The 66,228-nt window shown below is 41.6% G+C and overlaps 4 protein-coding genes across 4 annotated transcripts; 1 reads left to right on the top strand and 3 right to left on the bottom strand.

The window, feature by feature from the left end:
- Positions 1-1,879: 1,879 nt before the first annotated feature.
- ndufa11 (NADH:ubiquinone oxidoreductase subunit A11) lies at positions 1,880-4,754 on the bottom strand. Its single transcript, XM_069149979.1, has 4 exons — positions 4,644-4,754; positions 3,812-3,904; positions 3,066-3,188; positions 1,880-2,068 (listed from the first exon to the last, which is right to left on the bottom strand). The coding sequence occupies exons 1-4, from the start codon at positions 4,720-4,722 to the stop codon at positions 1,956-1,958; spliced, it is 408 nt and encodes a 135-aa protein (XP_069006080.1). The 5' UTR covers positions 4,723-4,754; the 3' UTR covers positions 1,880-1,955.
- Positions 4,755-5,563: 809 nt separating this feature from the next.
- mrpl55 (mitochondrial ribosomal protein L55) lies at positions 5,564-9,240 on the bottom strand. The gene is made up of 3 exons (XM_069151059.1): positions 8,996-9,240; positions 8,277-8,490; positions 5,564-5,887 (listed from the first exon to the last, which is right to left on the bottom strand). The coding sequence occupies exons 1-3, from the start codon at positions 9,049-9,051 to the stop codon at positions 5,738-5,740; spliced, it is 420 nt and encodes a 139-aa protein (XP_069007160.1). The 5' UTR covers positions 9,052-9,240; the 3' UTR covers positions 5,564-5,737.
- Positions 9,241-10,471: 1,231 nt separating this feature from the next.
- On the bottom strand, positions 10,472-35,197 carry LOC138199111 (desmoglein-2-like). Its single transcript, XM_069151058.1, has 14 exons — positions 35,101-35,197; positions 29,843-29,968; positions 28,863-29,018; positions 26,955-27,093; positions 24,772-24,941; positions 24,205-24,339; positions 22,451-22,636; positions 21,751-22,304; positions 18,699-18,841; positions 18,007-18,228; positions 17,049-17,288; positions 16,668-16,801; positions 15,319-15,639; positions 10,472-15,197 (listed from the first exon to the last, which is right to left on the bottom strand). Exons 1-14 carry the CDS (start codon positions 35,155-35,157, stop codon positions 11,835-11,837), a joined length of 5,946 nt encoding a protein of 1,981 aa, XP_069007159.1. The 5' UTR covers positions 35,158-35,197; the 3' UTR covers positions 10,472-11,834.
- Positions 35,198-49,107: 13,910 nt separating this feature from the next.
- ttr (transthyretin (prealbumin, amyloidosis type I)) lies at positions 49,108-52,356 on the top strand. Its single transcript, XM_069149978.1, has 4 exons — positions 49,108-49,211; positions 50,929-51,068; positions 51,151-51,286; positions 52,136-52,356. The coding sequence occupies exons 1-4, from the start codon at positions 49,146-49,148 to the stop codon at positions 52,241-52,243; spliced, it is 450 nt and encodes a 149-aa protein (XP_069006079.1). The 5' UTR covers positions 49,108-49,145; the 3' UTR covers positions 52,244-52,356.
- The last annotated feature ends 13,872 nt before the right edge of the window (positions 52,357-66,228 follow it).

Here is a 66,228-nt window from a genome sequence, read left to right as displayed (position 1 = left end):
CCGTCCTCCACCTCCACACTGCAGGGTTATATCTCACAGGTGAGCCAGTTTCATAATGCAAAGTCATGTCTCACTGTTTTAAATGTTTCCTCCTCATCCTCATCGCCCGTTTGAGGAATATGCACTTACTCCTACAACTGTCCTTGTGTGTATAAACAGGTGTGATGCTCCTATGAGTGTAACAAACTGGAAAATGACCCAACTTGCTTTCTGTACTTGACTTGTCTTCATTTTATACAGCTGGTAACCAACCAGGTGTCGGAGGTCCGTTTTCTACTGCGTTGCCGGCATCCAATCTAGAACAAGTTCCACACATTTTAATAGAAAAAATAAGTGCCAAAAAAAAGCTCGTCCATTATGTCAAACACAAATACAGTTTAAAATGACAGAAAAAGTATTTTTCATAAGTCGTTGTAAACAGGTTCTGGATGTAGAAACGTTGCATTCAGCACCAATCGTTTTATTCCTCCCTCTTCATTTTTTGCAGCATGTTGGAGTCTACAGTCATTAAACGTGTTTATTATCACACAATGACTGATTCTCAAAGGCATCGAGGGAGAATCAGCTTCACACCAACACGTCCTGGTGAAAGACATAAAGGTGTGTTGTTGGCTGAATGCGCACACACACACACACACACACACACACACACACACACACACACACACACACACACACTTACATACACATACACACTTACATAAACACACTTACATATACACACACACACACACACACACACACACACACACACACACACACACACACACACACTTACATACACATACACACTTACATAAACACACTTACATATACACACACACACACACACACACACACACACACACACACACACACACTTACATACACACACACACACACACACACACTTACACACACACACACACACACACACTTACATACACACACACACACACACACACACACACACACACACACACACACTTACACACACACACACACACACACACACACACTTACATACACATACACACTTACATAAACACACTTACATATACACACACACACACACACACACACACACACACACACACACACACACACTTACATACACACACACACACACACACACACACACTTACACACACACACACACTTACATACACACACACACACACACACTTACACACACACACACACTTACATACACATACACACTTACATAAACACTTACATACACACACACACACACACACACACACACACACACACACACACTTACATACACACACACACACACACACACTTACACACACACTTACATACGTACACACACACTTACATAAACACACTTACATATACATACACACACACACACACACACACTTACATACACAAACACACAGACTTACACACACACACTTACATACACACACACACACACACACTTACACACACACACACTTACATACACACACACACACACTTACACACACACACACACACACACACACACACACAGAGCAGGTAATTCTGGCAACCATCCTCTTGCACACGATCCTTTACAGCTTCGTGTGGTTCATATTGAAAATACATCCTAATACAAACTAATATTGATATTGTGCCATGGATCGGCACATTTGGACATAAATAGGTGGCTGACTGATCATCTAAATGTTTGAAAAGGACTCTTCATTTTTGTCTGCAGAAGAAGCAGAACATCAACCTGCTGATAAACATTTAGCTCATGTCCCAGATTAGCTGCTGCGATCATTAAAAGAGATAAAAGAAATAAAAACAACAATTTAAAATGGTAGTTGTGTAAAATTCATTGTATTTTCTTTGAGTTCCCCGTTGCTTTTAAAAAAAAGTTGAAATCAACTGAACACGCCTGAAGTTTGTCATTTTCACAAGAACTTTTATTACATTAGGTCTTTTTACAACATAAACTTAATATCACAGCCGTCTTCCTCCTACAGTTCAGGAGGTCCCGCTAACTTCCAGCCCTCCGTCTTGCCAACTTTTGTGAAGAAGGCCAGTGTTCCCAGACCGAGGCATGCTGAGGTACCGGTCATAGCACTGTGGGCTGGACACACACACACACACACACACACACACACACACACACACACACACACACACACAGTTTCAGTGAGGCACAATTTGCTAAACAAAACGTAGTTTAGGTTTAGTCCATTTTTTAATGCTTTAATCTAAAAACTCTTACAGACTGCCCCTTTAACTATCTTTTGTTCATCAGTTATCCCTTGTAAAATCTAACTTTTTATTTTTAAGAAACAGCATAAAAAAGCGACCACAGAGCTGCAGACTCTAGAACAGTCAAAAAGGTGTTGATGGACAGTCTCCCTCCACAAGAAGGTTTTACTGATTTTAATACACACGAGGCCTATTGTAGCTTTTTGATAATATAATACAAGAAAAAAAAAAATCTTGTTTTGCCAAATACAAACATTTGAATTTCAATTATTTTATGAGATTTAATTGTTTAAACACTTATTTAAACAAATTTTTTTTAAAAACTGGTAAATTCAAATTTTCGTTAAGTAAATTTTACTCAAATTAACTGCATTAAATGTAGTTATTTATATATATATATATATATATATATGTAACAAACAGTTACTGCATGGATCAAAAATTACAAAATATATAATGTATTTTTGATCACATCTAAATTTTGAGTCTTTGCACAAGCAAAAACACTTTTTAACTGACAGTTTTAGCTAACAGGCACTCCATCAATTTTTTTTTTTTTCACAGACTTTTTAATTTTTTCACCCAATTACTGAAAATAAAATAAAGTGCTTGAGTCTTAAAACTTGATAGTCTTTTGAATTCACTTGAAACTATCAAACAAGTAAATTTCAAGTCCAGGCGATTTATTTATAGAGCTCAATATTCCAAATCACTAATTTGCCTCAAAGGGGGCTTTACAATCCGTACATACGACAAACACCTGTCTGTCCTCCCAGCGTCCATCTTTTTATTTCCCGTAACGGTACTTCCCTACAGAGCCGCGGCAGAAGAACGTTTTCTGGTGCTCTTCCAGGACTGATACTTACTTCTCGCTCCCAGGAAGATCCCGGAGGCGCAGCCTCCGACGAAATAGTTCAGAGGGTCGTCCGGGGCGTCACGAGCCTGAGCAGTGAGACACGTCGCCATGCCGAAGATCGCTCCCATCGTGGCTGGAGAAACACACAGAGACAATTTCACACCGTCATCACGAGCAATTAGTGGAATCCAAAGGTCGGTACTTCATCTTATTGAGACCAGAGGGTCGAGTTATACAACTGAAGCTTGGCCAGTGACACACTCATCAGTGTTATGACTCTGTACTTCTGTATTTGGATTTTAGAAATTAAACGAAGAAGATTGAAGTTTTCTACTTTAAACTTTAATTAATTGAAGAAATTTCCCCTCGGGGATTAATAAAGTGTATAAAATCTAAAAAAAAAAAATCAAATTTCGTATAACGCAGAAGGATAGTATTAAAGATATATAGCCAACCAGCTGACTATTTATTCTATATCTTCTATATATATTTTGTTATCAGTCTATGCTGTCCAAATCTTTAATAGAGACAATGCAGAGGTCAGCTGTGATTTTGTTGCTGCTTTGTTGTACATAGAAATAAGGTGAATGATTAGAAAGGGAACGTTCTGCCGGGGTTGTTTTATGCGGTATGTTGTAAAGCGCCACTTCGGGACACATTAGTTGTAAAATCTGTGAAGAAATGAGTCCCTATATTATACCGTAGGTGTTTCACCTGTGTCTATAACCTGCTTTTTGAACTCCAGTATATATTTACCCATGGTAACTGTTGCGTTGGTCGTCCTCTGTAGCGCTGCCAACGCAGAGTCCGGCTGGAAAGCCACAATGTGATAGGCTGAACCAACCAGGCCTGAAAAACACAGACGACCACACATAAATATATTGGACAACCTCACAGCAAAAACCTAAGAAGGTCACGAGTATCACTTCGGGCTGATTGTGGAATCACAATTTGAGTCTGGAGGACTAAGCAAGAGGAATATTTCTACATCCATCCATCTATATCTATACATCGAAATAGTGTGTTAAGTATAGACAGGATGAAGAACAATCATCAGTCACTACACAGTCTACAGCAGGGGTCTTCAACCTGAAAGAAAGTGTCCCAGAGCTACTCATGTTTAGTAACACACATTCACAAGCCACTCTACCAGCTCAGCGGCTGCTTTTACCATAATTACACGACTTTACATGTGTATGTATCTTCCAGGACCTTCGTTGTCTTTACCATAATTACACTTTACATGTGTATTCATCTTCCAGGACCTTCGCTGTCAAATCTGTGAAACACCACCAGTTCAGCGGGTGGTGTTTCCTCCTTTTGTTCCTGCTACAACAGGAGCTAAAACTGGTGTTGGATCAGACAGAGACATTCAGTCTGATTCAACACCACCCTGTGGGGACAGAGACATTAGCCACCCTGTGGGGACAGAGACATCTCGACCTCTCACCAGTGATGTCTCAGGCAGCCCGCCGGATGAAGAGCGTTAGCATTTGTCCCCACCGTTTGTTTTTCTCGTGCTCCCCGCCACACCTCCGTATTTACAGAGAGCACGAATCACAAACAAGTCCTGAATGTTGATCTTTACCTAGAACCGTGCCCAGTTTGGTGGTGATCCATGTTTTTTCCACGCAGTCGGTACCCTCTGGTACGTCCCAGTACCCCATTTCGGACTTAGCAAGGACACGAATTGAAATCTCGCGAGACACTTCTTTTCCTTCTTTTCCTGGCGGACCAGCCGGTAACTATCCTGGCGAGTGCACGGCGCCCCCTGCTGTATCGGAGTATGTAACCTCATAACTTTACGTAGACGTTATATTCATGGGAATGAACCCGTTTTGCCTGAATATGTGAATAAAGCCATTTTAATCAGTGGTTGTTTGTCCGCTGCCTCTTAAAGTCTTTGAATAGTACCGGTCTCTGTGAAGTTACAAATCATTTATTCTACAAAAAAACCCAAACAACCTGTCTTTCTTTTAATGATGTATAAGGTAGCATTGAGTCCTGTAAGTCCTCCTCTCAGCCTCCAATAAATAACTTCCTCTTTCCAACATTTGCTTCCATTAATTTACACTCTAAAAGACTTTTGACTTTTATGATAGCCTCTACCCTTTGTGTCGTTATTCCAAGTTTCTTAATGAATTAGTTATTTTGCGTCTGATCTCCCAAAGTCAACTTCTAAATGTCCTTTTTTAATTTCATCCTTTTTATTGAAATGCATTTTTAGACAGTTTATCTACAACTTCATTGTTCTCAACTCCAATATGTGCTCATATCCATCAGAAATGAACATCTATCCAGAGTTGCTGTGGATGTATCATCATATACGGTACTTCTCTGGTTTCCACAAGCAGCACATTAACAGGTGCAGTTTTGACTGCTCCCAAAATGAGTCTTAATGCTCCACATTATATCCTGTCCAGTAATTACGTTTGACCGTTCCATTAGTTTTATTATTTTATTATCTGCAAATATTCAAAACATGTAAATGAATTTCAACCAGACCAATAAAACTGTGGATATTTTATTTGTTCCGTCCACCCACAAATATGTTTTCTGCAACTTTTTTCCGTAGAAACAATCAGTTGAACATGCTGTTAAATGGACAAATGGAAGTTTAAAGTGAGTCTGGTTTTCAGGGATTCTCGCCTCAGACATGTTTTCCATTCGTGTATGAAGAAGTTATTTCTTCTTCCACAGGTGGCTGTATGTGTCTGCTTTGAAGTCGTCCTCATAGTGAACCGCTGTCTGTCTTTTGGTCTCTTTTACTTCCCTCTTTTTCTGTCGGGCTCGACGTTCCTCCTCAGACAGACTGGACAGATTCACCGGCATCTACCAAAACACGAGAAAACACAGATCCACCCACAGACATGAATTATGGACATAATCTGACATTAAAGGACGTGTACGCCTCATAATGTCAGTGAAGATAGTGAGAGAGTAACAACATGAAGTATAAATTCATTACTTATGGGGTGTTTAATGTCCACGAGCAGAGAAAGGTCTGTCAGGCGTGAGAAATGATGACGTCCACCAGGGTTGTGTTTTACCACTGATTTCCAAAGTTGATTGAATTGTCATTCAGAAGATTAAATTTGATTCAGGTTGGGATATTTATATACACACAGTGTACATATATATATATATATATATATATATATATATATATATATATGTATATATTATATTATATTGCTAATTCTGCTTGGATATGAAACACAATCTTTAAATTGTACCAGGATCTCTCTAACATTATCCCAAAATATGAATGTTTACATTAAGAATAAACCCAAAGCCGTTATATTAATGAATCATTCATCACCAACAACGAGTGCCGATCCAATGCATTAACCGTGTAGACATATCTTCCTGAATGTGCCATGAATAACACTTTATATTCTGATCATGTTCACTGGAAGACGTATCCGCCGACACCGATCACAGAGTCTATTTGAAACTTTTTATTTATCGTTATTTATTCATTCAACAACCCTTCAACAATGTGCATTATGTATTAAAATGAAGAATTATTCAAATGAAGAATGATAAAGTGTCCTTCAATGACATGTTTATTTCCCTCTCAGAGACAGAACTGGAACCTGATTACTGGGATGTGGTTGTTCAGAGAGACGGTGGGTCGCAACGCAAACAATTTATATTTTGACTTGATTTTTGAATGCAGTGCAAGAAATCTGAACTCAAATCTGGTTTTTGTTTTGTTTTTTGGGCATAATCAAGACACTAAAATCCCACCGAACTTCAGCGCCGCTTTGGAACTGAGTGGAATCTAATTTTGATCGTAGTCAGGCGATTTTAATCTGAAAATCGATTTATTTTTTTTTAAACCGAGCCCTCATGTCGTTGATATCATTGCAGCTGTGTTTTGGAGAATTTAGATGAACATGATTATAAACACACGTAAGTAAACTTTTATTACATTTTTTATCAGGTGTGGGGTTCAGCACGGTTCAGTATCCATAACTAACCTACTAGTCAGCAAATAATTGACGAATCAGCAAAGAAAACAACGCAACATTAAACGGTCTGGACTTGTATAGTTTTATCACCTTTCGGTCTCAAAGCGCTTTAACATGGTTTTCCCATTCACCCACTAATGAGATAGATCACCATGCAAGGTGCTGCCATCAGGAGAACATTCACATACTGATGGTTCACCATCGGGAGAACATTCACATACTGATGGTTCACCATCGGGGGCAACTGAGGGTTCAGTGTCTTGCTCAAGGACACTTAAGCATGTGGACAGAAGGAGCTGGGGATTGAACCACCAACTGTCTGATTAGTGTTCAACCCACTCTACTGTCTGAGCCACAGCCTCCCCTGTGACTGATAGAGACTGAATAATCATGATGTGGATGTTTTACAGAAAAACCCTGCTGGTCAGAAACTAAGGCAGCGTGAGACATTTTAAATGACATTTTTCACAAATTATTGGTTATTAAAAAAGCAACTCAGAGCACAAAGTAGGGGAGACCAGGGACAGTTGTAACACTGTTTTTTTTTAGCATTTTCCCAATAAATCTAAAAACATTTACACTGGATCAGCCAGTTTACTATGTTACAAGCTTTAACGTGTCAGCTGCTTAAACAAGGTATTTAAGGGGTTTTATGAACTATGTACAGCTTGCAAAATCATTTTAAGTTCTAACCTTCCCAAACTGTTGTAACACGACTAAAATAGACGTAATTAATCAATCTAATATTGAAAAATGAAAGACATCATCTATCATCTACGTTATAGTGACCGTTTGATAAAATCAAACATCACTAGGCTGATTATTTATGACCAAATACCTTGATATCAATGTTGCAACGATACTGTAGGGATAAAAAAAACACATTGACATGATGAGCTCACGTGTGTTTCTACTGACTACTGTTTATTATTCATTTAGAAGGTAGTTCAGTGTGTGTGTGTGTGTGTGTGTGTGTGTGTGTGTGTGTGTGTGTGTGTGTGTGTGTGTGTAGGCCTTCAGGTGTTTCATATTAAACTGAGATGTATCAGCAGCCATGTTTCTAATAATGTTCGTTTGGGTTTTATAGACATTTGATCTCAGGACTGTATCCAAAACAGTATAGGAGTCACATTTTTACCTCAAAAACTACTTTTACATGTGGCTCGTTTTTGTTTTGTAAGGAAGAAGACGGTGTATCCGAGCACGTGCGAACTCAGTGAGGTGTTGTCTGATGATGTACTGACCGTGAGGATCCGTCTGGGCTCTTTGTATCTGATGCTGATGGTGGACCCGTCCGGACGGACCAGGACGACGGGGAACAGCCGTTCATACTTCTGCCGCCCGCAGCGGACCAGAGACGTCCTGTTGGAGCCGAACCGAGCGGGTCCAGTGTGAAACAGCGAAACCTCTCCGAGCACCGGTCCGATACACCTGCCGGTCCAAACAGGTCCGATACACCTGCCGGTCCAAACACACCGACACCCGCATCAAATATACTGCATTAGTGGAATTCCTCCTGTTTCTTTTCATTAGATTTTTTTATTTGAATTTATTTTGCACAAATTAAAAACACACAACATAAAAAAATAAAAATAATAATAATTCAGTGCTCAATGTTAAAAGTTTACAGTTATACAAAATACAAAGTTTACATGCAGAACTAATATTTCTACATAAAAATGGAAATATGGAAACAAATCCCAGCAGAATATAGGCTATAACAATCACAGCAAAAACAATAAAGTCATTATAAAAGTAAAACGATGAGTATGGTGATGGATGAGTGTGACATATTTCTTTAAACACCTTTTCACGCATTTAATAGAGGAACAGCTGTTTTCTTTGTTAGTTTAACGTTGTGGTGATAAAACAGCCGACCTCCGCCATGTGACGAAGCCTCGTTAATATCACGTGGATCCTCCTCATAACTCATGTAAACAATGGACATGTCAGCGGGTCTCACCGTGATAACAGTCCGTGGGGAGCACATAGCTTCTGTAAAAACACCTTGTTAGCCATCGGAAGTGCTGTTAAACAACACTCCACCGTTTATCCTCAAGTTCTTCCTCCTCCTGCTCTTCCTCCTTCTTCTTCTTCTTCTTCTGAGAGCCTTAAATCCAGCTGATTTTTGTCCTACTGCCACAATTATTATTACGGACTTTGACAGGAAAGACTTGTCGAAAAGGTCAAACGCGGGAGTTCCCAACGCAAAGCTCCGACAGAAACAGTATTAAGGCGAGACTCGTTCCGACCCTGCTGTCTGCTGTCTATCAGAGTAAGGTCGGCGGTGCTCAACGCCTGCCAGCAGAGGGCAGTGTTGTCACGTGATAGAAAGGCTGGTGGTGGGCGGAAGCTTTCTTCGAGGGGACCCAGGCCCACGTGCCTCCGTTTTTTCTCCTCCCAACCCGAAACTCCCAAACCTGACTTGCGTTCAGAAAGCTGCCTCACAAAGCATTGTGAGCTCGACCCTCAGGGGGCACCACCAAATGTGAACACGTTTATAGCAATATCGGCTCCACCGATTCGCAGGAAATTCGGTTATGCACGATCATGACTCAGTCGACCTATAAAGGTTTGTAATGACGGGTTCAAGTCTGCGTGGTTTCTCACAAAACAAATCTACACTTCACTTTCTAAACTTAAAACAAGTCGATCTCCGGTACTTCCTCTTTGAAACACCGGCTCGCTGTGACCTGTGGTCAGTTCTGAAGTCATGACCCGGCCCTCTCTGGACTTTCAGTTCCACATGTCTTCAGTCGTCAAACAGAAGAAACGGTTCATTTCTTACTCTATTCTGTCATGTATGTACACGACTGTTCAAACCACCAAATGTCAAACTTCACTTACATATTTGACAATATATCAAATATCAGAATGATGTGCCATTTTTTTCTGAGCTTTATGATCAACTTTTTTTTTTTTTTTTTTTTTTTTTTTTTTACCGTAGTAAGCGTTTTAAGTGTGAATACAATTAATTGGTGCATGTGTGTGTGTGTGTGCAAGTATTTCAAAGAAAGCATAATCAAACAGTTAAATAATAATAATAAAGCTCACTGCTTCAGCGGATATTCTACAACCACAACAATCTATATATTTATATCTATATATATATAGATTTATATTTATACAAATCTTTTAATGTGCCGTGAACCCATTTGCAGTCAGGGATGATTCAACTTGACCTCATCTTGTCTTGTTAATACGTTTAGAGTCAGGAGATCTCTTTCATCAACCTCTTTTATGATAATTATACGTACAATAACAAAACTGGCTGCCATCCAATACGAACGCTCAGTCGTTAGAGCACAAAGAAACACGCCTATAACTCGAAGAAAAAAAAAGAAAAAAGTCAGTTATATTTTACATTATGGAGACAATAACAAGCATTTCTTTTCAGATAACAAAGTACAGAAGAGAAACATCATGTTTTATACTCAAACTCATTTTTATTGGTCAGTTTTACATCATTTCATGGTCCAACAGTTAAGCAGATATTACACATTAATGCCACGAGGGACAAAGAACATCTACTGTCCTGAAAAAGAACAATAATTAGTCAAACACAAATACCACACTCACACACGTACTCACACCGGGTCCTGACCTCTACAATACCAAAGTGACCGTACTCAGCATTCCCCTTTTTTAATTTTTTTTTTTTTAAAGTAAAAACAGTGATAGTTTCATGAATAGCGGTAACATGACCAGCAGATCAGATCATCTTCACCACACCGACTCCCACATGCAGGTGCAGACAGGAAAGTATGTCCACAAATTCCAACACCATTTCTCCGGCTTCTCGTTTCACCAGTTGGACTTGTGTTTGGTAACGATAAGGTAACGTTTCTTTAGATGTCAGTTTGCAATAAGTGCAAAGAAAAACCTATAATTCAAATGTTGTATGGTAAAATGACATAAATTAGGTAGATATTAAAGGGTGAATATGCAATGTTGTTGTAAACCAAAGGCTTTACCTACCACCCAGAATTCAAAAGACAAAAGAAGAACCTGCTGTCATTCGACACCAAGTAACACCACACAACAGGTCTAATGGATCTATGATATATCAAAGCTGTAATATATCTACATTATCACGATAAAGCCCCAAAGCATTGATTTGTCCAACTTTTCTGCTCTGAGGACTTGCTGGAGTCCCTTTTAATCTTCCTGGATGTGTTTTGAAGAGCTGATGACTGAGCAGAGTTGCTCTGGTGCTTTTCACAGCCTGTATCAAACCAGCTTGTTCTACAGTGTTGGGGTCTAACTCTGCACGCCGTCATCCGGACGACGGTAACGGAGCCCCTCACCGATCCCGGACATTGCACTTGTGCCTCGGCCTACTCTCAACCCTGAACACATGGTCTTCTCCACTGCTTTACTCTCTGTTGAAGATGAATTGAATCCCTCTCTAATCTCTTGGTTAAAACTCAAATTTGCCCATTTCCAAAGTGAGATCTCCGCCCTCACTTTGTTGAACTTGAACTGCTAGTGGCCCCTTTTGACTGAAGTGGACATGCAAACTCGTCCTGTGGCCATCTTGGATGCTTATAGTTCCACTGAAGGTGTGGCATCATTATCCAGAAGCCCTCACTAACTCTTCATTCCTCTACATGGTACAACACACAGTTATGTCTCCTGTCTGAGAAGAGTTAACCCTTTACCCCACCTAATGAGGCATTTCTGTTATCATGACCAATCTGTGATTTATCTCTGTACATCGACTCGTTAAATGAAGCTCTTCCTCAGGTATCTTCAGTCAGTGTCTTCTTTACTGAGATTTCTTCCTCTGTGCGACAGCTTTTTCATGATGCTTCTTCTTCTGCGCTCTCTTCATCTTGGTCATCTGGGGTGTCTTTATTTTCCTTTAAAGGTGACATCACAGTAGACTCCTCTGTTTCTCCATCATGCATGTTAACTGAGCACACACACTGATTATCCACATGAGGGCTCGACCCCAGTACACCTTCTGTTTCTGTCTGTGCGGGTGACGCCTCCTCTCCGTCTTCCTCTCCGTCTTCCTCTCCGTCTTCCTCTCCGTCTTCCTCTCCGTCTTCCTCTCCGTCTTCCTCACCGTCTTCCTCTCCGTCTTCCTCACCGTCTTCCTCTCCGTCTTCCTCTCCGTCACCTACACTCTCGTCTGAGAGGATGTCGTAGTTTACTGTAGAATCCGTGTGGACTGGATCTCGTATTTCTCCAGAGACAGAAGTTCTGTGATGTGCAGGAGACTCGTCATCCTCCACAACAGCTTCCTCTTTCACTCCGTCGTCTGAGATGGGCTGATCCACTAGAGAAATCACACTTGCAGCATCTTCTCTTTGAAGTCCTTCCTCTCCATCATTTGACATGCTAAGGTGTTGTACAAGTGATGCTTCTTCCTCCGTAGTATGCTCATCTTCCTCTCCAATATCTGCATCATCATCTGCAATGAGCAGATTCCCCGACGGAGAACTCGTTTCTTCTTGGTCATCTGAGGAGCTTATATTTTGCTCTAATGCTGAGCCCATTTCCTCTACAACATCACAACTCTCTACAACTCTCTCCTCATCACCGGTGTTGTCATCTGAGATGAAACTGTTCTCCACTGGAGAACCAGTGCTCTCTGCATCTTGCGTGTCATTACTAAAATGTGGGTCACCGTGATCTCCTTCCTGCTCTGTTAAAAGCGTGCTCACAGGTTGCAATGATGTTTTCTTTTGAGCGTCATCATCATCATCATCATCATCATCATCTGTCTTTGCATGATCTTCTTCCGTTACACCTCCTTCACTATGATTCACCTGCAGGTCTGGCATTGCTTCCTGATCCAGTAGGGATCTCTCTTGGGACTCATTCACAGTGTCGGTCGAAACCTCATCTGAAGAAGTCACAAACTCTTCATCACCCGCAGCGCCGAGTCCTTCTTCAGAATCCATCACCTCACCGGTGACAGTAAACATCTCCACTGTGTTCTCTTCAGCCTGGACATTACAGGAAGCAGTGACTACCTCATGTGTCTCTAAGTCTGAGACAACCTCCTCCATTATTAGACCGATGTTTTCCTCCTGCTGCTTTTCAGTACCATCGTCTGGGACTTTGTTAAATTGAGGTTCCGACCCAACTTCAGAGCTTTTATCCTCCAGACTGTCCACTATGAGCGGAACAGACTTTCCTTCTTCTGTCGAAGCAGCTGTTTCCTGCGTCTCCACACTTTCTTCTGTCCTGTTGTGTATTTGACCCTCTACATTGTCGAGGTTGTCTGAAGTAGAAGTGGGTTCTTCTTGAAGACATGTGGATTTCTCTTCTTTCTCTTCGTCAGTTTTAAGTGAATCGCTGACCTCTGACACAGGAAGGACAACTTCTGTGCACGAGACATGATTGTTCTGCTCTGCTGATTCTGGAGCCTGAGCTTCTTCTGCATTCTCTTGTGGGTCGATGGGTTCTGTTGTCACATCTTCAGGTTCTGTTGTTGGAATTTCAGAGATTTTATTCAATGCATCAGGCACAATTATGTCTTTTGTAACTCCTGGTTTCTCCACCAGTGTGTCACACTGCTCAGCTGATATCTGAAATACATCTGGCCCTGGTGAGGATTTCCCAACAACTTCCTCCAGATTTATAATGAAAGACTTTTCTGATGTTTGTATTGGACGCTCTTGGACATCCTCACTATCATCTAATGCAACGTTGGTCTCCTTTGTAAGACCCTCAGCATCTGGTGTGTAGGTGATCAGATCTTCTGAATGTTTTTCTTCAACTGGATCGCTGTTGTCCCCAAACAGATTTATAATATCCTTCTTCTTTGGTGAAGCTTGACTACAGGCTTCTGGAACACCATTTTCATTAGTTGTTGGATTGAATGGATGACTTCCTTGAAACTGGTTTATGCTCACCTGCCCAATTCCAACTGTTCCTATCCCAGCTTCCCAAGGTTCAGCCTGTATGTCTTTGGGCTGCATCGTCGCCACATGTCCCATCCCAATTACTGACTGCCCAAAACCGACTCCCAAAACAGTGACTTGCCCTAATCCCATGTGCCCTGGCACCTGCCCAATACATGTTTTCCCCAAATGTGTATTTACAGCTACAACACCCCCCAGCTTAGCAAAAGCGTGGCCACTGAGACTGCTGCTTTGGGCTGCCAAGTCTAAAACCCCCTGAGGGGGAGCAGCCCCTTTTTCCAGGTTAGCACCTCCTGGCAAAGTGCCCTGAGGTGAGCCTGGGTTCAACCCCTTTGCCTCATCAGGACCACTCTTAATCAACACATAATTACCATCAGGATTTGGCCCCATTATTTTCCAGCCCTCCACAGGGACTGAACCCTGGGAAATAAGTGGGCTACCAGGTAACAGCAGCATAGGCCTGACTGGACTGGCAGGGCTTGTGGGGCTTTGGGGGCTCTTACTATCCTGTACAACTATCCCAGGAGGAGAGCCTTGGCGTCCACCGATTACAAATCCTGGAGGACTTTGGGGACCACCAATTACAAGTCCTGAAGGACTTTGGGGTCCACCGATTCCAAGTCCTGAAGGACTTTGGGGTCCACCGATTACAAGTCCTGAAGCACCTTGGGGACCACTGACTAGGTACAGGCCCGGAAAATTGGCTCCATGGGACCCATCTGCCAGCAGAACCGTGTTCTGTAGCTGTGGCTGGACTGCATATTGAAGTGGTTGCAGGACAGGGCTTGTGGTGTAGTAAATTGGCTGCTGTTGTAGTAAAACTGTCTGAGCTGGATAGGGCAGAGTCGCAGAGTGACCAACGGTAGAGGAACGACTGATGTTAGTAACCTTGGAGCGAGGAAGTGTCACGGATGGTGGGGCAGTGCTGACAGTATTGACAGATGATTTGAATATGTTAGTAGATGACATTGATTTATGTACTTCTGTACTTTCTCTTGTCTTGATGTCAGTGCGCTTTGTCTCAACCATGCGCTCAAGTTTTGGCTTAAGAACCGGTTCAACCACATCAACTGCGGTTTTGTATGTCAGGGAGTGTTTGGGTTTCGGTGTAGGAGGGGAACATATATCAGCCAGAGTCTTGAACTTCAGTCCGAGGTCATCGAGGAACTGCAGGTCATTGTCCGACTCCAGAAGGCTGCAAGAGCCCACTGAGCCAGCTGGAGAGCCCTGGCCCTCATAGTCATATTCCAACAGACCGTCCTTGACCGGTAAGGCACACATGGCTTTCTGTTTGGGGCAAAAAAAAAAAAACACAATAAACAATGGTGTCAATAAGTTTTCGACAAATGTGTGAATGTGAAAGTCCTGTGGTAAAAAAAAACAGCTGAATGCACAGCCAGCATATTACCTGTGAGTAGTAATCATTGAGGACAGTGTCAGGGAGTGCTATATCCTCAAATAGAGCTTCCGTGTGTTGGACACCAAATGTTTTACTGCTGAAAGCACTGCTGGTGCCATGGTTGAAGGACTCCCTTGAAAACCCGTAGGGATTGTCCATCTCCGTCAAATTGAATCCAAAGTCTTGAAACTTATATACGGATTCGTTGTTGATTGTTGTCAGATGAGTTTCTGTGTTTGTTGAATGCATATTTTTGAAGTTTGATGCTTGAGCTGACTGAACTTTTTTGTGGGTATCCAGCATAATAGGGGCACTTTGGAGTGGCACGACCTAAAATATAAAAGAAAAAACTGAATATTACCAATGAACACGTGATATTATGCATGATTTTGACTTTGGGTGGGGTAGCAAAAAAACATTGGTCTGGCATTAGAATCCAAATTCCAAATCACCACCAGCCGCTTTAAAGGTTGAAGAATAGTTTTTAAGAAGAAAAGTTTGACTAATCACAGAGTAGATTTAACAAGCTTCACAACTACCTCTCTTGCCAAATTGTAGGTGTTTGTTATATTAGTCCAAAGTTGAAGCTCCCTGTTTGTCTTTATGTGGATCTGTGAGAGAAGATTATCTGACATCCCAGTGACACAAAGTACTGTCTTCAACCCTCCTCCCCTTTAACATCACAGCTTGGTTTCTACCACAGATTGTATATAAAAGTGTTCGTAGCTTCCGGCTCTGAAAAATAAGACAGGTGCAGAAGTGCCTTAAGCTGCAATACCAGCGAGTGCCACTAGAGGTCGGCTCCAAAAAGCCTCCGGCTCCATAGACTCCCATTCAACTTCTCTCATCAAATCCAAAGTGAATAAAATGTGTCCATCAGTTATCTCGGTGTTGTTAGCTAAAGTCACTCCTTCTTATTAGTTTTCTGGAGGTCCATCTGAAAATAATCCCTCATTCATTAGAAAATAATCTTAAAACAAGCTTGTTTTTGGGGGCGTGTCTGTTTGATTGACAGGCCTGTGGTGCAGTCAGGTTACAGCTATCGGTGGGCGGGACGTAGTATCGTCAGGTTTCCAATCAGATCGGTCAGATCCACCGCTGGCTCCTCCCCCAGCTCATCCAAATATGGTCACTTCCTGCTCCAAACCGCTCCGAACTAGCAAAGATGGTGACGGACAGAATCTGAACTGGAGGCTTTATAACGTTCACAAACCAATGGGGGACGTCACTGCTGGTTGCTGCTTGGTTTATTTTCAATAATACTGGAATTATATCTGATTTTGAGTATTGGTAAAATAAGACAAATTAATAAAAGTTTATAAAGGTATACTTTTCTTCTTAAAAACATGCAGACCCACCTTATCCTCGCCGATTCCCTCAGTGTGATACGATATGAGGTGCTCTTTGGTGTCAAATGGCAGATCACTGAACATGTCAGGAAAGACAGTGTCTGGTCCTCCACACTGACAAAACAGCAGGAGAAGTGGGATGACTGCATGGAGAAGAATAGAAGAAACAATTTAAGCAAAAATAAGGTGTAGATCTGAGTGGGGGTCTCCATGTTGTTGTGTCAGTAATGAAGTAACGCTATAGCCAAAGGTTTCTTTTTCATTTAAATACACTTAATGGCTTGCAAAAAACTAGCATTGCATGTAAACAGTGAGAACATATTTAGCATGTGTTTGTAAGACAAAGAAGTAAATATTATACACAATAGTATTTGTTGAAGTGCAACTCACACAGCAGTAAGCACATTGCGGTCAACAGCAGGCCGATAGCTGGTGCAGACAGCTCAGATGATGTCGTTACTAGTTTGGCTGTCCTTCTGCTGCAGTCTTCTGCTCCCTCACAGGAACAAACATCCACAGTGAAAACCTCGTTGACCGGGCAGGACAGACCCTGAGCATCAGACACTTCAACCTGCAGCTTGTATGTGCCGGGCCACAGCATCTCGAGTGAATGGAGAGCAGCACTCGTCTCTGGAGACAACAAAGCATAGAGAGCTGTCAAACACACAGCACTTAGTTACTACTGACCCTAGTAAAGCTCGTAATAATAGTGATACCTATAACAACAGTGAGCAGATACAGGCACATCAAAAAGAGATTATAGTATTCATCTGGAACTTGTCTGTCAGGTTTTACATGGAATAGTAGAAATAGTACAAAATGAAGGTCAAACTATTGCAGCACTCAATAAATACTGTTGTTCTTGAAATTATTGACATTAAAATCCAGAATATTTAAATTTTCAATTAGATTCAAGGATTGATCAGCATTGTACTTTGTGAAAAATGAATTTGTTGGTGTGATTTTAAAATTTGACACCCTGTTTGTAGTTTCATGTCACATATAGGTTACATGCTTAAGTTATTTTATACCGCTTCACTGAATAATTTCATATTGGCTGTTTATGTCTTCCTCACTCTCTATGGTAGGCAAGGCAAGTTTATTTGTACAGCACATTTCAACAACAATTCAAAGTGCTTCACATAAAAGCAACAAAGCATGAGGCAAAAGAAAAGGACATTTAAAAACAGTTATTAAGACATTAAAATAAAAGAAATAAAGCAAGCTAAAAGTAGGATCTAAGTTACAGTATGCGTGTCCTTAAAAGATAATTGTCACAGCAATCACTAATGCAAAAGCAAAGACAATGAGTCCATTTAGTCTTCAGATCTAAAACCTGTTTTCTCACCGTTGATGACCTCAACATCCCAACTGCCTCGAGTCCCCTCAGGGACGATCCTGAATGTTAACGGAGCAGAGTTTGGATGCACATCTTCGTCAAAGCCAGTGACGTAAACAGTTTTTTTATCAGCACACGTGCTGGTTTGGCTGGCGGTCAGGGTGGGACAGTGGTCGTTGGAGTCTATTACTTGAATGGCGATCGTTCCCGTGGCGGTCTTTGACGGCATTTCTGAGGAGGAGAACAGCTCAGTTAGTTAAACGGCACACAGACGGGGAAGACACAGCACTGTAGACATCAACTCTGTGGTGGATAGCTGTTTCCTGCTGAAGGATTTCTGATGACTATTCCATACGTTAAATGCCGTTTTGTAACCATTTCAAAATGTTTTCTTCTCATAACTTCTTCGGAGGTCTGTTTAAACTGGCAGGGGATGTAAATTCGTTTTGCTCTGGGGCTCCTCACTCATTCTCCGGCTGAGATGCCTCCAGTCACAAAGTGGTTGGACAGGTTTTGTCACGATCAGTGTGCTTCATTTTATAAACCCCATTTATGAGCCGCTCGTTCAGCTCATTGACGTACATGTGGTGGGAAGAAGTTAAATGACGAACTGCAGTCGTTCGGTGGGGAAGGCAGAACTCTTCAAACAGAAACGTACCAAGAAAGCAGAACGGAAAGCTTTATTGTGACCATGGTTTTACCTTTAGTTATTGCCAGTATCTTGCCGATGTAGGTACCGTTCACCAAGAATGACGACTCTCTGTCTGGCGCCTTTTTGAGTCGAATCTCCGCTGTGTCTTCATCAATAGTAAACCAGTTGTCTGGATCGTAGGTTTTGGCATAGCTGGAGCACAACAGATACGTAAAGCAAAAAAAACCCCAATAAATAATAAAAGTAACAATAAGAACTATTAAAGCAGGGGTGTCAAACATATGGCCCGCGGGCCGGATCTGGCCCGCCCGGGGGTCCAGCTCGGCCTGCCGGATGACTTTGCTAAGTGTGAAAATTACAGAAAGACATAAATTGCATTTCTATGAGAATATAGAGGTTTATGACGTTTTGTAATTTTTTTTAATCGATCCAGTAATTGCTTCCAAAACAGCGTAAATGCGACGTCTGCTCCGGAGGCAGCAGCGCTCGTTGCCACAGGCAGCAGCGCTCACTGCTCGCTTTGTGACATCACAAAGCGAGGGAATCTGCAGAGGAGAGCCCAGGCAGATAAACAGTGGGCTGATGTCTGAGTTTTTGCTCTTTATGTTTCTAGTTTATTGTAGAAAGACCTTAAAATAGGGTTTATCATCCAAAAACCTTCACCAATGATTTAAACAAAGAGAAATATTGTCGTTATGTCTGCGTTATTATGCTATGATTTTACTGGTCTGGCCCACTTGAGATCAAAGTGGGCAGTATGTGGCCCCTTCACTAAAATGAGTTTGACACCCCTGTATTAAAGAGTCTAATCAACAGTAGTGACTTGTTTAACAGAATAGTTCACCATGAGGATCAAAATGTAAATTCACTCCGTTGATGAGTGTAAGTCGTTAGGATGACTTTAATACATTTCACTTAAACAGGGAGACAACTAGTCAGTCTGTCTTAAATAAAGTCATGTTCCTCCAAATATTTCTAAAGCTCACTGATTATCACACATTAACCCGAACTCCTTCCATTTTTTTTTTATTGGGAAGCAAATTTTCTCCTGGCTTGAGTTACACTTGTAAAAATCCTTTTATCTCACTGTGACCCCTTGTTCTAAGGGTCCCACATTTTCCACTTCCCTTTGTCAGGATTTTTGTTTGGTTTTCTGTCTCACCCCTGTGTCTATGCTTCTGGTGTTTCTGTTTGTGTGCTTGTGTTTGTGTGTGCATCATGGGGGCAGATAAGGACCGAACTAGAAAACACTAGGCACCGTATTCACAAAGATTCATCGGACTAAAAGTTCCTCAGAGTGACGAAATTCCAGGAAAATGTGACGTTTTCTCAGAATTTCCTCTTAAAGTTAAGAGTCAATCTTTGTAAAGATAAAAGTTATTCACAAAACATCTTAACCCTTCAGAGAGCTCCTAACGTGAAAAAGTGTGATGATCAGGGAGCAGGACTTTTAAGAGGATGAAGAATTTCTTAAGCAGAATAGAAAACAGCTGAACTACAGCGAGGTAAAAGAAATATTCTTCAGACGCGGAATGATGGAACATTAACGAAACTATGAATTATATCTGACAGAGATGATGTTTGTGGTCGATCTCAATAGAGACGCTCACTTCTCCCACTCAACACGATAACAGACATGAAAGTGATGGCAGGTGACTCTGAACTGTCGCAACCTTCACCAACAAAAACAACCTCGTATTGGCACGCAGTTAATTTCAGTTCAAACTTTTGGAAGTCCAAACAGCACACAGAGAACAGTCTCTGAGCCAGATTCTGATGCTTTCATAGTATTTATAGCTCAAAGAACTGCTTTATAAACAACAAAGAAATAGAGGTCTGAATTTATTGAATATGGGACCTTTAATTATGAGGGACAATATGCTATTACTGCCGTGTCTACCATGCTGTTGGCATAGCTGTAGGGATGGGAGTTATATATCTCAGCAATGTTTTCCTATAAAATTGGATTAAAGCATTCGGGTTTCCGCAACTGCTCCTGTTGTGCGGGAACAGCAAGCAGCAGTGTGATGTACAGGGAGCAGGGAAAGCCGTAAGGTTGGTGAGTAAGTAAAGTAAGTGTCACTACTTGATCGTCATCAACACCTGAGTCATTTTTGAGAGTGCCGATCGAGGCGCACGTCAACTTCTTCATGCACCTGTAACTGCAACGGACGGCGCACATTAAAATGTGTCGAGTGAGTCACAGGCGGCCAAACACGGTGGCGTTGGGTTGGGGGGAAAAAAATTGCCCTTGCGCCACAGTTCAGGTAGTTTTGCAGCAAATGTTTTCCCTCGGACGCCTCTGAAGGTCACAGTAGAAATCTGTGTTGATAGTCTGATACCGGGGGGACGAGTTCACGCAGCACAACCCAGAAATGTCCAGGAAACCAACTCGATGCGGTTTCTGACCCAGCGCGCCTCTTTCCATCTCTCACAATGACGTTCTGCCCGTCCTGAAACGTAGATTTCTCCTCAGAACACCTCGGACAGCTCATCGCTTCATGGCCGTAGGCTTTCTGAAGCTTTTCGAGGGTCTCTTTTACTGATTCCCTGAGTTTGACACAGAATTTGAAGTGCCTCCCCTGGTCCTGTCCAGGGTGAAATTGTTGTGTGCCCGCCGGGACCAGCGCACACATAAATGTGTGTAACTTGGGTGGTAATGATGATCAAGTGATGAATTATTGAATACTTACTCAGGAAGGTTATAGCTTCCTCCTGCTTAGTGCACGTCACAGTCCTACTCACCGTTTACATGTAACAGGAGCAGTTTCTGAAATTTTTGGTGGTCCTTTCATATGGCTAAACATTGTGTATTTGGTTATAGAGTGGAATGTCTCATAAACCATTGGGTCAGTGTCACAACCTGAACATGTCAGTGTTGTACAGTACTTTGGTTCATGACAACATTCCTGCCAATCTACAAAACTGTTGGTGTTCTCATCATCCTCAGCTTTACATTGTGCTTAATAGCAATTAGCAAATGTTAGCACAGAGCCAAGATACTAAACCTGGTACAAGTTACAAACATGTTCAAGGTCATGGGTTAAGTCCTGTCTCACATAGCTGCTAGCTTGGCTGTAGACAAATGCAACTTGACTAACCTGACATTTTCAGCTGGTTTTCCGGAATCTGGATCGATAGCACCGAACACAGTGATCACGCCATTTTCAGGGGCTTCATTGGGGTCCTCAGAAACTGGAACATTCTTGGTGGGGGGTAAGAATGCTGGACCCTCTGGTACATTATTCACTGAAATCTTAATAGGATAACAAGGCCCCCCCGTTTTTTTGGGCTTCTGCTTTTTCCCTGGTCTGAGTTTGATGCCTGGTTGAAGTCCAATGTCCACTCCAGGGCCAACACCAGGCTTAAGCCCAATTCCAGGGCCAAGCCCTCCTGCAGCTTTTAGTCCTGCATCCAGGTCAGCATCTAAATCTACATCCAACCCCAAGTTGACTCCCAGGTGTACTCCTGCACCTACACCAGCTCCGACTCCAGCTCCGACTCCAGCTCCGGCACCAGCTCCAGTGGCTAAAGAGTCACTCTCTCCAACATCAACGTCCACATCCGTGACAATAGCGCCACCCATCGTAAAAGGAGCTTCATTCAAAATCATCAGGCTGAGCTCAAGATTCTGGATTGATTCAAAATCCACAGGCTGTTTGGTCCGAGTTGGAAGATGAATTAGGTTGAGAGAGAAGAAAGCAAGAAAAAAGATGCAGGGAAAGAGCAGTTTCAATGATTAAAATAAAAACAAATTCAAATGAGAAAATATTTGAAGCCATGTCACACGTAGCTGAATACCTTGATCAACTTCAGGATGCCCTCATTGGTCTTTTCATCAGTCTCAATGGAAAAGAGTTCGTCCTCATTTCCTTTTTCGATTTTAAAGACAGTCAGCCAGTTATCAGTGTGTTCAAGGTCTTTATCATGAGCTTTGATTTTCATCACGATGACATCATGAACATTTTCATCCACTGAGCCGGCATACTGCAAACAGCAAAATTTAAACGTGCAGCCTGGAGTGAAAAACTGTTTCTGTGGTAAAACCGTGTAGTTTTACAGTCAGTTCTGTCATTTTCTGTGTACAAAACTTATGAATACAGTAAACAGATGCCAGTGGCTGTCTATGGCACCAGATGAAAACGTCACGTGAGAAACAGTCATTGACCAGAATTCACAGGAATTCAGATTGAGAAGCAACTGAAAGCCAAGGCTACTAAACAGATTCAAGTTTTATGTTACGTACTCCATCCTGTTCCCAAAGATCAACAATAAACTTTCATTCCCAGATATTTGAAGCAGCTCCACTAAACTGTGGAGATTTTGCTCTTTACATCCCGATCATATAGGATGTTGTCCTGACACTAACTCCTGAACTCCTCAGACCCTCAGTTATCAAACAGTGCAACCATCCCCCTGACAGTTTGCTATTTCTAACCTAAACATTTTCTTATTTTCATGACTAGAGTGCACAGATATGAGGAGAGGGACGAACAAATTAGAAGGTCATTCAAATAATAAATCAGTCTAAATATACTGTGAACTACATAATATAACAAACTAAACATTCAATAATAAATGAGAACCAAACGAATTTAATAAAAGACCAAAACAATCCGAATTAATCTATAGAAGAATGATTCTTACAGTAACTATTATCCATAGATGAACATATCTATATTTTTATGTAGCAGACAATGTTTTTTTGGATGATTCAAACCGGATCTTTTAGTGCAGCCAATGACAACACAAACCGTGTTGAAAAACATTATGAATAGCGATAAAATATGGTTTTGGCTGTTTTCTTTCTATATGATTTGAGATAAACAACCAATAACAATAACAAGTTCTCTGTTAAACCGGTCGATATTTTTTTGTGTCTTCTCTACTGGGTCCATACAATCCAAATTCACAATTATCAGTTACAAAAAAAAAAAGAAAAAAACTTTTAACTAATAGCAAGACAAGAGTGTCTAAATTATATTCTACCAACCCGCAGAACGAGTGAGAGTTGGTGTTGCACTGAAATCTGTCCCCCTTCAGATTCCAAACCAACCCAATCAACACTGCCAGTCACATGACCTGATGGGTCACAGATTTCAGTGTAACGTTCAACAGACTGCCTGGGCGCTACGGTGACTCTCTATCGCCCCTGAATGTGCACAGTGGTATTACAAGATGGGATTTAATTCTTACAAATTACACTTTCTAAGAATTTTTTTTTTCCTGCTTTTGACCGTTACTTAAAACTGCTTCTAAAACTGCATTGGTGAACTTGATGCCAGCAAAATAAACAGGTTTAGCCCAGTTTTCAACCTGATGTTCTTGAGTTAAAAAAACGGAAGGATAAAAGATGAAGTTTGAATACCAGAAGAAGAGTTCAGGCTTGGGTCTCATAATTTTCTATCCACATGTGGCATTTGGGTCAATTAGCTCCAGACATAGCAGCTGTTTTAATTGTTATTCCCTCTCTCGTTTTCTGATGTACTGCATGTTCCTGAACTGTGACCGCTGTGTGTCTGTGTCTACTGCACAGTTGAGGACAAATTCTTTACCTCAGATTTTTCCAGAGTGGGATGGTTGTCATTAATGTCCAGGACCTTAATCTCCACAGTTCCTGTTCCTGACAGCCCGTCAGGTGCTCCTCCCATATCAGTTCCTTTGATAACCAGTTGGTAGAAATCATGAGTCTGTCAGTAGAAAACAGGAAACCAAAGCATGAATTACACCCACATTTTTAACGTTAACAGACAAACTATGATAATTCTGTAAATGTGGTGACATAAACTCATTAAATTAGGTGTTAATCCCATTTAACAGTGTGTTCTTCCTCAGGTGAAAATATAGCTCAGGGTAGCGAAGTGCTGCTGTAAAACCTTAAATACTTTGATTTTCAATTTCAATTTAACAATTTTTCAATTTTATTTATATAGCGCCAAATCACTACACAGGTTATTTCATGACACCTAACACATTAAAGTCCTTACAGCAGAACTTTACAGCGTTATACAGAGAAACAATTCACGAGTAAGCTGGGAGGAAAAATAATAAAAAATAAAGAAAATAAAGACGCTCATATGTGCAATGTGTTCTGTTGCATGTGCAGTGAGTGGTAGCTTTACCTCTCTGTCCAGTGTGGGCTCTTTGACGTACAGTTTTCCTGTCTTTTCGTCTAAAGTAAACATCTGACCTGCACCTGCTGGCTTCTGACTGATGATGGTGTAGGAGATGCGAGAATTAATTGTTTCGGGTTGGTCATCATCGTTACCCTCGATCTGCATAACAAAGGTTCCTGCAATGGAGAGTGTGCAAACCGTGTTTAAATCGAACAGAAGGAGGTCAAATCTGTCATGAATCTCAAAATGAATTTCAACTGTACTTACAGGAAGTTGAGAGCAGTTTATGGTTCACCAGTCCTTTCAAAATGCTATCATGTCCATTTCAGATCGATAAACTGCCTTTTTAAATACCCCAAATTTAAAGTTTGGACTTAAAAAGATTTAAAAGCTTTAAGATTATTATTGGATCATCCCAGTTGCTAAAGTGTTTGTATGCACAGCAAATTTTGTAGCAGGTGTTAAAGAAGAAATTATAAAACACCATTACGGTGGCACCACTAAATTGTGGTAGTACTCACCAAGTAGCAGATTACACATTAAATGATCTTTTCTGGCCATAAGGTACCTTACCAGTCCCTCCAGGATTTCTAGGAGTTTTTTGTGATTGTTGTGATCAAAAATGTTTGATTTTGCGCTGGATTTTCTGAAAATGTTGTTCTAATTTTTAGAGTTTTAAAGAATCTCTTTGCGGAAAATTGCAGGAATTGATTGACAAAGAAAGATTCGATTTATATTAAAGCACTACCTGATAAAAGAATAAATATGTAATCACTTGCTATGATAATAATTATGCTGCACATCAGAAATATTGTAGTTCTATAGTGACGTACCTTCACCTGCTGTCAAAATAAGAGCTTTAGATGCTGTTTAATTCATGTTCATTCAACACATAGACCTGCTGGATGAAACAAACAAAGAGACGTCTCTGACAACTGGATGTGTGGATAAATGTTTTTAACATACAATAATATGTAATCACTTCTATTTATAACAAGCATTTAATTAGAAAATTTGATTGTGAAGGCCACATTTTCCGCAAACCCCACCACTTCTGTTTTTTCTGCTTGTTGCGGCTTCCTCTGTTTACTTTATATCGTAAAAATATCAGCACAGCTTCAGCTGACTACATTTTTTGTGGAAAAATTGCGGGAATTTTAAACTATTGCAAGCTCTCGCAAATATTGCGGAGTTTGCTTGAATTTGTGTTAATTATTGCACTCGCAAGATTGTGATTTCCTGGAGGGACTGATTTACATCTTAAACACCTTTGGACACCTTGTGGGTCTCTGACGCCAACGACAAATGATAAATCAGCGGTTTTTGATGCCGTTCGGTCTGCTTCTTCATAGGATAGTTCATTATAATTAAGGTTGTTGTTGTCAGGAAAACAAACACAGGCTGCTTAAACCATTTCAACAAACAATACAGTTCTTCAATGTGTGAGCAGTGTATGGAAAAATATTACAAGATCCTAACACATTATACATGACTCCAGTGTTTAGGAGTGGGACATCATTTAAGTAAATGCACAGAAATTCAAACATTTCATCACCATGTTAATATCACTGAAACCTTGGTCTCAAATCTAAAGCATCTTTTCAGTAAGATTAAACAGTCATGACTGAATAACTAACAACTGCACTATGGGAAAAACGTCTTCCTTATGAGTTACATGTTGTAAAGAGTTTAATAATAAACTATTAACAGTCTGCTTTCATGCTTATTACTCATTTTGATTGAAATGTTTCTGACCTCTGATTTAGTCACAGAAAAATGTGACATTATGTTTTTCCAACAAGACCAAACGAGAATACACAGATCTCCAAAGGGAAATAACCAAAAGTGTAGAAGACAGTTTGTGTGTCCCATCATCACAGAAGGAGGTCGATGGTGAAAAGGTGTATAAAGTTAAGCATTACGATCTTGATTTGTACAATATGTACGTAAAATAACATAATAATAGCTCAGAGTGTTTTTCAGCATACCAGAGACGTACAGGTTCTGCTATAAGGAAGGCAAACTTTGCACATGCTGTGTCTGTACTGACAAACTACCTGCTTACTATGAACCAATCGCAGTGAAGCAGGATTCATCATCCAATAGGAACAGTTGTAACCATCTCATCACTCTCATTTTGCTATTAGCATGTTTCCCCGGTATGTTCTGTGTGAATATATTACAATTACCTTTCCTGCTTGACTCTGAGATGTTCCCAGTATGCAGATGAAAGTAAGGAGCGTTGTCGTTCAGGTCCAGGACTGTGATAGTCAGCGGGATGTCATCTTCTGCCGTGGTCCCATTCTGGTATTTAGCAACCCCTTTTAGCTGCACGAACATGAGGAGATAAAGACTAAATGGTATGCACATACGTAGCACCTTTTTACCTCAACTGTCTACAAAGTGCTTTACAATATTTGACACACGACAGAGGTGCTCGCCTGCTGCCTCAGGGTTTAGTGCCTTGCTCAGGGACACTTTGGCATGCAGAGAGGAGAAACCCGGTATTGAACCAACCTAATGCCTAATTACTAGGCAACCCGCTCTAAGTCAACCCAGCTGAAATGGGTTCAGTCGGTTCCTACAACCGGCTCTGTGCTCGCTGCAGAAGCTCAAAAGGCGGAAGACATCTTTGAACATGTTGAGCAGTAATATAGTACGACAGTTACACATTCATATTTTTCTACATGCAAAAACACTTTCTTGAATTTTGATAAAAAATATCAACTTTCTGAGATTCCTTGCAGAGGACTTCTTGTGGCACTAAATAGCAGTTGTAGTTTGTTCTGAATAACACAGCGACACCTGAAGCCCACACACAGCATGCAACCAAAGGTGATGGATAAGTTGCCAAATGTCCTGCTAATACCGGCACTGCGTCATCCAGCTCGGGATACTTCTCCACCTCGATTCGTCCTATCTCATCAATCAAACAGACACGCCCCCAAAAACAGGTCTTTTTGAAGCTTATTTTTTAATTAATGAGGGATTATTTTCAGATTGACCTCCAGAAAACTAATGAGAAGGGGTGACTTTACCTCAAGTAACGTTTTGCTTGTGACAAAAAAAATGTGTGTATTAAGATGTAGTTAAATTATAGTTTGTACTGAATCAAAAATTTAACTTGAGAAAAGCTAATAAATTTGCTTGTACAGAATTAGAGTATTTTAATTAGTTTATTCTAAAGTAGAAAATATACTTGCAACAATTTTTTTTGTATGTGTTTATCTTAAAGTAAAAACTTGATTTAGATAAAATTGTAAATATTACTTTCTTTCCAAAGTGAAAGAATTGATTATAACAAAGGGAAAAATGGTGTATGGTCTTTATACTAAATCATCTTTTTTACTTTGTGTTAAAGTACATTTGTTGTCTTGGGTAAAAGAAACATTTCTGATTGATATTAAATACAAATTTTAAGTTTTACCAAATCATAAATATAATTTGAGAAAAATGTAGCTGTAACGAATTAGAGAATTTTTTTTGGCTGGTCCAAAGTATAATTTTTTTTCAGTGGAAGTACACCAACATGACTAGTGGAAAAAAATGATTGACTTTGTATTTGATGAGAGAAGTTGAATGGGAGTCTATGGAGTCGGAGGCTTTTTGGAGCCGACCTCTGGTGGCACTTGGTGGTATTGCAGCTTAAGACACTTCTGCATCGGACTCATTGTTCAGATTTGGCAGCTACGGACACTTTTATATCCAGTCTGTGGTTGAATGATCGGGAGGCTGTACCGGGTGTTTTATTTTGAAAATCGAACGGATACTCTTTGCTCTACTCTGTTTGACTTCCTGCCCAGCTGATCCACCTGTGCAGCTTGTCATGATGTTTGTCCAGCTTCTCAGAAATAGAGTTGCGCCTATCTTTAGTGCAGCAGCTTCTGGGATGCTGCTGACGCAAACTGTTGCGCATCCAGTGGGATTTGAGCCATTGACTTGAATGTTGGAAATCAGCTCCAGTTGGGGTGTCGGAGTGAGTATTTTTGAATATAGTCACCTCTAAGTTTGGAGCTTTGGCTATGGACAACACAGACATCCATCATCACGATAGCAAATGAGAAAAAAAAAAAAAATCCCCTTTGAGAAATACTTACATGGTAAACTGATGTTTTTTCCCGGTCCAGAATATCATTGATGCGTACAAACCCGGTGTTATGATCCACCACAAAGAGGTTGTAGGGAAATCTGTCAGCTCCTGGTCCAGTGAGATAATACTCCACCTTTTGCTCTATTTCTTTGTCAGAGCGAATCTAAAAACAAAAAAACGAGTGAATTTAAGAAATACACTTCTGATGCAGTGTTCATCTTGGTTTCTTTCCTCATTAACAGTCTGAATGTGGGATTCATTATGAACTACATAATTAATTCCCTCATACCAAACACATTTAATACATTATAGCTGCAGTTTGACTGCACCATAACAGCCTCTTCAGCCATTGGTGTAAAAAAAAAGAAAAAAGAAGCCCAATACATTTTTCAAAGATCTACCAAACCAAAGACATACGTTACAAAATATCTACTACGAGCTTCATGTAATAAGGTAACTAAATACTAATAGCTTCATAGCGTCAACTTTTTATCTAACTCTAGGCATAAAAGTAAATTTGTGTTCCAAACTTGAAGTGTAGCGCTGCTGTTGGCCGATATCCTGCCTGAACTTTGGTACTGTGTTGAAGCTGCAGTTTTAGAAACCCACACTGCCAGAGGTTCTGCTCAGCAGTTCATTTAGTCTCCTTTTGAGGTGTAATCAGTAAACTGGGGCATTTTTGCCAATTGGTATACAGTTGGTAAAAGCAGTATGGTTTAGCTTGTTCCCAACCATTCAAAAAACATGTCTTTGAGAGTATGTTTTAGCCTGTAGCCCAGTGACATCACCACTATGAGGCACAGATAAGGGCTGGGAACAGTGAAAATGGGGAAACCGGTATATTCGCTGTAGGGTACGAGGGAGAGCAGCACTCCGTAGGATAGACAGCAATTCTTTGTTTGACTTTTTAAGATCTTTAAAGCACATACAGACACTTTGGCCACCATATGCTAAATCTGGGACTTTAATGAGTCAAATCCAAATGACCTTTGCGATGTATTCCCAATCGGTGTAGTTGGTGTTCTCTTTCAGCTTGGCTGGAGGAAGGACCCACTCTCTCTTCTTCCTCGTCAGCGTTTTCGTCCTCTTCCATCGTGCCTCTGTGCCGACCGTCTGAAACCACAGAGGAGATATTTGCACCATGTCACACAGGAGGCACGCAAGCACAATATTTTTGTCGTTTTTTTTCACGATGTTTATGCACATAAAATATTTTTTTTTGAAACTTGAAGTGCAAAAAATACACTTCTGGGACGTCTTTATTTGTGTGTAGCTGCAGGCTGTGATGCAGCTTGTGTTGATGGCTGGATTGAGTGAATTCAGACTTTGTCAAAACATATTCAAAAGCATATTCTGTGCAGAGAAGCCACCAATCTCAGAAATGAAGGAAAACTAGAAGCCCCCTGAATACTGGAAGTGAATCTACACAGCCAGAAGGCAGTGTGCTGATTAACTGTAGGAACAGAAACAAATGTAATAGACGATAAAATGATAATAATCAGCAGGTCACGCCTGGTGTGTGCAGTACGTTCTGCGCGCGGTTCTCCGTTAGAATACACAGGGAAACGATCCGAGGTCATATTTGTACTGTATAATCATAGTAAAAACACAGTGTTGGCTCTAATTATATCACGACGACACTCCACCAGCTGAAGGGCAGGATTTCTCCGCCGCTCTCTCTCTCCCGCTCTCGAAGCATCTCGCTCTGTACGCGGGTGAACAAAAAACACCTGCTTGCTTTTTGCTTACAAGTCATCACTTATCGAGCTCAAAACTTCAACACTGGTGATGTTGTCAAAGAGAAACCCATCGATTCAATGATTTACACACACGCACAACCGAGCCGCAGCAGAGCAGCATAAAAGGTGACGACACGCCGGGCAGGCCGCGTGTTGCAGGCCAGCTTGTCTGCACACATCCACACTTAACAATAATGACTGGCTCATCCTAACTATATAAACATAATATAAATAAATGTATTTAAGTACTTTACTACTAAATACTTTAGATCACCACACCAACAGGGACACATATGATCTGCCCAAACTTCTTTTACAGCTCGACAACCTTTGGAAACACGCAGCCAGTCCGACTGCATCGACTCACCAGCTGACTGCTTCTCTCAGAGGTTCATAGTTCTTTGTCCTGCTTGTGTGTTGTGTTTTTAGGTTAGGTTAGGTTAGGTTAGGTTAGGTTAGGTTAGGTTAGGTTAGGTTAGGTTAGGTTAGGTTAGGTTAGGTTAGGTTAGGTTAGGTAGATACTTTATTAATCCCCAAGGGGACATTTTTTTCGCTACAGCAGCATACAGGAAAGCAATAAAATAATAATAAAATAATAAAAAGCAATAAAATAACAGTAAAAAATATTAAATATAAAATGCACAATATATACAGTATATACAGTACAGAATATATCTATATATTTTATATACAAACAATCAAGAACACAGACAACAGTGTTATTGTTATGTGATGGATTTTGCCAGAGGTGAGTTATTGTACAGTCTTATTGCGGTCGGCAGGAATGATCTCCTGTATCAGGAATGATCTCCTGTATCTGGAATGATCTCCTGTATCAGGAATGATCTCCTGTATCTGGAATGATCTCCTGTATCAGGAATGATCTCCTGCATCAGGAACGATCTCCTGTATCAGGAATGATCTCCTGTATCTGGAATGATCTCCTGTATCAGGAATGATCTCCTGCATCAGGAATGATCTCCTGTATCTGGAATGATCTCCTGTATCTGGAATGATCTCCTGTATCAGGAATGATCTCCTGTATCTGGAATGATCTCCTGTATCAGGAATGATCTCCTGTATCAGGAATGATCTCCTGTATCTGGAATGATCTCCTGTATCAGGAATGATCTCCTGTATCTGGAATGATCTCCTGTATCTGGAATGATCTCCTGTATCTGGAATGATCTCCTGTATCAGGAATGATCTCCTGTATCAGGAATGATCTCCTGTATCTGGAATGATCTCCTGTATCAGGAATGATCTCCTGTATCTGGAATGATCTCCTGTATCAGGAATGATCTCCTGTATCAGGAATGATCTCCTGTATCTGTCCTTGTGACAGCAGCTGGAGGAATCTTTTGGAGAACGTCCTCCTCTGTCCCTGCAGTAGGTGGAGAGGGTGGTCAGGATTATCCAATATGGACAATAGTTTGTTCAGCGTCCTCCTCTCCACCACCTTTTCCAGACTGACCAGTTTGCAGCCAATGATGGAGCCGGCCTTCTGAACCAGTTTGTTAAGTCTGTTGGTGTCACCGGCTCCAATGCTGCTCCCCCAGCAGACCCCAGCGAAGTACAGTTCACTGGCCACAACAGATGGTAGAACATCTCCAACATCTCGCTGCACACATTGAAGGATCGAAGTTTCCTCAAGAAAAAGAGTCGACTCATCCCCTTATTGTAGACAGCGTTGATGTTGGTCTTCCAGTTCAGTCTGTTGTCATGGAGACACCAGGTACTTGTACTCCTCCACCATGTCCACCTCCTCTCCCAGAACTCTCAGCGGTTGTGGAGCCGTCGTCTTCCTCCTGAAGTCGACCACCATCTCTCTGGTCTTGGCCACGTTCAGGAGCAGGTGATTTCTACCAGCCCACTCCACAAAGTCCTCCACTACTGCCCTGTACTCGTCCTCCTGTCCATCCCTTATACACCGTCCACTGACTCCTCCTCCCGTCCATCCCTTATACACCGTCCACTGACTCCTCCTCCCGTCCATCCCTTATACACCGACCACTGACTCCTCCTCCCGTCCATCCCTTATACACCGACCACTGACTCCTCCTCCCATCCATCCCTTATACACCGACCACTGACTCCTCCTCCCGTCCATCCCTTATACACCGACCACTGACTCCTCCTCCCGTCCATCCCTTATACACCGACCACTGACTCCTCCTCCCGTCCATCCCTTATACGCCGTCCACTGACTCCTCCTCCCGTCCATCCCTTATACACCGACCACTGACTCCTCCTCCCGTCCATCCCTTATACATCCGTCCACTGCAGAGTCATCAGAGAACTTCTGCAGATGTCTTGACTCTGAGTTGTTCTGGAAGTCAGTGGTGTAGAAGGTGAACAGGAAGGAGACAGAACAATTCCCTGAGGAGCTCCAGTACCACCGACCACCGTATCAGACAGCACACTGCCCAGACGGACAAACTGTGGTCTGTCTGTCAGGTAGTCAGTGATCCAGGAGACGGTGGACGTGTCCACCCCCTCCACCCACCCACCACCCGCAGCTTCTCACTCAGCTTATCATTTATGAAAACAAATGGAGGCCCTCAGGGCTCAGACTCACAGCATGCTGTTCCACTTGGCCCTGTTAAGGACTCATGTCAGTTCTCGCCTTCAGGTTTTGTGGCCGAGGCAGCAAGCAGTCTTTACCGTAAAATAAATCACAAAATCATGTGAGAATCAATTTTGTCCAACTTCAAGTTGCGTTTTTTTGTATCCAAATCAGGGGAGGACCAATCAGTGTCTTTTGAGGACCTGCTGGAAGCCATAAGTGTGGTTTATGTATGACAACCACATGAGAAATTCATTCAAAAACAACAATGGGCCTCATCCATCAACATCCAGCAAACGTTTTTTCCTAAATTTGTTCTTAGGGAAGGTCCTTTAGAAAAGTCAACGTCAGATTCATTGCCTGTTGTTAAACTGCAGATTTGTTCGGACCTGTGGTCTATATTAATGATTACCAGTGTCCTCGTCAGTGGAAAGCGTGTGCTGGTTCTTCCATTAATGACCTGAGGACTCAGAAACAGTGAGGTCGAAGAGAAAAACTGAGAGAAACATGGAAACAAAAATCCAAAGATGATGAAAAAGCTCAAGTAGTTCTGAAGTTTAGATGCTGCAGCGGAAAGTGAAAAGAACAAAAAGCAAAAGAGCTGCCCGAGTAGTCAGTATATGATTTATAATTTTAAAAGCTGCACTGAATGCATTGTCAGTGACTGATGTATCAGGAGAACTTTGCACAGCTGATGAAGTTTAAGTGGTTTGATTTAAATTCTGAGGCTAAAAAAACCACCAACTACAGAAGAATAAGAAGGAGACCGCTGGAGGTGGCACGGCTTGTTGGGGCCATGTTTAATTAACATGTATTCTTTTTTTCAAAATAAAGATGCACTGAAACCTGTTTCCTTGATGAGATTAATGGTGAGCTTTAAACATTCACACTGTAAAAGTCAAATAGATTATTTTTGCCTTTTTTTTTTTTAAACCAACAAGCAGTTAATTGCTGTTAAACTTGGACAGCAAATCTGTCGTCCGGTCCTTGTAGTGTGAGTGGAGTGTTTATTTAAAACCACAATGCTTTGCAAAATAATAAAAATAAATATTATGAAATATTTAATAAAATATAATTTAAATCCTTTAATATTATATAACTGTAGAAATTAAGAAAATTCAATAACAAATTGTTTTGCACAAACATGTCAGCACTATGTGCAGAAATGTACTTTTGAGTGTGCATAGATACTGTTTGTTACTTAAGATCAAAACCATAATAATAAAAACATTATAGGTGGCTTTAAAACTGATGATCCCAAGTGTTTTTTAAGAATAAGTTTTTTCTTAAAAACAGCTGGTGATGAGGCCCACAGATCAAACATGATCACGGGGATAGATGGTTCTTCAAATCACCTGCTGACTATTTCTTTGCCTTTTTAAAGGTTCCTGAGTTCCTGTGGAAAAGTAATTTTGCACGTCAAGCTAAAATGTGTTTTTACTGAGTGAAACATCCTGCCTGACGAAAACAGGTGTCATCTTCAGAATCTATTGTGAAACTGCAAAAGTTTATTTGCCAGAGAAACGTGAAACACTGCTTCTTCACAGATTTACATGAAAATAAATAAAATTTAATATTTTAAGAGAAATTATATCTGCTGAGATCTAATAAACAAACAGATAAAGTGACAACTGATTGACATGCATCGTTGGATTGATTGATTTACTTTATTGATCCCACAAGAGGATTTTTTTTCGCCACAGCAGCATGTAAAGTTACAGGGTAAGCAATAAAAATGGCAATAAAAATTGAGGTAAAAATATAAAATGTTTATACCACCAACTACCACCACTAAAAGATAACAGTATATACAAAATAAAATGAAACAACAACAGTGCAATGGTCAGCAGTTTAGTGCAAAAAAACTTGTCAGTGATGTAGGACAGATCTGGCCAGAGGTAAACGATTGTAATTATTGAGTAGCTTCATTGTTTACTCACCAGGACCAGCACCAACAGAAGCAGCAGACCCACTTCAGCCAGCGAACACCGAGCCATGAGTGCAGGGAAGCTGCTGCGTCGACCGGCCCGTCGTCTCTCTGAGGACTTCTGAGTTTGGTTACCAGAGAACAATAAACTGATGAATCCTTAGGAATTGTTCTGAAAGACACACCTAAGTCTGCTTCATCCCCCTCCCGGCTCATGTATATGTGCCCCACCGCCCCCCACCCCACTACACACACACACACACACACACACACACACACACACACACACACACACTGTATGTATGCTTGCATAACTTCATAGGCTCAAAGGTGTGTCTGTTCACGGCTCTGAGGTTTCAGAGGTTAAAACAATGCCTCAGGACTGAATGTTCAACAGGGCTGACAGGCTCATACAGGCAGAGCGCAGTGATAAACACTTTCTCTGAAAATTCCTCTCTTTTAAAAATATATATATTTAACTTTTTGCAATGTCAGCGGTGTTTCCACAGAACGGATTTACAGTGGCAAATCCCGACTCCGGGAACAAGCAAATGTGTTTGGTCAAAAAATGATGTCACTGCTGTTCTTGATCAAACATCACAGTCCTAGATTAAAAATGAAGAAATAATACAATGCACAAGTACATAGGTCTGAGTGTTTGAACAATGAAGGATGAGCAACATATCATAAAACTGTAACGTCAAATATGAACTCACAACTTTCTAAACATAAAACAATACTCGAAAACAGCCCCACACACACACACACACACACACACACACACGCACACACGCACGCGCACGCACACACACACACACACGCGCACGCGCGCACACACACACACACACACGCACACGCACGCGCACGCGCACACGCACACACACACACACACGCACACGCACACGCACACACACTGGGGAAGACAAGTGCTGTGGGCCCTTTTACCCACATTTTACTCATACTCATACAGAACACATTTCATTAGTTTTAAAGTTCATTTCCTGGCGTTGATTTAACCCTGAAAAACTGAATTAATTCAGTTACATTTAATTTAATTACATTATTTATAATCTTTTTTCAAAAGGAACAGTGGTTCTTATTCACCTGCAGCCACTTCATTTCAAAGTTGCTAACACTTTAGCATTCACAGCTTCATTTCTTTGGTTTCCATTTGTAGTTGGTTTTGTATAAAATGATCTTTAGAACATGAATAGCATGATATACACTCAGAATACACTCTGCATTGCCCTATATGTCCTCAGGCATTAACTGATGCACATGATTTTATCAATCAGTTTCTGGCAGGAAACTCCAAACTTACCACATGGATCAGCAGAAAAAAATGTCTGAACTCCAGCTGGTGGACTCGACCCATTACCTTAAAGTCTATTGTTAATTTATTCCCCAGGATACCTAATAAACAAGGAAGAAGATGTCTCACTGTTGAATTCAGCATCTACCAAAAGAAACCAACATTTTCTTGGATAATATGAGTCCTGTCTTTTCTAGAGAAGACTCACCTGTTATTCTGAAGTAAGCCTTTGTATCTTTTACTATATGCTGGTTTACAAAAACATTTCTCTATCCTATTTATATTTCATTTTACCATCAACATTTGAATTATGAGCAATTATTTTCACTTACTGTGAACTGAAATGCTAAAAAAACATTTCTTATCATTGCTAAACAGAACAAGTCTAAATGGTTGACCTGGGATGGAACATACTTGTCTGCACCTGTGTGTGGAACTAAGTGTGTTAAAGCAGTAATATGCAAATGTAATCTGCTTGATAGCAAGCTCAGTTTGAACCTTAATGTTATTCATATCTTAATCATTTGTTCATAATACAACTTTTCATGAATGCTTTAAGCAGATGCTTGTGTATTTTCATTATAAACATTGCTTCTTGAGTGACAAACATTTTATGTGTGCACAGAATATCGTGAGCTTTGTGTATGATGAGTTGTTTTTATGTTCAATAGATTGTCTTCATTGTGGAAGTGTATATACATTAATTAAACTTATAATATTCCTCATTTTAATACCACATAAGAGCACATTTCCCACAAATCCCTTCACTTCTGTTTCCCCCTTGTTCCGGTTTTCTCCTTCATTTTGCTGATAAGAGGAGGTGAGCAGAGGAGTTATTTGTCTTAATAAAGGCAGTTTGTTAATAAAGTGAGGCTTTTTTTGGTAAGACTATTTGATGTCGTAATACTTTCCGCAGAGCTTCTGTTGTGACCTTTTTTTGTGAATAAAAGAAAAACAGGATTTTTGCCAAATTGGAAGCCCCCACAAAAATTGCAGAGATTGTTTGAATTTCCATGAATTATTGCGATTGGGACTGTTTGAAATTGTTTCCCAGAAATGCTATATGTTGAATTTGTTGGTACCCTTTCAGAAAAAACAAAACAAAAAACTAGTTTCTCTAAAAGAATTTTGAAACTGAAGAAAGTAATGATTTTGTATTTAATATCAAATAAAACTCAGACTCTACTTTTGATTCTTGATTCAAATTTTTAACATAACGATATTATAGGTCTAGAGGATATATTGTCGGCTACATCTGCTAGCTAGCTGTGTCTCCTGCCATCCACAAATGCATCTTTCCTGCCTGGATGCAAGAATTTGACAAAACAGCTCGGTCCCCTTTTTTAAATTTCCAACGGATGAAGAAAGGAAGAAGAGGTGGCCTGAATTCTTAGTATCAACACCAACAGTCGCCTCTGCAGTGACCATTTTACTCCGAGTTGTTTTACCAACTACCACCGGAGACGGATGGGGTTCACGGACGCACCACTTCTCCTGGTGAGCAGAGCCGAACCTACGATCTCCCTCCCTGGCCTTGTATAAATGTCAGTGTTCTTCAGTGTGCAGGTGTGTCATTAAACCAGGTCCTCTGCAGCCAGCCACGCCCACGCTGGTGCACTGACAAGGAACTAACTGACAGCAAAAGCAGTTCAGTGAAGAACAGCAAACTAACACCAACAAAAGTCACCTAACTGAACAAAACCACAGAAATAGAGAAACACAAAACAGTAGCAAGAGAAAACAGCTGTGGCTTTCACTTCTGGTCTGAACGTTGTGCCTCCTCCATCAGGCTCGCACCAGGTTTGGGCCTCCCAGAGTCTGCAGTACCAACAAACTAAAGGGAACCAACAGCAGCTTTACTTCAAGACTGAACCTTAAAACCACCGACCAGATCACTGCCAATCACAATGTATGTAGCACTCAGACACCAGAAGGGAAAAGCAGGCTGACAGCAGCTCATCTGGTGCAGCTTTAAGACCCGGCCTCATGGGTGACCCAGGAAGTAGGAGGTCCCAAGGCCAGCCTGAACCTACAGTAGCTGAGGAGGGACATTTCCTCGCTGGATACACATTGTTCTCACCGGAGTTTCCAGGAGTGACATGTGGTTCTGTCTCGTTGGTGTTGGTCACCATGGTAACTGTCATGACTCCAGAGCTGTGTCCCCTGAAGTTCACACAAGTTCACAGGTAAAGAAAAAAATGGTTCGACATTAAAGTTGAAGCCAAGAAATGCATCATGGACCAAAAGAAAAATAAGGAAACAGGTGGAGGACAAGGAGCACCTGATCTGACGGACAGGATGAGACACTGGCAGCAATTATTGGACAAACGTCCAACATAAGTGGAATATGTCCTAGAAATGAGGGTGAAAGTGATCAAATCCAGCAAGAACCGTCACCCACTGGTAATTTATTTCATAATTCATATGGTCTTTGAAATGATCTGTGTTTATGGTAACTATAAAAGAGCACAGTCAATCAGATTTACATTTTATTTGAACAAAAACAACAATTCTGTTTGAAAAAATGAACAGACCTAATTAAACAAATTCTTTGGTCGGTCCAGATGATGCTGAAGGTGAGAATGAAGCACCATCCACCTCTTACTCCCAGCTGCCAGCCACACAGTCCACCTCACGAGACCATCCAGAATCAGCCGGCTCTCCTGAATGCTGCGACGGAAATAGCCACGGCTAAACAAAACAGAAATGTCACACTGAAACAGTTTTTGGATATCATTGCAAATAAATAAGTGAATGTTTCAAGTGTTGTGTGTACAAAAAGTCAAAAGGAAAAGCCACATAACTTATTTAGTTCATATATTCATGGCACTGGAAAATGGTGCGAGTGGATGATAATTAGAGGCCAAAAAACAATTATGTAATAGCCCATTGCATTGACTGGGACATTCACTTGGTGGAGTTACATATTTTTATTAAGAAACTAAATGATGAGGGTTAAAAGGCATCAATTTCATGGTTAGCCTATTCTACATTTGGCCAATGCAGTAGTAAATTAACAGTTTTAAATATTTATCAAAGCTTTTATAATGCTGAGAACGTGTTAGGTAACTTGTTCTCATGTTGTCAACAACCTGATCTGTTTGGCCTTGAGGGCCATGAGACATAAGTGTTTACGCCACGGTATCACGCTAAGCCAGATTTGACATGAGCGTCGATGCATTAGATTGACAGGGATACCAACATCGGGCCAAAATAAATACCATCTGTTCACAGCTTCTCTGTTCATCCATTGATGACTAACTCTTTCGTCTTTTAGTTGAAGGATGACACCTCTATTAAACCTGTCAAACATGGTCAAACTTTGAATCACAGGACAACTACACGTATCAGTCCTCAGATCGCTGTAGGCCACGGGGTTCAAGCTTGTACTGCACACAGTCTGCTGAGAGGTAAAAAAAAAAACGATGACAAGTTTCATAAGTCAGTTATGATATGTCAGCTGCCTGAGCTTCAGAGATGCTTTCCTGTATCATCCTGATGAAGCAAAAGGTTTCACCCTCCTGTACCATAGTAGGCCTTGCAACACTGCTGTCCTCTTCCTTTTGTTCACTGCCTGATGAAACAAAACACACGATACAAGTTCAAAAAGTTGCTATCTAAATGATATAACTGACTAACACAAGACATTCTGGTGATTTTAAAAATATTGAATCAAAGTACACAGTCTAAAGATTCGGTGAATAGTGACAGAAGGTTCTCTTGCTTTAAGAGGGGCGGAGGCTCTCCATCGAGGAAGTCATTTCTTTAATCGCCTCAAGGTGCTTGGACCACATTGATTATCAGCCTGGTAAATCTACAGTAATATCGGTATTACTGTGAAACTATTTTAAAACCATATAAATATTTCCATTTAAATGAAAAGCAAAAATGAAATATAATAATATCAATCAACAACATTGCCCCAAACACACCACAGAGTTGCTATAGTAACACACTGAACAAAAGGGACTGTTAACAATGATCGCTGTGAAGAAAAAGGCACATTTCATAACTAGTTGTGTTGAACCACAGATTCAGGTAAATTATGTCAATACAGTGTCGTCATTGCAAAAGATATGAACCAGCCAATATAACATTAACAACTTCAACTGAGCCAGCTATCCATCAGACATGCCCCAAATCATTGTCAAAAGTACAACCCGCTTCCAAAAACAGTGAGACGTTGTGTACATTTTAAACAAAAAACTGATTGTGATGAGCTCAAAAATCATGTAAAACCACATTTGATTTAAAATAGAACAAAGACAACAAATCAAATGTTGAGAAATTGTAATGTTTTCATAGAAAATAAAATTGTATGTCAGCAATATTGTAAAAAAGCAGTTAGAACAGGAGCCTGTTTACCACTTTGCTGGATCACCTCTTCTTTTAATTACACTCTGTAAAGGTTTGAGAACTGAGGATTGCTGCCAGTCCCCCTCAGCCAGAGTTTCAAAGGATTGTCTAAATTACCACAACTGAAAGGAATTGATTTATTGAGACTGACATGTGAGGGTGGATCAAAACATTCCCACACTGCTCCTGTTGCGTGTGAACATTGTGCAGCATTATGAGATAACACTGAGCAGAGGGAAGGTAGAAGCCTTATGAGGAATTATTCCAAGTTCTGTCATTTATGCACCCGAGTTATACACCTGTCCCCCATCCTGTTTTGAGCGCCAGTATTTGACTCGCTCACCTGAAAGTTTGTGCCCTCACCACAGTTCCCCAGCCCAGCTTCTGGACATGTTCCCCTGGCTTCAGGCTGTCCTCCTCACGGGTCTCACCGGTGAGGTACGGCCTATCTGTCTGTTCTTCATGCCACCCACCTCAGGTCTGGCTGATTGGTTTAGGTTGTTTTTGTCCTTCCTTTCTTATTGTGTTTTTTTCTGTTACTGTCTCTTAGTGTCAGTTTGTTGTTTCTCTCTGCAAAATTCACTCAAAACTTGGCCCCTTTATAGGTTATTGGCAGGTTCCCTTGACTCTTCATGCCTCAAATGTCTGCATTTGGGACTCCAGATCATTTTCTGCAATACAAAGTGATGCCTTTTGGCCTTGGAAAGACCCCAGCCACATCGCAGCAGCTTATTTCAAAGGACCTCTCTGGCATCCAGAATTGTGAAGCATATCTAGACGATGTCGTGGCCTCCTCCTCTACCTGTTCAGAGCATGTTGCAACCTTAGTGTGACTGGGCCACCTAATAGGGCCTCAGACTACAAGAACCCACAACGCCACCCAGTGAATACTCAAATACACAAGCTCTAAAAGAAAGATGGAACAGAGATGTGCATTTCTAGTTATAAATTAAATATTTATTGAAAATTATTCAAATAAAAAAATTAAAAAAAAACTCATCATAAAGCCAAGTTAAAAGGGAATGTCAGTATTAAACAAAAAAGTGGCATGCAAGAGATAACCCATTGCAAGAAAAGGAGAGCTCCACCTAGTGGCCAACCACCTGCAAAGATGTAGCAGCCCAAGCTTCGTTTTACTTAGCAAATGGATCGGCAACCTGCAACAGTTGGTTTAAAAATAACGATCGTGAAACTCCCTCGTAGGATGAACAATTGATTAAAACTGCTCCAGATGATGTTTGAACACACACAGATACAAAATAACCAAGAAGGCCAGCTGGTTAAATGGGCCATAAACACAAATCAAAGGAAATCAAGTATGCAACATGAGATAACAAAACAAAGAAACCAAAGTAAAGGAACTAACTAAGGGACAAAAACACAGTGGCAGTGGAGTGAGCTCCTCCTAACAGGGCAAATAAACCAAATATTAACAACCCAAAATAGTTAGTGGGAAATAACCAAGTGGACGGTCATTTTGATTACCTTCACCAACAGCACAGCTACTTTACATGGAAGCCAACACCATGTTCCTTGTTCCTATTACAGGAGGCACACACGTCGAACAAATGAAAACAAACTGCGATTACAAAAAATGAGAAGAACAGCATACTCTGAGCCACGGGTTTCAGTGACCAAACAATTCTAATCACCCAGCACTCACACACACTGTGCTTTACTTTACAGTGCTGTTAGAGTAAAAGCTAACACCACCTCCAGTTTGAGGTCAGCAACAAGGCAGTACAACCTTCCCCGAGCTGCACATGACTCCTTTTGAAGCTGAACCAGGGAAGAGTGGGATCATCTGTTCTCAATCAGTGATTACTAGGTGTGGCAGGAATCACAGGAGGGAGCCTCATTCATCACATTAGCAAAGATTTTCAGTTGTTTGCATGATGCTTCCCTGACACTAAATCTGGCAAAGTGTGAGTTTGGAAAGGCGGTGGTAACATGTCGAGGCAAGCAGGTAGGACAGAGGCAGGTGTGCCCAGTCACCGCGAAAGTGCCGGATATTGTAGATTTTCTCGGACCACGGTCCAGACGGGAACTCTGCTGGTTCTTGGGGATGTGTGGGTTCTATCGGGGATTCTGTAAGAACTTTGCAGATATAATTGCTCCCTTGATTACTCATACCAGCCCCTCTAAGCGTTTTATACGGCCGTCCTGCTGTCAGGAAGCTTATGAGTCTGTCAAGGCTCTTCTTTGTAGCGCTCCTGTCCTTGCCTCCCCTGACTTTCTGCGTCCTTTCAAACTCAAGGTGGACGCAGGTAGTCATGGCGCAGAGGCGGTGCTGTGGCAGGAAGATGCTCAAAGTGTTGATGACCCAGTGTGGTTTTTTTCAAAGAAGTTCAACAAGCATCAGGTACACTACAGTATGATTGAGAAAGAGGTGTATGTCGGTTTAACTTCCCTGCCCGTTATTGTGTATTCTGATTACAATCCTCTGGTGTTTCTATCCCAAATGTGCAACAACAATCAACATTTAATATGCTGGTCTTTGTTGGTGCAGGACTTTAATATTGAAATTCAGCACAAAAGCAAAAGATCATGTTCTGGCTGATGCAAAGTGTGTGATGGCTGCAGGTTAGCTCATTGACTATGTGTCTGTGTAAGTGTGTTCCAGGAACCTGCCAGGATAAAGACTCAAGTTCCTCAGTTCAGTTCAGTTCTCCTCTCCTCTCCTCTCCTCTTCCCTCCTCTCCTCTCCTCTCCTCTCCTCTCCTCTCCCCTCCCCATCGTCTGGACAGAAGAATGTGAGGAGGCCTTCCTCAGGTTAAAGGCCGTCCTGTGTTCACCTCCGGTCCTTAAGAGCCCCGACTTCAGCAAGCAGTTCCTGGTGCAGGTAGATGCATCTGCTGTAGGCCTTGGTGCTGTCCTCGCACAATGAGACTAAGGAGAGGAGCAACCTGTTCTGTACCTGAGTTGCAAGTTGCTTCCCCGGGAGGTACTCTGTTGTTCAGAAAGAAAGCCTGGCCATCAAATAGTCTTTGGAAAGTCTACGGTACTGCCTATTGGGCAGAGAGTTTGATCTGGAGACTGACCACCGTGCTCTTCCCTGGATAAAGTCCATGAAGGACCACAACAGTCATCTTACCCGTTGATAACTCTCCCTGCAACCTTTCAAGTTTATCATTCGACACCGATCAGGGAAGACCAACCTGGTAGCAGACTACCTCTCCAGATCGCCGTACATCGTCAACTCCGGGAGGAGAGGGATGGTGTGATGGAGCGGCCACGTCACTGACCGTGTGAGGAGCATTCAAGACACACACACACTGTTCATTCACACTCTATACAGATTACTACGTTGGCACACGGGACATTTCACAGTTATTGAGCCTGCCTGATAGATTACCAAGGGTGCACACTTAGGGAAGGTCTGCTTATCTCTGTGTTTGTTCCCGGGGCTTCCTGTTCAAACTGAGGTAATGGTGCGCAGTTCTGTGACATCATCAGCATGCGACGGCTCCCATTTATTAAAAATACAATTTCTACCATAAAGAGCTATTTGTTGGGCTCAATTAATGACTTTTTTTTTCTGTTTTGTTTTTCTGCAGTAAGCAGATTCATGATAACTTCTGGTTAATTATTTGCATCATTGTGTGTATTATTATAATCAATTAACTTGATGGGAGTAGCTTTCAACATTTAAAGGGGCCTCCTCAGGATGGAGGAGTCTGTATGAGCCTGGTTACAGAGAAGGTAAAAATGAATTTGTTGAAATACCGTTTGCTTCCTTTTGTAACTTTTTGGTTTAGAATTTTTTTTTTTTTTTGGGGGGGGGGGGTAATTTTTCTGTTTGTAAATATATTTTTGCCACAAATCTGCACTTTTCTGGGACTACCTGTGACTACGCCATGTTTTGTTTGATCTGAGGGTCACTGTGATCGGATGTATTTTTGGACTTTGCTTTTTGGATTCCAGCCCAAGCCAGGCCGTTGTGTTTCTGTTTGAAGGTTAGTGTAGCAGTGCTTGGATATCAGGGTTGTTGTTTTTTTGGTTTTTTTTGCAAAAGTTCTCCTGCTTTTTATTAGAAACGTTTTTTGTTGCTTTAATGTTCTGCCTCCAGTGTCATAGTATGACAAGCAACAAGGTAATGACAAAGTTATAGCATATGGGTCATTGACAATAAAAGAAAGAGCTACATGTTACATTCTTGCTTTCCTGACAATTTCTTTCATGGACCTAATGTTACTTTGTATAGTGACAATAATCTATTGCGAGTATCACTAAAAACTATAGACCCATTCTAAATAAATAGAGGGGCAGATGTCACTGCACACAGGAGTGCGACCAGGGAGACAAGTAATCCATAAAAAAAAAGACACGGACTGACAAAAGAACTGCAAGTGGGGTACAGGCTCATAGAGGTACAGGTTGAGAGAGGTACAGGCTCATAGAGGTACAGGTTGATAGAGGTACAGGTTGATAGAGGTACAGGCTCATAGAGGTACAGGTTGATAGAGGTACAGGCTCATAGAGGTACAGGTTGATAGAGGTACAGGTTGATAGAGGTACAGGTTGATAGAGGTACAGGCTCATAGAGGTACAGGTTGAGAGAGGTACAGGCTCATAGAGGTACAGGTTGATAGAGGTACAGGTTGATAGAGGTACAGGTTGATAGAGGTACAGGCTCATAGAGGTACAGGTTGATAGAGGTACAGGTTGATAGAGGTACAGGTTGATAGAGGTACAGGTTGATAGAGGTACAGGCTCATAGAGGTACAGGTTGATAGAGGTACAGGTTGATAGAGGTACAGGTTGATAGAGGTACAGGTTGAGAGAGGTACAGGTTGATAGAGGTACAGGTTGATAGAGGTACAGGTTGAGAGAGGTACAGGTTGATAGAGGTACAGGTTGATAGAGGTACAGGTTGATAGAGGTACAGGCTCATAGAGGTACAGGTTGATAGAGGTACAGGCTCATAGAGGTACAGGTTGATAGAGGTACAGGCTCATAGAGGTACAGGTTGAGAGAGGTACAGGTTGATAGAGGTACAGGTTGATAGAGGTACAGGTTGATAGAGGTACAGGCTCATAGAGGTACAGGTTGATAGAGGTACAGGTTGATAGAGGTACAGGCTCATAGAGGTACAGGTTGATAGAGGTACAGGCTCATAGAGGTACAGGTTGATAGAGGTACAGGCTCATAGAGGTACAGGTTGATAGAGGTACAGGCTCATAGAGGTACAGGTTGATAGAGGTACAGGTTGATAGAGGTACAGGTTGATAGAGGTACAGGTTGAGAGAGGTACAGGTTGATAGAGGTACAGGTTGATAGAGGTACAGGCTCATAGAGGTACAGGTTGATAGAGGTACAGGTTGATAGAGGTACAGGTTGATAGAGGTACAGGTTGAGAGAGGTACAGGTTGATAGAGGTACAGGTTGATAGAGGTACAGGTTGAGAGAGGTACAGGCTCATAGAGGTACAGGTTGATAGAGGTACAGGTTGATAGAGGTACAGGTTGATAGAGGTACAGGTTGAGAGAGGTACAGGTTGATAGAGGTACAGGTTGATAGAGGTACAGGTTGATAGAGGTACAGGTTGAGAGAGGTACAGGTTGATAGAGGTACAGGTTGATAGAGGTACAGGCTCATAGAGGTACAGGTTGATAGAGGTACAGGCTCATAGAGGTACAGGTTGATAGAGGTACAGGCTCATAGAGGTACAGGTTGATAGAGGTACAGGTTGATAGAGGTACAGGTTGATAGAGGTACAGGCTCATAGAGGTACAGGTTGATAGAGGTACAGGTTGATAGAGGTACAGGTTGATAGAGGTACAGGTTGATAGAGGTACAGGCTCATAGAGGTACAGGTTGATAGAGGTACAGGTTGATAGAGGTACAGGTTGATAGAGGTACAGGCTCATAGAGGTACAGGTTGAGAGAGGTACAGGTTGATAGAGGTACAGGTTGATAGAGGTACAGGTTGATAGAGGTACAGGCTCATAGAGGTACAGGTTGATAGAGGTACAGGTTGATAGAGGTACAGGTTGATAGAGGTACAGGTTGAGAGAGGTACAGGCTCATAGAGGTACAGGTTGATAGAGGTACAGGTTGATAGAGGTACAGGTTGATAGAGGTACAGGTTGAGAGAGGTACAGGTTGATAGAGGTACAGGTTGAGAGAGGTACAGGTTGATAGAGGTACAGGTTGATAGAGGTACAGGTTGATAGAGGTACAGGCTCATAGAGGTACAGGTTGATAGAGGTACAGGCTCATAGAGGTACAGGTTGATAGAGGTACAGGTTGATAGAGGTACAGGCTCATAGAGGTACAGGTTGATAGAGGTACAGGTTGATAGAGGTACAGGCTCATAGAGGTACAGGTTGAGAGAGGTACAGGCTCATAGAGGTACAGGTTGATAGAGGTACAGGTTGAGAGAGGTACAGGTTGAGAGAGGTACAGGTTGATAGAGGTACAGGTTGAGAGAGGTACAGGTTGATAGAGGTACAGGTTGATAGAGGTACAGGCTCATAGAGGTACAGGTTGATAGAGGTACAGGTTGATAGAGGTACAGGCTCATAGAGGTACAGGTTGATAGAGGTACAGGTTGATAGAGGTACAGGTTGATAGAGGTACAGGTTGATAGAGGTACAGGTTGATAGAGGTACAGGTTGAGAGAGGTACAGGTTGATAGAGGTACAGGTTGATAGAGGTACAGGCTCATAGAGGTACAGGTTGATAGAGGTACAGGTTGATAGAGGTACAGGTTGATAGAGGTACAGGTTGATAGAGGTACAGGCTCATAGAGGTACAGGTTGATAGAGGTACAGGTTGATAGAGGTACAGGTTGATAGAGGTACAGGTTGAGAGAGGTACAGGCTCATAGAGGTACAGGTTGATAGAGGTACAGGTTGATAGAGGTACAGGTTGATAGAGGTACAGGCTCATAGAGGTACAGGTTGATAGAGGTACAGGTTGATAGAGGTACAGGTTGAGAGAGGTACAGGTTGAGAGAGGTACAGGCTCATAGAGGTACAGGTTGATAGAGGTACAGGTTGATAGAGGTACAGGTTGATAGAGGTACAGGCTCATAGAGGTACAGGTTGATAGAGGTACAGGTTGATAGAGGTACAGGTTGATAGAGGTACAGGTTGATAGAGGTACAGGTTGAGAGAGGTACAGGTTGATAGAGGTACAGGTTGATAGAGGTACAGGTTGATAGAGGTACAGGTTGATAGAGGTACAGGTTGAGAGAGGTACAGGCTCATAGAGGTACAGGTTGATAGAGGTACAGGTTGATAGAGGTACAGGTTGATAGAGGTACAGGCTCATAGAGGTACAGGTTGAGAGAGGTACAGGTTGATAGAGGTACAGGTTGATAGAGGTACAGGTTGATAGAGGTACAGGTTGATAGAGGTACAGGTTGATAGAGGTACAGGTTGATAGAGGTACAGGCTCATAGAGGTACAGGTTGATAGAGGTACAGGTTGAGAGAGGTACAGGTTGATAGAGGTACAGGTTGATAGAGGTACAGGCTCATAGAGGTACAGGTTGATAGAGGTACAGGTTGAGAGAGGTACAGGTTGATAGAGGTACAGGTTGATAGAGGTACAGGTTGATAGAGGTACAGGTTGATAGAGGTACAGGCTCATAGAGGTACAGGTTGATAGAGGTACAGGTTGATAGAGGTACAGGTTGATAGAGGTACAGGTTGATAGAGGTACAGGTTGATAGAGGTACAGGTTGATAGAGGTACAGGTTGAGAGAGGTACAGGTTGATAGAGGTACAGGTTGATAGAGGTACAGGCTCATAGAGGTACAGGTTGATAGAGGTACAGGTTGAGAGAGGTACAGGTTGATAGAGGTACAGGTTGATAGAGGTACAGGCTCATAGAGGTACAGGTTGATAGAGGTACAGGTTGAGAGAGGTACAGGTTGATAGAGGTACAGGTTGATAGAGGTACAGGCTCATAGAGGTACAGGTTGATAGAGGTACAGGTTGATAGAGGTACAGGTTGATAGAGGTACAGGTTGATAGAGGTACAGGCTCATAGAGGTACAGGTTGATAGAGGTACAGGTTGATAGAGGTACAGGTTGATAGAGGTACAGGCTCATAGAGGTACAGGTTGATAGAGGTACAGGTTGAGAGAGGTACAGGTTGAGGAATGTGCATTGTTTGCATGTGCAAGTGATTCAAATGTGAGTTCCAGAAAAAACAAGATAAAGGGAGAATCCTGTCTGTTTCAGAGTGCAACCGAAGCGTCTGTTCCTTTGTGATACAAAGATAATTGAGTTATTTATTGTCCTTGTATGGATGTTCACAGAGCTGACAGCAGGGAAGGTGAGGGGGAGGGGTTGGAGGGGTGGGGACAGGAGGGTTGTTATAAGAGGCCTGAGACTGTGGAGGTAACACCAGGGACTTCTGTTTGTCAGTGCGTCAACCATGATTCATCCAGTGCACTGTCTGCTGCTTGCTTCTGCTGTTCTACTCGGCAACAGCGCCCCCACGGTCAGTGTCTTTGTGTCTGCATAATAATGTGTCTACGTTAGTAGGTGTTACAAAATTATAGTAAACATAACTGAGTTACGTTCACATTCTGTACACATGTCAATGGACTTTGAGGTTCAGTTTGAGTGTCCACTCGGTTCAAGAAAAAGGAATATCTTATCTATAGATGTAGTTAATGTTTAAAGTGTAGTTTACATCAAATTCTTTCAGAAATGTTTAAATTCTGATTTGAATTTGTTTTTATTTGAGTGGAAACTGTATAGTCCTGGAAACGGTAAAGGAAACCATGGTTCCATCTCAACACTTTTCAGTACTCTGTAATGTTTCTCACTATTAGCTCAACTTCCTTGTTGTAAAAATGAGTTATGACCTGGACGAGAGTGCAGGAGCTAAACGTTTGGGTAAATGTGATGTATCTCAGAAGCCAGAAGCAACTCGTTTTTAAACAGTTTTAACTGTATTCAAATGTTGTTACTTGACTGAGCTGTGAACAGAGAAACTTCTCTGAACGCTCAGAACAGACCAGCGAAATACATCGATTTGTGAAGCAAAATTTAGGTCATTGACCTGCCTGTTCCGAGTTCATCGCATGTACATCGCTGACGGTCAGCACACGAGATAACAGCTGGGTGAAATGAATTAAGTAAACAATGCTAAATACACGGAAATGGAAAGGCACAAAGCTAAAGGCTTTGGCTTGGAATTCAAAATGATTATTAAATTAAAGTGCTTCAGCCTGAATATTTATTAAAGGACTGATGTGAGACTAACACGTTAAATTTACAGTTCTTGTTTCAAAAATAATTGCTTTTCACTTCAGTTCAAATACTTTGTCCATGTGTGCAAAAGTAAATACACTTTGTGGAAATTGAACCCAAAATCCTCAAACAGCACCTTTTTCATTATGGTGAGTGGTTAACTACCACAGACTTTATTTAAAAGAGTTCGTAGCTTCAGGGTCTGAAAAATGGTTCTGATCCAGAAGTGTTTTCAGCTGCAATACCAGCGAGTGCCACTAGAGGTCGGCTCCAAAAAGCCTCCGGCTCCATAGACTCCCATTCAACTTCTCTCATCAAATCCAAAGTGAATAAAATGTGTCCATCAGTTATCTCGGTGTTGTTAGCTAAAGTCACTCCTTCTTCTTAGTTTTCTGGAGGTCCATCTGAAAATAATCCCTCATTCATTAGAAAAGAAGATTCAAGAAGGCCTGTTTTTGGGGGCGTGTCTGTTTGATTGACAGGCCTGTGGTGCAGTCAGGTTACAGCTATCGGTGGGTTAGTCCAGAAGTATTGTCAGGTTCAGCACAGCTGAAATGGGAGATTTTTCAATATATCTTTCTAAATTGTTTCATGACTGCTTTTTCCAAAATAGCACAGAATCTTCTTGGTTTGGATTAAAATGTAATAAATGAAACAAAACCATTGGATTAGTGTTTCAACTTTTGACCTATTGATCCTTTGTTTGCTGCTTTGTTGTGGTACTTTCAAGAACAACACATTCACAATTGCACGAGTTATCATCCGGTATTACTACAACTAATAACAATAAGCATGGTGTGGTGAAAATGTAAAGTTATTACTTTAGTCTAACCATTAAATAGGGAGTTTATGAAGCATAATGTTTAATGCTACATCACGGTCTCATAATAACAAGGTGGTCCAACATGATGTGTGAGGGTGGATGTGGAGGATGAAATGCAGTCCTGTCTGTGTTGCAGGAGAAACATGGCGGCTCAGACACAGAGTGTCCTCTGACCGTAAAAATCCTGGATGCAGTCAAAGGAACTCCAGCTGGACCCATGTCGATCAAAGTGTTTCAGAAGGCTGCTGATGGAGGATGGACTCAGATCGCTAACGGGTATGAAATATAAACGGCCCCACTGATTATCTGTGTATTATGTATAAAGCAAACAGATTGATGTCACTGTTCCTCACTGTAGCATGACGGATGCCACTGGAGAGATCCATAATGTGATCACAGAAGAGCAGTTCTCAGCGGGGGTGTACCGGATTGAGTTTGATACCAAAGCCTACTGGAAGAATGAAGGCAGCACGCCGTTCCACGAAGTAGCTGATGTGAGTATAAAATGGGAAAAGACAACTTTGTCAGCTATTTCAAGAATTAATGGAAAAATGGAAAACTGTACAGTGCATAAGACAGAAATAGCAACACAGACTACCGAGTGAGAGCATGAGATGTCCACCACATCAAACTTCCTTGTCCATTCTGTCAAAAGACAGAAACAGCAAATTATTGTTGTTGTCTTTTGTACCAGTTTAATAATGCACAATTATTATTATCATCATTAACCTATTTAGTTGTTTGCTGGCAGTTTAAAAACAATTCACTGTTATCGTTATCGAACCGCCTCTTTCTCTTTTATATTCACTTTGTCTAATGTGGCCATCAGTTGGATATTTTCATCACTTTGACTACAGTCCACTCTAGTTGTCATGTCCGCCACTCTTCAATTCAATTATTTTAAACAACGCCGAATCACAACACAAGTTATTTCAGGATCCTCAGATCAGTGAAGTCATGAAAATAAAACCCAACGATTCAACAATTCCCACGTAAGTCAGGAGGGAAAAAAAACAGAACCAGGCTCAGAGGTGGAGAACACCTGTAAACAGAACAAGGATCAGAGGTGGAGAACATCTGTTAACAGAACAAGGATCAGAGGTGGAGAACATCTGTTAACAGAACCAGAACCAGAGGTGGAGAACATCTGTTAACAGAACCAGAACCAGAGGTGGAGAAAATCTGTTAACAGAACCAGAACCAGAGGTGGATGGCCGTCCGCTGGTCACTATCAAGTTAAAATATTGCAAATATTATTTACAAGTGTGTGTGTGTGTGTGTGTGTGTGTGTGTGTGTGTGTGTGTGTGTGTGTGTGTGTGTGTGTGTGTGTGTGTGTGTGCAGGTGGTGTTCGAGGCCCATGCTGAAGGTCATCGTCACTACACCCTGGCCCTGCTGCTCAGCCCGTACTCCTACATCACCACAGCCGTGGTCACCGACGTACACCAGTGAGCCTCATCACAACACGTTCAATCTGAACAAGTACATACATGTGTAAAGTGATGAGATATGTCGTGAGAACAAGACAATAAACGGAAAAGGCCTGCCAGGTTTTCCAGAATATGGCAATGTGTTTATTTTGTCTTTTTGTTGGCAAAGAAAAAAAACACTTTACAAAGAATTAAACTGGTTTATAGTGTCAACTGAAGTCTGACAATGGAGCTGGAAGTGTGTTGTGTGTGTGTGTGTGTGTGTGTGTGTGTGTGTGTGTGTGTGTGTCTGTGTGTCTGTGTGTGTGTGTGTGTGTGTGTCTGTGTGTGTGTGTGTGTGTGTGTGTGTGTGTGTGTGTGTGTGTGTGTGTGTGTGTGTCTGGGGGGTTGTTGGGCTCCTGCTTCTGATCAGTGAGTGGGTACTACATTATCGTGTTCACGAGCTTCATTCTCCAACGTGGACCACGGAGAACGGATGCGATGAACAGACGAACAGCAAACACAACAGATCCCCAAAAACAACACAACGATGTGTCATGAAGTCGACCCGGACAGCTGATCCTCTTTCAGTCTTCACTCTCATTTCAGCTTCGAGAAAAATGTCCCCAGCCAACGAAAACCAGCGTGGCCATTAATCATGTCGAGACCAGCCTTTTATACAGCAGCAAGAATAGGAGGGGAAAAAATACAAACACTGAAAAAGGTCAACTTACTTGGAATCTTCTGGGACTTTCAGTCACATTTTAATGGCCTTCATGAGTCAAAGTTGTCTGTTCAGCTAAAACCACCCGATACTCAGATTTAAGGCCGATATCGATATTATTTTTGGAGTAACAAAAAGCTAATTTACGACACAAAGAGCGTACTGAAGATTGATTTTGAATAAATTAATTTCAGACAAAGTCTCGTTACGGTTGTGATACCAAAAGTGTTCAATTCAATTTATACGGCGCAAAATTACAACACAAGTTATTTCAGGGCACTAAACACAGTAAAGTCCTTACGACAGAACTTTACAACGGTGTAGAGAGGACTGCAACGAGTCAACATGAGCAGAACCTCAAAGGAAAAACTCCCCTTTAACAGGAAGAAAACCTCCAACCGAACCGCACTTAGAGGCGGGCCGGGATCTGGTGAGGAGAGCAGAGAGTAAAATCTGATGATTCATTGCATCTACAGTTACCTTCATGTCATATGTTATCTCCATCTGCGGATAAGAGGCCGTAAAATGTAGGTAAAAGATCTTCTCCGCTGTCAACCTCGTGATAACATCTTCTCACTGATCCCTTGAATGGGACTGAACTGTGACCCAGACGTGTTTGAAGCAGGACAAAAGGCGTGAGCACCCTCTGGTGGTTGAACTACGTCACATCGACAAAGTTTTCAAGTCATTTCTAACAAATCTCTGGCATTTGTGGACGCTCATTATTGTCCACCTGCCAGCGTACATGTGGTTGACGACACATCGGTGAGAAGTCAGGTTGTAATTATTTCAAATGAAACTAAGTGATGAGAAACTTTGGGGCCTAGATCGTTCTTCATGGGACTGAATGTGTCATGAACGCATCAGAACATCATCACTGAAAGCTGCTTCCGTGTGCCCTCTGATTTAGATTAGATTTAGACTTTATTAATCTCACAGTGGGGGAATTCAGTCGTCACAGCAGCGTAGACAAAACAAAAGGTGCACACAGTATGAAAAAAATGTACAAATACGTATAAGATATAAGATGGATAAAAAAAAAAACTGTCAGTCCAGAAACATGCAGGACACTACAAGTACCAGGATGAAGCACTTAAACAGTCCAAAGAAGTGTCCCTGCGTTCCAGTATCCAAACTACCAACCTATTAGTACGCCAGAACAAGATTTAGTATGTCTCCATACTTAGTGTGTTAAATGTAGTGTACCAAAAGTACCAGGATGTTCTACTACATCCGGTCGTATCCCAGTCTGCAGGTCAGCCTGCTGCTCTGCTGCTCTGACCCACAATCCTTTGCGCGGCGGAAGTTACATCACATCGACTGAGGCGCCGAGAAAGTTGGTGGCGCTGAAGCTCCGCCCACAAAAAGAAGGAGAAGGCACATTTTGGTGAAGAAGTAGTATGTCCCAGTTGAACACATACTACATGCAACAGTACATACTTGTTAAGGGAAGCTGCAGTGTGTACTGAAAGTAAAAAATAAATAGTATGTGATTCGGGACGCAGGGTTTCCACCCAAACGGTCGCCATCTTGAATACGTAGAGGAAGGGGCGGAGCCACTGATATAAAGATTTTAAAATTAAGGCAGCGGAGGAATCAAAGTGTTTCTTTTCCAATGCTGCTGCTGGACAGAAGAATCAGAGGACACAAAAACACACTGATTTCTGGGTAAAATAATTAAAGCTGCAGATATCTTGGAGGCTGATGTGTTCACATGATGAGGTCATTTCCTGTCAGTGTGTGATTTGGAACAACACTACTCAAGTACTAAATAAGTAAGAGTCCTAACACGGAAGAGTACTATGTGTTGGTGTACGTCTGGGACACGGAAAGAGGTTTTAGGGTGCAGACTCAGCAAAATGTGCTTGAAACAGCTGACGACATGTGGTTGTGTTTATTGCTTAGAAACAAAGTGAAATTTGGTTTGAATGGATTTCTTGGTAATAAAACCTCAACTGCAACGTGCATAAACTGCCCTCACAGCTCAGTGTCACATGTTGGTGAGAGTCTGTCACACCGGATCATACGTACACCATGGCATGTTGCCAAGGCAACCATAAACACCGGAACGGACACGATAACCGCTCCGTCCGTTTGATCCATGAACATCACAACCATGTTGTACACCGACTTGGTGTGATTGACATGAAGGGGAAAAAAACACAGTTGAGTAAAACAAACCATTTTAATAACTTCAATTAGAATGGAAAGTGAAAAAGAAAGAAACAATAACTCAAGGCACAAATACTGCAAAATGGAATATAGTCGTCCAACGGTGAACACAGAGCCGAAGTGTCGTTGATACTTTTAGATGATAGGTTTGTTGTGTGACACCAGTTGGTCACCAGTCGTATCGGTGATCGATCACATCATACAGGGCTGCTCATGACATGTCTTTAACTCACTGTTTTTCTATTTGATTTCATGGCGTCATGTTTAAACTGACTTCAACAATGAATCATTGATTTTGATAACTGCAGGTGAACTGTCGACCAGACAAATAGTTTCATCTGCAGGACTGATGTGAGACTAACACGTTAAATTTACAGTTCTTGTTTCAAAAATAATTGCTTTTCACTTCAGTTCAAATACTTTGTCCATGTGTGCAAAAGTAAATACACTTTGTGGAAATTGAACCCAAAATCCTCAAACAGCACCTTTTTCATTATGGTGAGTGGTTAACTACCACAGACTTTATTTAAAAGAGTTCGTAGCTTCAGGGTCTGAAAAATGGTTCTGATCCAGAAGTGTTTTCAGCTGCAATACCAGCGAGTGCCACTAGAGGTCGGCTCCAAAAAGCCTCCGGCTCCATAGACTCCCATTCAACTTCTCTCATCAAATCCAAAGTGAATAAAATGTGTCCATCAGTTATCTCGGTGTTGTTAGCTAAAGTCACTCCTTCTTCTTAGTTTTCTGGAGGTCCATCTGAAAATAATCCCTCATTCATTAGAAAAGAAGATTCAAGAAGGCCTGTTTTTGGGGGCGTGTCTGTTTGATTGACAGGCCTGTGGTGCAGTCAGGTTACAGCTATCGGTGGGTTAGTCCAGAAGTATTGTCAGGTTCAGCACAGCTGAAATGGGAGATTTTTCAATATATCTTTCTAAATTGTTTCATGACTGCTTTTTCCAAAATAGCACAGAATCTTCTTGGTTTGGATTAAAATGTAATAAATGAAACAAAACCATTGGATTAGTGTTTCAACTTTTGACCTATTGATCCTTTGTTTGCTGCTTTGTTGTGGTACTTTCAAGAACAACACATTCACAATTGCACGAGTTATCATCCGGTATTACTACAACTAATAACAATAAGCATGGTGTGGTGAAAATGTAAAGTTATTACTTTAGTCTAACCATTAAATAGGGAGTTTATGAAGCATAATGTTTAATGCTACATCACGGTCTCATAATAACAAGGTGGTCCAACATGATGTGTGAGGGTGGATGTGGAGGATGAAATGCAGTCCTGTCTGTGTTGCAGGAGAAACATGGCGGCTCAGACACAGAGTGTCCTCTGACCGTAAAAATCCTGGATGCAGTCAAAGGAACTCCAGCTGGACCCATGTCGATCAAAGTGTTTCAGAAGGCTGCTGATGGAGGATGGACTCAGATCGCTAACGGGTATGAAATATAAACGGCCCCACTGATTATCTGTGTATTATGTATAAAGCAAACAGATTGATGTCACTGTTCCTCACTGTAGCATGACGGATGCCACTGGAGAGATCCATAATGTGATCACAGAAGAGCAGTTCTCAGCGGGGGTGTACCGGATTGAGTTTGATACCAAAGCCTACTGGAAGAATGAAGGCAGCACGCCGTTCCACGAAGTAGCTGATGTGAGTATAAAATGGGAAAAGACAACTTTGTCAGCTATTTCAAGAATTAATGGAAAAATGGAAAACTGTACAGTGCATAAGACAGAAATAGCAACACAGACTACCGAGTGAGAGCATGAGATGTCCACCACATCAAACTTCCTTGTCCATTCTGTCAAAAGACAGAAACAGCAAATTATTGTTGTTGTCTTTTGTACCAGTTTAATAATGCACAATTATTATTATCATCATTAACCTATTTAGTTGTTTGTTGGCAGTTTAAAAACAATTCACTGTTATCGTTATCGAACCGCCTCTTTCTCTTTTATATTCACTTTGTCTAATGTGGCCATCAGTTGGATATTTTCATCACTTTGACTGCAGTCCACTCTAGTTGTCATGTCCGCCACTCTTCAATTCAATTATTTTAAACAACGCCGAATCACAACACAAGTTATTTCAGGATCCTCAGATCAGTGAAGTCATGAAAATAAAACCCAACGATTCAACAATTCCCACGTAAGTCAGGAGGGAAAAAAAACAGAACCAGGCTCAGAGGTGGAGAACACCTGTAAACAGAACAAGGATCAGAGGTGGAGAACATCTGTGAACAGAACCAGAACCAGAGGTGGAGAACATCTGTTAACAGAACCAGAACCAGAGGTGGAGAAAATCTGTTAACAGAACCAAGCTCAGAGGTGGAGAACATCTGTTAACAGAACCAGGATCAGAGGTGGAGAAAATCTGTTAACAGAACCTGAGGTGGAGAACATCTGTTAACAGAAACAGAACCAGAGGTTGAGAAAATCTGTTAACAGAACCAGGATCAGAGGTGGAGAACATCTGTTAACAGAACCAGGCTCAGCCGTGGAGAAAATCTGTAAACAGAATTAGAAGTGGAGAACATCTGTTAACAGAACCAGAGATGGAGACCATCTGTTAACAGAACCAGGCTCAGAGGTGGAGAAAATCTGTTAACAGAACCTGAGGTGGAGAAAATCTGTAAACAGAATCAGAAGTGGAGAACATCTGTTAACAGAACAAGGATCAGATGTGGAGAACATCTGTTAACAGAACCAGGCTCAGCCGTGGAGAAAATCTGTAAACAGAATTAGAAGTGGAGAACATCTGTTAACAGAACCAGAGATGGAGACCATCTGTTAACAGAACCAGGCTCAGAGGTGGAGAAAATCTGTTAACAGAATCAGAAGTGGAGAATATCTGTTAACAGAACCAGAGATGGAGAATATCTGTTAACAGAACCTGAGGTGGAGAACATCTGTTAACAGAACCAGGCTCAGAGGTGGAGAAAATCTGTTAACAGAACCTGAGGTGGAGAAAATCTGTAAACAGAATCAGAAGTGGAGAACATCTGTTAACAGAACCAGAGATGGAGAATATCTGTTAACAGAACCTGAGGTGGAGAACATCTGTTAACAGAACCAGAGGTGGAGAATATCTGTTAACAGAACCAGAGGTGGAGAACATCTGTTAACAGAACAAGGATCAGATGTGGAGAACATCTGTTAACAGAACCAGAGATGGAGAATATCTGTTAACAAAACAAGAGGTGGAGAATATCTGTTAACAGAACCAGAGGTGGAGAACATCTGTTAACAGAACAAGGATCAGATGTGGAGAACATCTGTTAACAGAACCAGGCTCAGAGGTGGACGGCCGTCCGCTGGTCACTATCAAGTTAAAATATTGCAAATATTATTTACAAATATAAATATCAAAACATTTTGCAAAGTTCGCACAACAAATTACTTTTATGTTTGTACAGTGCAAACCTCATCAGTTACACTTACACTTACATCAGTGCTGAGTTTCAGCTGAGAAGGAGACCAGTTAATACATCAGAGAGACTGCATTCATACCCCGTCTCCTGCAACCAACATGAAACCAGAAAACTTCACAGTGGAGGATTCAACTTTCCTCCAGTCACTGATCAACAATAGCACCTGCAAAACAACATGGATTCAGGCAAAAATACACCCGAGCCATCCGAAAGGACAAAAGAAAGCTGGACACGACGTCGGCAGCCAGCGGTCGAATGACAACCTGCTGCGAAACATCTGATCAGGAAACGGTCCAGAGAAAACTACAGTCACACATTGTTCTTGCAAAGTTACACACTGATTCCACGATTATTTTAGTGAGTATCAATTCAACATAGCCCGCTCCGGGCCCTGGAATATGTTTTAAATGGTCGCTGACTATGTTTCTCAAAATAGAGCTGCCAATGACCACTTGGTTTCTGCAGCTGCGTCACTGAGTGGGGAAAAGTCGACTTGGAACTAGTCGGGCTTCTGCTTCCTCCGTACTGCCACCCAGGCTTCCTGACGACTCGGGACAGGCAAGAGGGCAGCTAACGGGGGCGCTACTACATCCACCCCACCAACTACCGTGTCCTGGTCTTTATGGAGCGGTGATTTCAATTCATTGAGCCTCTTCTAAAGTCTCATTGCTGCTCTTACAGCCAGTCAGCAAGCAGCAACCTTTCAATCTTTGACCATTCAATGTTCACAACTGAGCAACGGAGGAAAGAGTTGCTTCTATCGTCGTCCCAGTTAAGTAGATCCAAGAAAATAAACGTCCAAGAGACGCATCCAGAAAGACGAGCTCTTCGCTCTGATTCTGGTAGTGTTGGTGTTTCTCATGTGGATTTTTGTTCATGAATGGGAAGCTCAAAAATGAGACGACACGTCAACCAGTCACCTCGTTGACAGCAGCCTCAGTGCAGGTGCCAAGTTGTAGCTAAAAATGAAGATTTAGAGAGCAGTGAAAGCATTACTGGTGCAAGAGAGCTGCCTGAAGTGCAGACGAGAGGTGAGTGCTCCGGGAACAACAGCGTGACCGGTCATGTTGCCTCAGAAAGACAGTGCAAACAGATGTGAGTGAGTGGGTTCGTGTTGACACTGACAACAACGCAGAACAAACTGACTCAGCTGCAGTTTGTGTTTGTGAAACAAGTATGAGGAGATAGAGAAGAAATGTTTCTGTCACTGATCTCGCCGCGACGTGTGTGTGTGTGTGTGTGTGTGTGTGTGTGTGTGTGTGTGTGTGTGTGTGTGTGTGCAGGTGGTGTTCGAGGCCCATGCTGAAGGTCATCGTCACTACACCCTGGCCCTGCTGCTCAGCCCGTACTCCTACATCACCACAGCCGTGGTCACCGACGTACACCAGTGAGCCTCATCACAACACGTTCAATCTGAACAAGTACATACATGTGTAAAGTGATGAGATATGTCGTGAGAACAAGACAATAAACGGAAAAGGCCTGCCAGGTTTTCCAGAATATGGCAACGTGTTTATTTTGTCTTTTTGTTGGCAAAGAAAAAAAAACACTTTACAAAGAATTAAACTGGTTTATAGTGTCAACTGAAGTCTGACAATGGAGCTGGAAGTGTGTTTGTGTGTGTGTGTGTGTGTGTGTGTGTGTGTGTGTGTGTGTGTGTGTGTGTGTGTGTGTGTGTGTGTGTGTGTCTGGGGGGTTGTTGGGCTCCTGCTTCTGATCAGTGAGTGGGTACTACATTATCGTGTTCACGAGCTTCATTCTCCAACGTGGACCACGGAGAACGGATGCGATGAACAGACGAACAGCAAACACAACAGATCCCCAAAAACAACACAACGATGTGTCATGAAGTCGACCCGGACAGCTGATCCTCTTTCAGTCTTCACTCTCATTTCAGCTTCGAGAAAAATGTCCCCAGCCAACGAAAACCAGCGTGGCCATTAATCATGTCGAGACCAGCCTTTTATACAGCAGCAAGAATAGGAGGGGAAAAAATACAAACACTGAAAAAGGTCAACTTACTTGGAATCTTCTGGGACTTTCAGTCACATTTTAATGGCCTTCATGAGTCAAAGTTGTCTGTTCAGCTAAAACCACCCGATACTCAGATTTAAGGCCGATATCGATATTATTTTTGGAGTAACAAAAAGCTAATTTACGACACAAAGAGCGTACTGAAGATTGATTTTGAATAAATTAATTTCAGACAAAGTCTCGTTACGGTTGTGATACCAAAAGTGTTCAATTCAATTTATACGGCGCAAAATTACAACACAAGTTATTTCAGGGCACTAAACACAGTAAAGTCCTTACGACAGAACTTTACAACGGTGTAGAGAGGACTGCAACGAGTCAACATGAGCAGAACCTCAAAGGAAAAACTCCCCTTTAACAGGAAGAAAACCTCCAACCGAACCGCACTTAGAGGCGGGCCGGGATCTGGTGAGGAGAGCAGAGAGTAAAATCTGATGATTCATTGCATCTACAGTTACCTTCATGTCATATGTTATCTCCATCTGCGGATAAGAGGCCGTAAAATGTAGGTAAAAGATCTTCTCCGCTGTCAACCTCGTGATAACATCTTCTCACTGATCCCTTGAATGGGACTGAACTGTGACCCAGACGTGTTTGAAGCAGGACAAAAGGCGTGAGCACCCTCTGGTGGTTGAACTACGTCACATCGACAAAGTTTTCAAGTCATTTCTAACAAATCTCTGGCATTTGTGGACGCTCATTATTGTCCACCTGCCAGCGTACATGTGGTTGACGACACATCGGTGAGAAGTCAGGTTGTAATTATTTCAAATGAAACTAAGTGATGAGAAACTTTGGGGCCTAGATCGTTCTTCATGGGACTGAATGTGTCATGAACGCATCAGAACATCATCACTGAAAGCTGCTTCCGTGTGCCCTCTGATTTAGATTAGATTTAGACTTTATTAATCTCACAGTGGGGGAATTCAGTCGTCACAGCAGCGTAGACAAAACAAAAGGTGCACACAGTATGAAAAAAATGTACAAATACGTATAAGATATAAGATGGATAAAAAAAAAAACTGTCAGTCCAGAAACATGCAGGACACTACAAGTACCAGGATGAAGCACTTAAACAGTCCAAAGAAGTGTCCCTGCGTTCCAGTATCCAAACTACCAACCTATTAGTACGCCAGAACAAGATTTAGTATGTCTCCATACTTAGTGTGTTAAATGTAGTGTACCAAAAGTACCAGGATGTTCTACTACATCCGGTCGTATCCCAGTCTGCAGGTCAGCCTGCTGCTCTGCTGCTCTGACCCACAATCCTTTGCGCGGCGGAAGTTACATCACATCGACTGAGGCGCCGAGAAAGTTGGTGGCGCTGAAGCTCCGCCCACAAAAAGAAGGAGAAGGCACATTTTGGTGAAGAAGTAGTATGTCCCAGTTGAACACATACTACATGCAACAGTACATACTTGTTAAGGGAAGCTGCAGTGTGTACTGAAAGTAAAAAATAAATAGTATGTGATTCGGGACGCAGGGTTTCCACCCAAACGGTCGCCATCTTGAATACGTAGAGGAAGGGGCGGAGCCACTGATATAAAGATTTTAAAATTAAGGCAGCGGAGGAATCAAAGTGTTTCTTTTCCAATGCTGCTGCTGGACAGAAGAATCAGAGGACACAAAAACACACTGATTTCTGGGTAAAATAATTAAAGCTGCAGATATCTTGGAGGCTGATGTGTTCACATGATGAGGTCATTTCCTGTCGGTGTGTGATTTGGAACAACACTACTCAAGTACTAAATAAGTAAGAGTCCTAACACGGAAGAGTACTATGTGTTGGTGTACGTCTGGGACACGGAAAGAGGTTTTAGGGTGCAGACTCAGCAAAATGTGCTTGAAACAGCTGACGACATGTGGTTGTGTTTATTGCTTAGAAACAAAGTGAAATTTGGTTTGAATGGATTTCTTGGTAATAAAACCTCAACTGCAACGTGCATAAACTGCCCTCACAGCTCAGTGTCACATGTTGGTGAGAGTCTGTCACACCGGATCATACGTACACCATGGCATGTTGCCAAGGCAACCATAAACACCGGAACGGACACGATAACCGCTCCGTCCGTTTGATCCATGAACATCACAACCATGTTGTACACCGACTTGGTGTGATTGACATGAAGGGGAAAAAAACACAGTTGAGTAAAACAAACCATTTTAATAACTTCAATTAGAATGGAAAGTGAAAAAGAAAGAAACAATAACTCAAGGCACAAATACTGCAAAATGGAATATAGTCGTCCAACGGTGAACACAGAGCCGAAGTGTCGTTGATACTTTTAGATGATAGGTTTGTTGTGTGACACCAGTTGGTCACCAGTCGTATCGGTGATCGATCACATCATACAGGGCTGCTCATGACATGTCTTTAACTCACTGTTTTTCTATTTGATTTCATGGCGTCATGTTTAAACTGACTTCAACAATGAATCATTGATTTTGATAACTGCAGGTGAACTGTCGACCAGACAAATAGTTTCATCTGCAGGACTGATGTGAGACTAACACGTTAAATTTACAGTTCTTGTTTCAAAAATAATTGCTTTTCACTTCAGTTCAAATACTTTGTCCATGTGTGCAAAAGTAAATACACTTTGTGGAAATTGAACCCAAAATCCTCAAACAGCACCTTTTTCATTATGGTGAGTGGTTAACTACCACAGACTTTATTTAAAAGAGTTCGTAGCTTCAGGGTCTGAAAAATGGTTCTGATCCAGAAGTGTTTTCAGCTGCAATACCAGCGAGTGCCACTAGAGGTCGGCTCCAAAAAGCCTCCGGCTCCATAGACTCCCATTCAACTTCTCTCATCAAATCCAAAGTGAATAAAATGTGTCCATCAGTTATCTCGGTGTTGTTAGCTAAAGTCACTCCTTCTTCTTAGTTTTCTGGAGGTCCATCTGAAAATAATCCCTCATTCATTAGAAAAGAAGATTCAAGAAGGCCTGTTTTTGGGGGCGTGTCTGTTTGATTGACAGGCCTGTGGTGCAGTCAGGTTACAGCTATCGGTGGGTTAGTCCAGAAGTATTGTCAGGTTCAGCACAGCTGAAATGGGAGATTTTTCAATATATCTTTCTAAATTGTTTCATGACTGCTTTTTCCAAAATAGCACAGAATCTTCTTGGTTTGGATTAAAATGTAATAAATGAAACAAAACCATTGGATTAGTGTTTCAACTTTTGACCTATTGATCCTTTGTTTGCTGCTTTGTTGTGGTACTTTCAAGAACAACACATTCACAATTGCACGAGTTATCATCCGGTATTACTACAACTAATAACAATAAGCATGGTGTGGTGAAAATGTAAAGTTATTACTTTAGTCTAACCATTAAATAGGGAGTTTATGAAGCATAATGTTTAATGCTACATCACGGTCTCATAATAACAAGGTGGTCCAACATGATGTGTGAGGGTGGATGTGGAGGATGAAATGCAGTCCTGTCTGTGTTGCAGGAGAAACATGGCGGCTCAGACACAGAGTGTCCTCTGACCGTAAAAATCCTGGATGCAGTCAAAGGAACTCCAGCTGGACCCATGTCGATCAAAGTGTTTCAGAAGGCTGCTGATGGAGGATGGACTCAGATCGCTAACGGGTATGAAATATAAACGGCCCCACTGATTATCTGTGTATTATGTATAAAGCAAACAGATTGATGTCACTGTTCCTCACTGTAGCATGACGGATGCCACTGGAGAGATCCATAATGTGATCACAGAAGAGCAGTTCTCAGCGGGGGTGTACCGGATTGAGTTTGATACCAAAGCCTACTGGAAGAATGAAGGCAGCACGCCGTTCCACGAAGTAGCTGATGTGAGTATAAAATGGGAAAAGACAACTTTGTCAGCTATTTCAAGAATTAATGGAAAAATGGAAAACTGTACAGTGCATAAGACAGAAATAGCAACACAGACTACCGAGTGAGAGCATGAGATGTCCACCACATCAAACTTCCTTGTCCATTCTGTCAAAAGACAGAAACAGCAAATTATTGTTGTTGTCTTTTGTACCAGTTTAATAATGCACAATTATTATTATCATCATTAACCTATTTAGTTGTTTGTTGGCAGTTTAAAAACAATTCACTGTTATCGTTATCGAACCGCCTCTTTCTCTTTTATATTCACTTTGTCTAATGTGGCCATCAGTTGGATATTTTCATCACTTTGACTGCAGTCCACTCTAGTTGTCATGTCCGCCACTCTTCAATTCAATTATTTTAAACAACGCCGAATCACAACACAAGTTATTTCAGGATCCTCAGATCAGTGAAGTCATGAAAATAAAACCCAACGATTCAACAATTCCCACGTAAGTCAGGAGGGAAAAAAAACAGAACCAGGCTCAGAGGTGGAGAACACCTGTAAACAGAACAAGGATCAGAGGTGGAGAACATCTGTGAACAGAACCAGAACCAGAGGTGGAGAACATCTGTTAACAGAACCAGAACCAGAGGTGGAGAAAATCTGTTAACAGAACCAAGCTCAGAGGTGGAGAACATCTGTTAACAGAACCAGGATCAGAGGTGGAGAAAATCTGTTAACAGAACCTGAGGTGGAGAACATCTGTTAACAGAAACAGAACCAGAGGTTGAGAAAATCTGTTAACAGAACCAGGATCAGAGGTGGAGAACATCTGTTAACAGAACCAGGCTCAGCCGTGGAGAAAATCTGTAAACAGAATTAGAAGTGGAGAACATCTGTTAACAGAACCAGAGATGGAGACCATCTGTTAACAGAACCAGGCTCAGAGGTGGAGAAAATCTGTTAACAGAACCTGAGGTGGAGAAAATCTGTAAACAGAATCAGAAGTGGAGAAAATCTGTTAACAGAACCAGGATCAGAGGTGGAGAAAATCTGTTAACAGAACCTGAGGTGGAGAACATCTGTTAACAGAAACAGAACCAGAGGTTGAGAAAATCTGTTAACAGAACCAGGATCAGAGGTGGAGAACATCTGTTAACAGAACCAGGCTCAGCCGTGGAGAAAATCTGTAAACAGAATTAGAAGTGGAGAAAATCTGTTAACAGAACCAGAGATGGAGACCATCTGTTAACAGAACCAGGCTCAGAGGTGGAGAAAATCTGTTAACAGAACCTGAGGTGGAGAAAATCTGTAAACAGAATCAGAAGTGGAGAACATCTGTTAACAGAACCAGAGATGGAGAACATCTGTTAACAGAACCAGGCTCAGAGGTGGAGAAAATCTGTTAACAGAACCAAGCTCAGAGGTGGAGAACATCTGTTAACAGAACCAGGATCAGAGGTGGAGAACATCTGTTAACAGAACCAGAACCAGAGGTGGAGAAATTCTGTTAACAGAACCAGGATCAAAGTTGGAGAAAATCAGTTAACAGAACCAGAACCTGAGGTGGAGAAAATCTGTAAACAGAATCAGAAGTGGAGAACATCTGTTAACAGAAGCAGAGATGGAGAGTATCTGTTAACAGAACCTGAGGTGGAGAACATCTGTTAACAGAACCAGGCTCAGAGGTGGAGAAAATCTGTTAACAGAACCTGAGGTGGAGAAAATCTGTAAACAGAATCAGAAGTGGAGAGCATCTGTTAACAGAACCAGAAATGGAGAATATCTGTTAACAGAAACTGATATGAAGAACATCTGTTAACAGAACCAGAGATTGAGAATATCT

The sequence above is a fragment of the Embiotoca jacksoni genome, unplaced genomic scaffold (assembly GCF_022577435.1).
Source record: "Embiotoca jacksoni isolate LCO1_2020_lvr unplaced genomic scaffold, fEmbJac1.0.p SCAF_16, whole genome shotgun sequence".
Taxonomy (NCBI): Eukaryota; Metazoa; Chordata; class Actinopteri; family Embiotocidae; genus Embiotoca; species Embiotoca jacksoni.
This window is presented reverse-complemented; position numbering and strand designations above follow the sequence as displayed.

Coding starts and splice junctions, on each gene's coding strand:
- ndufa11 (XM_069149979.1), bottom strand. CDS start 4,722: ATGGGGTACTGGGACGTACCAGAGGGTACCGACTGCGTGGAAAAAACA. Junction 3,905..4,643: donor CAAACTGGGCACGGTTCTAG/GTAAAGATCAAC, acceptor TGTGTTTTTCAG/GCCTGGTTGGTTCAGCCTAT. Junction 2,069..3,065: donor GATCTTCCTGGGAGCGAGAA/GTAAGTATCAGT, acceptor GTGTGTGTCCAG/CCCACAGTGCTATGACCGGT.
- mrpl55 (XM_069151059.1), bottom strand. CDS start 9,051: ATGGCTAACAAGGTGTTTTTACAGAAGCTATGTGCTCCCCACGGACTG. Junction 8,491..8,995: donor CCCCACGGACTGTTATCACG/GTGAGACCCGCT, acceptor TTGGACCGGCAG/GTGTATCGGACCTGTTTGGA. Junction 5,888..8,276: donor AGCCCAGACGGATCCTCACG/GTCAGTACATCA, acceptor GTGTTTTGGTAG/ATGCCGGTGAATCTGTCCAG.
- LOC138199111 (XM_069151058.1), bottom strand. CDS start 35,157: ATGGCTCGGTGTTCGCTGGCTGAAGTGGGTCTGCTGCTTCTGTTGGTG. Junction 24,942..26,954: donor CTCAGAGTCAAGCAGGAAAG/GTAATTGTAATA, acceptor TCTCCATTGCAG/GAACCTTTGTTATGCAGATC. Junction 16,802..17,048: donor CGCAATGTGCTTACTGCTGT/GTGAGTTGCACT, acceptor TTCTCCATGCAG/TCATCCCACTTCTCCTGCTG.
- ttr (XM_069149978.1), top strand. CDS start 49,146: ATGATTCATCCAGTGCACTGTCTGCTGCTTGCTTCTGCTGTTCTACTC. Junction 51,069..51,150: donor TGGACTCAGATCGCTAACGG/GTATGAAATATA, acceptor TCCTCACTGTAG/CATGACGGATGCCACTGGAG. Junction 51,287..52,135: donor CGTTCCACGAAGTAGCTGAT/GTGAGTATAAAA, acceptor GTGTGTGTGCAG/GTGGTGTTCGAGGCCCATGC.